Below are 72,089 nucleotides of genomic sequence, written 5' to 3' on the forward strand. Positions count from 1 at the left end.
TAAACTTCATTTGCCATCTCTCAGCCCATCTGCTCAACCTTACCAGATCCTGTTGCAGCAGCATAGTGTCAGTAGTGTCCTTAACAACCCTGCCAACGTTCGTATTGTCTGCAAACTTGGACATTAAGCCTGATATACCATCATCAATATCATTTATAAATATAGAAAACAACAATGGACCCAACACTGAACCCCGAGGGACTCCACTAATAACATTAGTCCAAGGAGAGCAGTGTCCATTGATTATATTTTAAAATAACTAAATGCACAAGGCAGAATATGTTAAGAGTAAGAGTTTAATATCTATATAATATCGCTTTGGATACACCATAGATAACTCTTAAGAAACTATGATGGTAGTTGTTGTTATTTGGTTTTTTAGGAGCATTAGCAACTAAGGCCATATTGCTCTGGGATATGCCGTGGTCATTCCCTGACCTTTCCGTATCCTCCGTATTTGGTGGTCATGGGCCTGAACCCCAGTCTAATCAAGAAGCATGTGCTATGCACTGCTGCCACTCCTGCCCACCTGGCTATGGGGGCGCCTTACGATGGTAGTATGGGAGGCATCATTTTCTCTGTATCTCATGGTGTAGCCACATCGATATTATCTACGGTGTATCTGCAACGATATTATCTACGGTGTATCTGCAACGATATTATGTACTGAGAATGGACTGAACTGAGTTATTGTACTAAACATTTAGTGTTCCCAGTAACACTATAATAAGCTATTAGACAAATTTGTTTAATTTAAGAATAAATTCAGAAAATTTATTATAATTTTTTTTATTTTAAATTTTGGTTTACTTTTGTGCAAAGAAAAGCTAAGTAGCCTATCATTGAAGATTTATCCTTCTAAGTTTACAATTCCATTTTGTACTTCCACTGTTTTATACCACATTACAACGTGTTCTCCATCTTTAGGTAGAAGACTATTTGCATCTGTAAAACATAAAAAATATTTACACATCATTTAAACTAAATTACATTTATTTTAAATGAAATTACCAGGAAATTTTTATATAATAGACCAGTAATGCCACTGCTTTTTTGAAATTAAAAATTTGAAACGATGTCTTCCAAGCATTTTGTTCCAGAGTGATAAATACATAAATATCAATGTTTTCTCATACATACACATATAGAAAAAGGTAAGTGCATGGAGTAAATGAAGTCAGTATTGCTCATACTTCCTGATATGCTGTTAAGTGTTAAAAATTTGTAAAAGAGTAAAGATAGTCTGAATACCACAACAAATTTTGATTTTTTTTATGAAAACATTGAGCAAATACACATCAAGGAAGGTTGTTCCGGAAAACAGCAGTTGAATGAATAAACGAGGAAGATGTTAGTTCTGTGAGTTTGAAGTTGGACGGTAAATGGATGTTGGCTGGTCACGGCATGTGTTCAGATTGTTTTGAAGAGAGAATTATAGAAATAGCGGGAATTATAGAAACCAATTCAGAAGAACAGTGCCCATGGAAGTATCTGTAGAAAAGGCATGCAGCAGAAACAGTATGTTTATGAGACAGCGAGTGGAGAGACTCTGTTAAAGATGGGTCATTAATTAACCTAACTTCCCTCTTCTGAATGGAATCTAGAAGCCTGAGAGTGGTTTTGGGGGAACTGCCCCAGAAATGGGAACAATATTCCATGGTAGGGCAGATTTGCGATTTGTACAGAGTGAACAGCGTGTTAGGTAGGGCAGATTTGCGATTTGTACAGAGTCTTTGGAAGAAAAGTAAAGCCGAGAGCAAAAGAGAAAACCAAGTTTTATAGATGCAGAGGAAGCAATATTTGTAATGTGCTTGTGCCATGAGAGATTAAAAATCAGGGTAATCCCCAAAAGAGATACATCATTTTGCCAAGAAATCGGAGTGTCACCAAAGATAAGCATAGGAACAGAAAAATCTTTTTGCAAGATATAAGACAAGACTGAGTTTTAGAAGGATTGAAATCAACTAAGTTGTCTTTGCCCCTGCAGCAATAATTCAGACACAGCATGGGTTTGGTAAGGGAAAGTCTTGTCTGACAAATTTGATTGGATTCTGTGATGTGGTTAGAAAGGAACTGGATGCAAAAAATAATTTTGATATCATATACTTGGATTTCAAGAAAGCTTTTGACACTTGTGCATAGAAGACTACTGTACAAATTGGAGAAGAATGGTATTAAGGGTAAGTTGCTACAATGGATAAAAGGATGGTTGAGTGGGAGAAGACAGAGGGTGGTAATCAATGGATGCTGCTCTTCGTGGACTGTTATTAGTGGAGTTCCACAGGGCCCAGTGTTGTTTTGTATATTTATCAATGATATTGATGAAGGTATATCAGGCTTAGGGTCAAAGTTTACAGATGATACAAAGGTTGGCAGGGTTGTTAATGATAGTAATGGCAGTGTGCTACTGCAACAGGATCTAGAAAATTTGGTCAGTTGGGCTGAGAAGTGGCAACCAAAGTTTAACATTGACAAATGCAAAGTACTTCATATGGGTTGAAGTAACCCCAGAGGAATGTACCAACTGTGTGGTACTACACTTAGGGTGGGAGAAAATGAAAAAGACCTGGGAGTAATTGTGCAGACAGATATGAAGTTTTCTGAGCAATGCAGAAAGGCTGCCACAGCAGGTCATTGGGTTTTGTTAATGATATACAGAAATTTTGCTAGCAGGGAAAAGGAGGTGATTATCCCCTTGCATAAGGCAATGGTCAGGCCATGCCTTGAGTACTGCATACAGGTCTGGAGGCCTCATTTTAGGAAGGATGTAGCTTTGCTTGAGCATGTACAGAGAAGGGCGACAAGATTGGTGAGGGGAATGAAAGGGTCCTCTTACCAAGAAAGGCTTCAGTTCTGAAAATTGCAGTGGCTTGTGACTGCGAGGTGATCTGATTGAGGTGTATAAGGCCTTCAATGGGTTGAGCAAGCTGAATTCTGATGGGATTCTTCCGCTTGCTGAGATTAAGAACCTAAAGGAGCATAAATTCAAATTGAGGAAAGACAGCTGTAGAATAGATGTGCAGACATTTGCCTTTAGCCAACAGGTGGTTAATTGCTGGAACAAAGTTCCATCTGACTTTGTGGAAGTTGATAGCTTAAATAAATTGAAGGAGGAAACTGGACAAATTTTAGAAGGAATGGTTGTGTGAATTTTGCGTGCTCGGACACAGCATGGTTTTGTTAAGGGGAAGTCTTGCCTGACCAGTTTGATTGGATACTATGATGCAGTCACAAAAGAACTGGATGCAGGGAATAACTTTGATATTATATACTTGGATCTTAGAAAGGCTTTTGATACTGTTGCACATGGAAAACTGCTGCACAGATTGGAGCAGTGTGGCATTGGAGGCAAATTGCTGCTATGGATAAAGGGGTGGTTGAGGGAGAGAAGATAAAGAGTGGTAATCAATGGGCACTGCTCATCGTGAACTAATGTTATTAGTAGAGTCCCTCAGGGTTCAGTGTTGGGTCCATTATTGTTTTCTGTATTTATAAATGATATTGATGATGGTATATCAAGTTTAATGTCCAAGTTTGCAGACGATACAAAGGTTGGCAGGGTTGACAAAGACACTACTGACACTATGCTGCTGCAACAGGATCTGGAAAGGTTGAGCAGATGGGCTGAGAGGTGGCAAATGAAGTTTAACATTGACAAATGTAAAGTACTACATATGGGAAACAACAACCCCCAGAGCAAAGTATCAACTCTGTGGTACTACACTGACAGTGGTAGAGAACGAAAAGGACCTGGGGGTAATTGTGCAGGGAGATATGAAGTTCTCTGAGCAGTGCAGATGGGCTACAAGAGTAGCTCATGGTGTCTTGTCAATGATATACAGGAATTTTTCTAGCAGGGATAAGGAGGTGATTATTCCCTTGTATAAGGCAATGGTGAGGCCGCACCTAGAGTACTGTATACAGGTCTGGAGGCCTCATTTCAAGAAGGATGTAGAGCTGCTGGAACGAGTTCAGAGAAGGGCAACAAGAGTAGTGAATGGAACAAAGGGATGCTCTTAAGAAGAAAGGCTTAAGTTTGCAAATTACAGTGTCTGGAGACTAGTCACCAGTGAGGTGATCTGATAGAGGTGTATAAAGCTTTGAATGGTTTGAGCATGCTCAATGCTGATGGGATTCTTCCTCTTGCTCAGAATAATCACCTGAGAGGGCATAAATTCAAATTGAGGAAAGACAGATGTAGAATAGACGTGCAGAAATTTGCCTTTAGCCAGCGGGTAGTTGGTTGGTGGCATAGACTTCCATCCCTTGTCGTGGAAGTTGATAGCCTAAATAAATTTAAGACTCAGCTGGACAGGTATTTCGAATGAACAGAGGGATGAAGTGGAAGTGGGTTTTTTTTTTTTTTTTTCGGCTGATGCTGCATAAGCTTGCTTTCTTGCATCATATGCCTCTACTAATGCTAATGCTATTTTTTGAGTGATGCTGCATAAGCTCATATGCTTGCTTTCTGGCATCACATGCCTCTATTACTATTTGCACTTAGAGGCTCTCATCTCGATCACCTGGCCTATAGATTACTCCAATTCCCCCTATATAATTTGTTCCAATTATTTTATACCATACAGATTCTATACTATCATATGAAACTGCTGATTCTGGGAAAGCTTTTGTCATGCTCAGGCTGCTTTTGATAAGAATTGTAACCCCTATCACCACTTCTATCTGCCCTGTCCTTTCTAAATACTGTACTGAAACTCATCATCCTCTATTTCCGGCTGGCACCACATTTCCGTAAGCCCTATTATGTCAGTGTTACTTGTCCTAATCAGCAGTTTCAATTCACTTATTTTATTGATGACACTTCTGACATTACTGTATAAACAAGATTTATGTTCTTGTATAGTTAACTACCCTGATACACCCCTTGAAGTTATTTAAGCTTGCTTCCCTAGCATTATTACAGTGTCTGGAGACTAGGCACCTGCGAGGTGATCTGACTGAGGTGTATAAATCCTTGAGTGGTTTGAGCATGCTCAATGCTGATGGGATTCTTCCTCTTGCTCGGAATAATCTCCTGAGAGGGCATAAATTCAAATTGAGGAAAGACAGTTGTAGGATAGATGTGCGGAAGTTTGCCTTTAGCCAGTGGGTGGATGATTACTGGAACAAACTTCCATCTGTCTTTGTTGAAGTTGATAGCTTAAATAGATTCAAGGCAGAACTAGACAAACATTTGGAGCGAGTGGATGGGTGAAATGAGAAGGGTTTTTATTTTTTCTTTGGCCGATGCTTTCTTTCTTGCATCATGTGCCTATGCTAATGCTAATTCTAAAGCTAATTAGCACCCGCTCATTTGAACATCATTTCTGCCCTCGGAACATCTTGTTAATTTGATCTGTTGTGGTAACAAACAAGAACACTTAAGGTATATGCAATTGTTACTTTGACCACTATAGTTAGATAAACACATATCTATATTACCCTTGTTCCCCCCATACAAGAAGTTTTTCTGAAGTTTTAAGGTATCCTCAATGATACTGGCAAAAACCTTTGCACCGCATTTGTTTGAATGTATCCCGTCTTTACAAAACAGATTCCTTCTGCTAATAAGTGCGGGTCAGACTGATAAAAATATTCCTCAAAAGCTTTGCAGAGTCCTTTATATTTTGAGTTAATCCACAGGCCTTTCAGTATATATATTCCCTCCTGTCATGCCCAGGCATAATTGCAGATACAAATATTCTGACCTAACTTGTGGCATTTCTTCAGTAATCACTGTTGGCTATTTCTGTATGAGTCGTGATACCCTCTGATGAAGTGTTCAGGATGGATCTTGTCACAACCATTGTTTAAATTTACTAAATATTGCAGAAAGTAACTTTTTAAAAAATATATTATAAAAATTAAATTTACAAACTATTGCAGGAAAAAAACAACTTATATCAAAATAAACTTTACAATATATTAAAGAAATTAACTAAAAGCAATTATCTAATCACTATGCTCTCTCCCTGTGCTTAATCCCAGAGCACTACGAAAATATGTCTGATTAGTATTAGTATTAGTAATGGCCGCATGGTGCAAGAAAGCTTATGGCTTATGCTGCACCAGCCAAAAAAAAAAAAAACTCACCGAACAAAACAATGATAAATAAAATAAATAAATAATAATAATTAATAAAAATAAAAGGAAATTAAACCCATCGTCCTATGCGCTTCCCTGACCCGAAGGTACTATCCAGATGAGCTTTGAATTTCCCCAAACTGTCGGCCTCTATTCCAGTAATTTATAACTCGCTGGCTAAAATAAAACTTCCTGCAGTCCAATCTAAACATTTCCCCCTGTAACTTGAATTTATGTCCCCTAGTTTCTAGCATCATTTATAATATTGAAAATTTCCTCCTCATTCATTTTACTGATGCCTCTCAGAGCCTTAAACACCTCAATCAAATCTCCTCTAAGGTGTCTAGTTTCCAAACTCTGCAACCCACATATTCGAAGTCTTTCTTCATAAGGACGCCCTTTTGCCGATCTCACCAGGCGAGTTACCCATCTTTCAAGAAACTCGATGTCTTTCTTTATGTGCGGTCTCCATACTTGAACTCAGTATTCCAAGTGTGGTCTAACAAAAGCCTTATATAATGGGATTATCACGTCCCTATCTCTACTTGCAAAAGTTCGATAGATCATCGATAGGACACCATGGGCCTTCCTTGCAACCTGTTTACAATGCTCAGAGAATTTCATGTCTGACCGTATCGTAATACCCAAGTCCCTTTCCTCCAGTACTGGATTTAGTTGAATTCCACCAAATGAATAAGTTATTTTGGGATTACTGTTTCCCAGGTGTAATACCTTACACTTTGTTGGATTAAAGCACAGCTGCCATTTTTCTGACCATTCCTGAAGTTTATCTAGGTCTCTCTGAAGAAGCTCAGCTTGGCAGTGATCATTAACCACTCTACCAATTTTAACATCATCTGCAAATTTAGACATCACGCCCTCTATGCCTTCATCGATGTCGTTTATGAAAATTAAAAACAACAGTGGTCCTAATACTGATCCTTGGGGAACCCCAATTCTTATGTCAACCCAATCTGAGGAATAGCCATTTATTACAACCCTCTGCCTCCTGCCCTGAAGCCATCCTGTTCCATCTAAGGATTTTAGCAGTGATTCCAACCTGTTCCAGCTTATAAAGCAACCACTCATGTGGGACTGAGTCAAAAGCTTTGCTGAAATCTAAATAAACAATGTTGAAATTATTCCCTAAATCCAGCTCGTGAGTGACCCTTTCGAAATAACGAACCAGATTTGTTAAACATGATTTTCCCTTTACAAAACCATGCTGAGTATCCTTGAGAATTTCAATTCGATCCAAATGATCCTGAATTCCACCCTTGAGCATTGCCTCCATGATTTTCCCTACCACTGAAGTCAGACTGATAGGTCGATAATTTCCCACTTCACTTTTAGAGCCACCCTTATGTATGGGAGATACATTGGCATTTTTCCAATCCAAGGGAATCTCCCCAAAGTCTAGTGATGCTTGCATAATTATCCTCAATGGTGCAATGAACTCACTTGCCGCCTCCCTTTGTCTGCAAGTTTGTCGCACTGGTAGTGAATCACCCTGTAAATGTGAAGAATTCCCTATCCCCCCTCTTTGCTCTGTTTGCTAGTGATTTCTCATAAACTGCCTTTGCCTGTCGAACCTTTTCTGTGGCTCTATTACAGATCGCCTTGTAGCTGTTATAGGCTTCAGTACTTTTTAGTAATTTTTTTGCCTTCTGCCCCAGAACATCTAGATAATACGTCCAGTTGGGGTAACAGATAAGAACTCTTAAGGTATGTGCAAGAGTTATGAATGCCAACAGAAGAATTATATTTATTATATTATTTATTTATAATTATATTTATATATTTTTTAATATATTTATTTATATTATATTTATTTCTAAATCAGTAATACATATACGATTGAGGCAAATATTGTGGTATTTTTTACCACTTCTTCAGTGACTGCACAAAGACAGTAACAGCAGTCTTCGCAATATCATTGTCTTGTGCATTGTGTCTAGATCGGTGTTTCCCAACGTGGGTCCCACGCCCCACATGGGGGAAATTAGATTGTTCAGGGGGGCAATTCAAAAATTGCTCGTCTAGGGTTTAAAACAACTGCCTACTATGATTTAACTTGTACAAAAGAAGAATTGTTTGGTAAAGTCTCTGTTTATTGCTCATATTGCAACTGTCAATCGTACTCTATGAAATTTCTTTACTCATTGCTAAATCTGGGAAAAATCATACTATAGGTAAGAATTTAATCAAACCAATATCAGCATTTCTTAAAACAGTTCTGGAAAAAGATGACAAAGACGTGAAAGCTATGCCACTCAATAAAAATACTTTTAGCGGAAGAATAGATGAAATGAGTGAAGATATTGAAATACAACTTGTTGGAAAGCTGAAAACAAGAAAATTCTCAGTGCAAATGAATGACTCAACTTTGAGAGACAGCGAAGCCGTACTGATAACTTATGTAAGATATATTGATAAAGGTAATTTTGCTGAAGAAATGTTATTCTGTAAATCATTAGAGAGCACCACTGCCTCCAAAGATATATATAATAAGCTAAAAAATTACTTAGATGACAATAATATACCAATGAAAAATATAACATCTTGCGCTACAGATGGTGCTCCTAATATGATGGGCAAGAAAAATGGCTGCTTAAAATTGATGAAAGATGAGAATCCAGAAATGCTTCTTGTGCATTGTGTTATTCATAGGGAAAACTTGTGTCTCTTCAAGCTTTTTTGTGAAGAACAAAATGAAGACCATGTGAGACTTTCACTTCACACTGAAGTAAGGTGGCTCTCGAAAGGGAACTGCTTGAAAAGATTTATGGAACTATTTGATACTATTAGTGACTTTTTAAGTGACAAACCTAAAATGAAGCATCTGTTAACGGTCGATGGTAAAGCATTTGTGAGTTATTTAGCCGATATCTTTGAAAAACTAAATATATTAAATAAACAACTTCAAGAAACAAATAAAACTCTCGTCGATGCAAAAGCGAAGACATTTGGTTTCATTACATTTATTAAATTATGTCAAAAATATATTTTTAAAAAAAATTTGAACAGTTTCGTTGTCTGCAAAAATGTGAAGTGACTGATACCGCTGTATTTGTTATTGTTGATCATCTGAAAATTCTGTCCGATGATTTAAAAGAAAGGTTTTTTGATTTAAAACAAATTGATTTTCCAACCTGGATGATGCAACCAATGTTAGTGGATTTATCTGATGTATCAATGCAGTACCAAGAAGAATTCTCAGAAATGCAAAATGATGAGTCAGTTAAAACTTTATTCAATATAAAAGAAGCAATGGCATGGCTTTGTGATGAAACAGAAATTAAATACCCAAATTCAACCAACGTTGCAAGAGAGCTATTGTTACCGTTTCCATCTTCATATTTAGCTGAATGTGGATTTAGTGCCATAAATGATTTGTTACTAAAGAAAAGAAATCGACTGGATATCACAATGTCTATTATATGTTTTGAAAATTTACTTACTATTTTTTTCTTAATAATTTCCTAATGATTTCTTCCTAAAACCTAAGTCTCGTGTCCTGAACAAGTTGTAATTAGGCTTCATTTAGGGAATAATTCAATTTTTGGATATAAAAAATATGTATATCGGTGTTTCCCAACGTTACATAGGGGGCATCAGAATTTTAGAAAGACTTAGGTGGGGCATGGTAAAAAAAAGGTTGGGAAACACCGGTCTAGATTGTTTCAGTGCTTTTATCATTTTCAAACAATAGTTTACCTATTCACTATGCCACTCAAGGAATATTTTAAATCTTTGATGCCATATGGATGGAAGTTGAAGTTGGTATCACTCATGTCATTTTTGAAGAATGGCCAAATGTGGAGGGTGAGATATGAGCAATATTAATCAGCTATCTGAAATGACAGTAAATAACAGTTTCCAAAGTTACTGTTTTTATATTACATTCTTAAACAGGCTATGTACAAACTTATGCAATAATGGATAAAGTAGCAGATATGTTTACATTAGTTTCTAATCTAAGCATACATAAAGAAAATAAAATTATTACTTATGAAAGAAAAATAATTGACAACAAATTACACTAATGAAAGAAAAATATTTCAATTATGGTAGTCTTACCCTTGCTATATGGAACCATAGTATAATTTGTTTCAATTGTTGAATAGTAAATCTGCCAGTAATCTCCAGATTCAGGGTCGTTGGCTTTATTGCTTATTAAATATATATATGGTCCTGAAGACGTCATTTTCCACTTGAAACTAGGTTTAAAAAAAATAAAGACCATAAGTTAAAATATTTTTTTCTATTTTATTTAAACAACTAGTGGATTGTTATATTTTAGTCTTACCAAGAAGAGCAATATTTAACCTTCTGCTGCTAGCACAGTGTCCGACAGATGCCACTTTTTTAAATTGGTAAATGAAATTGAATTGTCCCGTCTCCTTTTTCTCAGCAATATTCTGTAGCTGGTTATACAGTATTTTATGTTTTCATTTCAATATGCCATGAATTATGAGACATTATATTTTTGTTTGGTGTTTTAACAGATTCCAGTGAGCATAGGCAACTCCCATCCCCATGTGTTGTCCATGAGATGATAGCAACAGGTGTCTAATCTTGCCTTAATGCTTTGATTTTGCCAGCCAAATGTTAACTGGCAAAAATAGGCATTCACATTGCATCTGCAAAACATCATGCAAGCATATGAATTTCAGTCTTGAGGGAGTGGGGGTCAGTGACCTTAAAGTCTAAAAATGCAATAAAAACATATTATTATTGGTTTCATTTATTTTTGTTTAATATTTTTTAAACTGAGTTTAGCAAATCACAATTAATGTTTTCAAATCAGTAAAAAAGATAAAAATTAATTCATTATAATTAAAACAAAGTGAGGGTTAAATGGATACCACACACATTCTGTGTTACAAATTACCCCAGGAGCTCACATCTGGTGAGTATGGGCTTGACACACACACACACAGGGTCCTGAGCTGGATATTATCATTTTTCTCTTACTTGGTGATTCCCTTCTACTTTTGACTCTCTTTCTCTCTCAGGGTAACTAGGGAATTTTTTTTTGGCTTATGCAGCATAAGCCTCAGGCTTCCTTGCACCATATAGCTAATAATAATAATGCTTCCTGTGAAACTGCGCTAGTGACCACCCAGAAAGCTAGAAACTGCCAATGCATGAAGTGGAGCATTGAAATGAATACTTACATCATGCAAGCATACTACGAAATAATGAAGCTGGAGACCGATACGACAACTTACAGGGAGAGACTACATACCAAGTGGCAGGAACGATTCCCAGATATTCAGGTCATTGAACAGTGAATAGTGGACCAGAGAAGGACCATTGCCACGAAGAACATGATAGCTCCTGCAATCTTGAAAAAAAATCAAGCAGGATGTGAGTGATCAACTAAAAGGATAAAGAATATGGAACCAGAGAAGGAAGAACATACAACCACTGAACCAGAGGAGGAAGAAATACAACTCACAGAAGCTGAAGTGGAAAGAGACGAGGTCTGATATAAAGAATAGAGGATGAGTGGAAGAAGGCCCTAAAAAAATTCGAAGGAATGGATCCAACAAAGACTCACGTGATACCGAAGCAGAGGCTGAACCTTGTGGAGAGTCACAGACCACCTCAATCAGCACATAATACAGCATTACCTCGACAGCAATGGGGGCCATCCACACAGTCATGTATTGTGCTGCGGTAGCAGCCACGAGGATTAATGGAAGAGAAGTGAGAGACCAGCAGCAAAAGAACCGAGAAGGAACCACCAGCTTAGGAAAGAAGACTTCAGTAGAAGATAGAAGAATTAAGAGTCAAGATAGGACAATTGACCCAGTACCAATGGGGCAATTAGGAGTAAGAAATTAATTGGAAAAGTGAAGAGCATCCTCAAGAGAGACAGTGTCCACAGCAAACATGAGACAAAAAATCAGAGAATAGGAGAGTACTTGGACACATTGAAGTAGAACCTCCTTACACTCAGCAAAAGACTACGCCAATACAAAGAGAGCTCCTAAAGGAAAATAAACAACCGAATCTTCGATGAGGACCGAAGAGGCTTCTACAGGAGTCTTGGAGAAGATGGAAAAGAAGTGAATGGACCACCCGAGCAGAAGATGATTGAGGAGTTCTGGAGAAACATATGGAGCAGGGAATTAAGACATAACAGCTGAGTCCCGTAGAGAGAAGTAGAATGCAAGAAAACCAAGGACATACAAGAAATGAGAGGGTGGGAGATTTGGGAAGAAGTTAAAACAGAAAGCATTAGCATTAGTAGAGGCATTTGATGCAAGAAAGCAAGCTTATGCAGCATCAGCCAAAAAAAAAATAATAAAATAAATAAATAAATAAATAAACAAAAAATAACCACTTCCACTTCACCCCTCCGTTCGTTCGAAATACCTGTCCAGATGAGCCCTAAACTTATTTAGGCTATCAACTTCCATGACAAGGGATGGAAGTCTGTTCCACCAACCAACCACCCGCTGGCTAAAGGCAAATTTCCTCACGTCTATCCTACATCTGTCTTTCCTCAATTTGAATTTATGCCCTTTCAGGTGATTATTCTGAGCAAGAGGAAGAATCCCATCAGCATTGAGCATGCTCAAACCATTCAAGGCTTTATACACCTCTATCAGATCACCTCGCTGGTGCCTACTCTCCAGACACTGTAATTTGCAAAACTTAAGCCTTTCTTTGTAAGAGCACCCCTTTGTTCCAGTCACTAATCTTGTTGCCCTTCTCTGTACTCGTTCCAGCATCTCTACATCCTTCTTGAAATGAGGCCTCCAGACCTGTATACAGTACTCTAGGTGTGGCCTCACCATTGCCTTATACAAGGGAATAATCACCTCCTTATCCCTGCTACAAAAATTCCTATATATCATTGATATTACACCATGAGCTACTCTTGCAGCCCGTCTGCACTGCTCAGAAAACTTCATATCTGCCTGCACAACCACCCCCAGGTCACTTTCATTCTCTACCACTGTCAGTGTAGTACCACAGAGTTGATACATTGCTCTGGGGTTGCTGTTTCCCATATGTAGTACTTTACATTTGTCAATGTTAAACTTCATTTGCCACCTTTCAGCCCATCTGCTCAACCTTTCCAGATCCTGTTGCAGTAGCATAGTGTCAGTAGTGTCCTTGACAACCCTGCCAACCTTCGTATCGTCTGCAAACTTGGACATTAAGCTTGATATACCATCAAAATGTCATTTATAAATACAGAAAACAATAATGGACCCAATACTGAACCCTGAGGGACTCCACTAATAACATTAGTCGACGATGAGCAGTGTCCATTAATTACCACTCTCTGTCTTCTCCCCCTCAACCATCCCTTTATCCCTAGCAGCAATTTGCCTCCAATGCCACACTGCTCCAATTTGTGCAGCAGTCTTCCACGTGCAACAGTATCAAAAGCCTTTCTAAGATCCAAGTATATAATATCAAAGTTATTCCCTGCATCCAGTTCTTTTGTGACTGCATCATAGTATCCAATCAAATTGGTCAGGCAAGACTTCCCCTTAACAAAACCATGCTGTGTCCGAGCATGTGCTTCTTTAACCAGTGCCCCCATTAATTTTCTGGGGACAGAAGTTAAACTAACAGGTCTATAATTACTTGTGTCGCCCTTTGATCCTCCTTTGTAAATTGGGGTCACATTTGCACATCTCCAGTCTATGGGTACTTCTCCTGAGTCCAAGGAAGCTCTCATAATTATGGCTAAGAGTTTGCTTACTTCCTTTGCTGCCTCCTTTAATATAACTGGATAGATCCCATCCACCCCAGGTGCCTTTCTTGTGTTTATCTTCAACAATTTATCCTCCATTTTACTCTCAGTTATTACAAGATTCTCTAGCTTACTGCCAGAGTTGAATACACCTCTGGCATTCCCCTCGCTGAATAACTCATCATGTGTGAATGTCGATGCAAAATATTCATTTAGTTTGTTAGCTACCTGAGCAGGATCATCAACAGTTGACCCATCGATATCAAGTGGGCCAATCTGATTCATCCCCTTCCTTCTAGAGTTTACATAAGTAAAGAACTCTTTGCTGTTTTTCTTTGCATCCCTTGCCAAAGATTTCTCGTAATCTGCCTTCGCCTGCCTAACCTCCTTTGTATCTTGGTTACAGATCAACTTATATCTATCATAGGCTTCTGTGTCACGTGTTAATTTGTATGTATCCCATGCATTTTTATTCTCTGCCATATGTCTCATTAGTTCATCTGACATCCACTTAGGCCTAAACCTTGAACAATATTTCTTAGTTGGTATGTAAAGCCTAGTAGCTTCCAAGATAAGTTCTTTGAATGCTTCCCATTTTGAATTTGCTGTTGGTAACATCATCAGTTGGTCCCACTGTATAGAATTTAAATACTGTCTCAATCCATCGTAGTCACCTTTACGAAAGCAATAACCCTTCTCTTAACCCCTGATGGCAGTTACCTCTTTGAGTAAATCCCACTTCAGCACACTTATCATTGCCACTTGGTGGTTCCTTTATCTGCAGATTCTTAATGCATGAAAAATCACTACTGATAATCAAATCAAGAGTATTACTCCGTCTAGTTGCCTTCTGAACATGCTGATCTAGAAAATAATCATCCAATAAATCCACAAAAGCCTTCCGAGTGTGTGAGTGACCCACAAATTCAAGTCAATATGTGGGAAAATTAAAATACCCCATTATAAGACTCTCTTATGTACTGGCCCACTCTATTTCCCTGTAGAGTTTCTTATTATACTCACAGAGTCATTAGGCCTATAACACACTCCTACTCTCAATTTTGATCTCCCAATGGTTATGTCACACGAAACTGACTCGACACTGCACTGTCCAGCGATGTCGACTGGCTTCACTTCCTTGGATTTTATGTGTTTCTTAACCAATAGCATAACCCCTCCTCCCTTCCTATCCTGTCTATCCTTTCTGTAGACGTTGTACTCCCCAAATTCCAGTTCTGCATTCCTTATATCTATGTGACACCACGTCTCTGATATCCCAACAATATCTGCCTTTGATGTTTTGAGCAATACCTCAAATTCATCAAATTTATTTACTAAACTCCTAGCATTGGTGTACACGCAAGTATACATGCACCTGTACACCAATGCTAGGAGTTTAGTAAATATGATCAAGAACTCTCACAACTGGCAAACTCCAGGAGTAGATAGCGTCCACAACTACTGGTACAAGAAGCTCACTTGCACACAAGCACCTGGCAGAGCAGTTCACCGAATGATAAGGCACCCAGAGACAATCCCGAAGTTTCTCACTCAAGGAATCACATATCTGAAGTCTAAAGACAAAGATACAAGAAACCCAGTGAAATATAGGCCAATCACTTGCCTCCCAACAATGTACAAGATCCTGACCAGCTGCATAACCAGGAAGATATCAGACCACTTGGAGAGCCAGAACATAATGGCCGAACAATAGAAACGATGCAAGCGGCTGAGCAAAGGATGCAAGGAGCAATTAACCACAGATGCCAAAGTTATGGAGCAAGCCTACATGAAGAGCCACATCATGTACACAGACTATTTCGATTACCACAAGGCCTTCGACTCCATGCCTCATAGCTGGCTAATAGAGGTGCTGAACATCTACAAAGTTAATCCGATAGGGACAAATTTCCTAAGAGATACAATGGCGAAATGGAGTACCATTAAGGTCGAATACATCACAACCAGGCCAATCCACATCAGGAGAGGAATCTTTTAGGGAGATGCCCTGAGCCCATTGTGGTTCTGTCTAGCACTACACCCGCTATCCACCATGCTCAACAGTAGCAAATATATAACCTCAAAGAAGGTTATATAACAAAGAATATGAAGGTTATATATCAAAGAAGGTTATAAGAAGGTTATGGATATAACCTCAAAGAAGGAAGGAAGGAAGAACCTGTACACCCTCACCCACCTGACGTACATGGATGACATCAAGCTCTATGCGGGAACTGAGAAGCAGCTTCAGCAACTACTCCAGATCACCGAAGAATTCAGCAATGATATTAGGATGGAATTTGGTCTGGACAAATGCAAGACTCACGGACTGCACCAGGAAAAATTAGTCAACCGAAACTACCAGCTGCAGACTGGTAAAGAGATCGAAGCCACAGCAGAGGGAGAGGCCTACATATACTTGGGGATGATGCAGGCTGAGCAGTTACAGCACAAGGAAATTAAAGCCTGCCTGACCGAAAAATACCATCAGAAACTCAGAAGCCTGCTGAAAGCAAAGCTGAATGGAGGGAACACAGTTAAAGCCATAAAACTTATGCAGTTCCAGTGCTAACATACTCCTTTGGGGGTCATAGATTGGACTAACACCGAGCTGGAGGATATCATGAGAAAGACAAGGACAATGATGACCAAGAGCCACCAACACCACCCGAAATCTGCCATGGAGAGACTGACAATTGCCCGGAAAGGAGGAGGAAGGGGCCTGATAGACCTCATTGAACAATAGAAGACAGCGATAGTTAACCTGAAGGATTACTTCCAGAAACCCACAGCAGCACTCCAGCAGGCCATAAAGAAAATAGACAAGCGGTATACCCCACTCAAACAAACAAGGAGCCCCCCCATCCAGGAGGCACAAACGAAGCTAGAAAGAGTGGCAGAGAAAACACTCCATGGCAGACACTACGATGAACTCCATGAAAATCACAGATAAAATTGCTTCCACTGCTTGGCTCATGAGCAGGATGCTCTTCCCCGAGACTGAAGGGTTCATGCTCGCCATCCAAGACCAGGTAAACAACAATAGGAACTATAGAAAATACATTGCTAAGGAAACCGGAGTGTTAGATGACACATGTCGACGATGCCACCTGGCCTCAGAAACGAGCCAACACATCATCGTGGGATGCAAGGTTATCACCCAGACTGAGTACACTCATAGATATGACCAGGTAGCCAAGATAATACATCAGAAGCTAGCAAGGAAATACCAGTTGATCAAAGAAAGTGTACCATACTACAAGTATGAACCCCAGGCAGTACTAGACACCCCAACCCACAAGCTGTACTGGAACTGCACCATAATAACGGATAGGACAATCCCACACAATAGATCGAACATAACCCTTGTGGACAAGAAGGAAAAGGCTACCTATCTGATTAACATAGCGGTCCCTAACACTGGCAACACTGCAGGAAACCCATGGGGAAAAAATCAGGAAGTACACGAACCTAAGATAGGAGATCAAAGAGATGTGGCATATACAACAATTAACAACAGTCCCGATTATCGTGTCAACCACAGGTATGGACTAAAACCCTACATAACAGCCTAGCAGCAATAGGTCTCCCAGCAAATACCTACAAGGAACTCCAGAAATTCGCAATCCTGAACACCTGTAGGATAATCAGAGAGTTTCTCGACCAACAGTAGCGCATTATAGCCTTAGATGCTAATGCGCTATAAAATCCTAAAACAAACTCTACCAACAGTTTTTTTTTTTTTTTTTTTGGTAGTTGTTGGCGCATAGGCTTCTGTGGCCATAATGCACCTCCCAAGGTTTTTGCAGTACTTTGATCCAAGCCCGAGGCAGGAATCGAACCCACGACCTTTGGGTTGCCAGGCAGGCACTTTACCCACCCGGCTAGACCGGTCGGCAGACCAACAGTAACACCAGACATAACAACAACCACCCTGTGTACTTTGTAGCAATTCTCGTCACGAGGTGGAACCGACAATCAGGGAGAAATAATATAAGAGCAATAATAATAATAATAATTATGGAGAGTTTGAATAATGAAAGGTAAAATCATTCTGCTTAACTCACTGATTAACCTTTTTTTTAGTAATGAAACTAATTATATATTAACTGAGTGATTAAAATTAAAAGAATTAAATTAATTATTTTAATTTTAATTAAAAGAGTTAATTAAAAAATCATTTGTATTTAGTTTTTTTTTCAAAATACATGAAAATTCAAAATCATAATCACATTCTCACAATTGAAACCACTCTATTTACTTTCTATATAGGTATCTGAAATACTGTTTTGATTTGATTTGATTTTTTTTGTGGTGCAACAACAACAAGGTTACAATGCCATGAAAAAGATCATAAAACATGAGTTTGGTAACCTTTAAAAAGGTTAAACTCATCAAAAGTTCATATACAGGGTGTCTCAAAAATATTGGTACAAACGTTTAGGGGAAGTAGGTAACACCTAAAGCAATGTGAATCGCATAGGAACCCATGACTGGAAACGTCACAGGAAAGTAGTAGCAGAAATGACACAAGACAGTAATTAGTGGCAAACATTTATTTGACATAATATTAACAATGGAGTACAAGATGGATGCATTTCATGATGTTACAACAGATGCTCGAAGGTTCTACCATGAGACGTGATGCATGTGTGACACCGACGCAGCATGGATTGGCAGACATGGTCGAACACACCTGGAGTTTCTTTGACAGTAGCAGCAGCGCAGACGAGATCCATTTCCGTCTCCACAGGCAATTTATACACGATAGATTTGAGGGCCCCCCCACAGAAAGAAATCAAGGCTCGATAAATCAGGTGAGCGTGGGGGCCACAGGTCCATCCTGGCCAATCTATCAACGCCCAAAACGTCTGTTCAAATGGTCACGGAGACACCTTCCATAATGGGCGGTGCCCCGTCATGTTGAAACCAAATGTTGCATCTCACATTTGCTGGAACATCGTCAAGTAACCCTGGTAGAACTTGTTCAAGAAAGATCTGATATTTAGCGGAGTTCATGCGGGATGGTAACAGGTATGGGCCGACTAAGCAGTCACCGACCATACCTGCCCACACATTTATTGCGAAGCGATGTTGTGCCGCATGGGGGAGCACACCGTGTGGGTTGTCGTGAGCCCACACATGAGCATTGTGCTGATTGAATAAGCCTTCCAGAGTGAAATAAGCCTCATCCGTGAACAAAACATAGGCTGGAAAATTCAAGTCTTGAACACTTTCTTGGAGAAACCACTGCGCAAAAGCCACACGTGCAGGATGATCTTGGGGGAGCAGTAACTGAACCCTTTGGAGATGAAAGGGGTGTAAGGAATCGTTGTGCCAGACACGCTGTACACTGCAATGAGACACTCCTAAGGCAGAGGCAACAGCACGTGTGCTGGTAGTAGGATTATTCTGGACGGCATTCAACACACTTCCTTCCATAGTGGGAGTTCGCGTCAAACGTGGTCTGCCCACACTACTCTTGTTACCTCTAAATGACCCAAAAACGCACAAATTTTGATGCACACGTGCAAACAAACAGTGGTCCGGTACATGTCTGTCTGGGAAGCGTTCTCCATAAATTCGTTGAGCGGCTCGTCCATTGCCCTTTGCTAATCCATACACTAGGTGCATGTCTGCCAGCTCACAGTTCGTATATCGATGCATGCTCTTTGTGCAGTGATACTGCTTGAATGAATAAACCAGAAATTTTCCCTCTCACGACTGATGAACAGTGCCGTGTACCGACTTACGTGACGTTTCCGGTTATGGGTTCCTATGCGATTCAAATTCCTTTAGATGTTACCTACCTTCCCTAAACGTTTGTACCAATATTTTTGAGACACAGTGTATATATACAGGTTTTTATTCAAAATGAAGTCCGGGGTTTCAGAATTTTTTTTTGGGAAAGCGCATGTGTCATAATCATTTGTAGCCATCTCGAAAGAACGCATAATATCTCAAGTTTCATTCCCACGCTCGCAATGTTCGGTATGCTGCATGGCTAACCCCCAGATGGCGTTGGACCCATACCACCGTGCAGTCGTTCGTTTGCCTGTGATGTCAGTTCTGCTCTGTTGCAACATGGCTTCGGAATGTAACGAGAAAGCTTCTACTGCAATTTCTTCCTGTGGGGTTTCGTAAAGGATAACGTTTTTGTGCCTCCCTTACCTGCAACTATACCAGAACTGAAAGATCGGATCACCAAACCCTTGACAGCATCACTCCTGACTTACTAAGCCATGCGTGGGAAGAATTCCTTTTCCGAGTTGATGTCTGCCGGATCACTAAAGGCTCTCATATTGAACATTTATGAGGTATGTAAAAAAACTTCATTACTATACTTGCATTCTGGAAATATTTCTTTCTTCCTATGTCTGCTCATGTGTGTACAGGAATTGTTTGAAACCCCAGACTTCATTTTGAATAACCCTGTATATAGGCATATGTTAACTAAATAAAAATCAGTATAATAGTAAAAATAAATTGTACTGTATATTTTATGTGAGTGCATATATATTATATGCACTTGTTTGGAGAGGTTTGAATCCCATTGGAAACTACAGGAATTAATCATAAATGCCTTGTCAGTCTGGACCATAGTTGGTCATCCTGGGCACATGGAATGGGATTTCCTCCACCAGCTTGCATGATATGCAAATCAGACTGTGAACAATTGTTTGTTCACAGTCTGTTCACATTAAGTAATAAAGTACTGACATGAAAAGTAGAAACTGCATTATATAACTGAATTCTGTGGTTTAAAAACAATTGCAATGACAATTTTGCAATTTGCTCACCTGAATTTTGGATCATTTGCAGCAGCAATTCTCATCAAGTCAAAAAATGTGATATTAGAAGGCACACGAAGTGTTACAGAAAAGGCTACATCCATATCATTTCCAATCCACAGAGAATACTGAACATACATTTTTGATGTCATCATATTCATTATCTCACTCATGGTGCTGATGTTAACTAAAAATAAAAAGGGAAATTTTATGAACATATTATATTATCAAGCTACAGTTTGTGGTTACTCTTTCTTTTATATTTTAGTCTTGTTAATGTTAGTCTAATTTCATTTTGGTGTAAATGCAGATGGTGTACTATATTATATATTAAAACATAATTTATAAATTAAATTTACATTATAAGTTAGAGTATAACTTAAATCTGTCATTCACACATAAAGCACATTTTTTGAATATTTCTTCAAGGGTAGTCAACTGCCGCAGAGGGGAAATAGGCTGGTTGGACTTAAAAAAAAAAAAAAAAAAAAAACAGGTACAGAATTTATGCATTATGTTCCATTAATAATTTCCAAATGCCAATTTCTTTGTTTTATGTATTTCCTAAACTGCACGTCATTTTTTCTATGTATTTGCAACATATAAAATAATTCATTTTTAATAAAATTGACATTCATTAATAGTCCACAGTACAACAGTATGTATTTAGTTTTTAAGGCAATTACTGAAAGTATATCACACCACTCATACCTCATATTAAACTCAAATTAAACTTTCTAAATTCAACTATGTTTAGAAAAAAAGATCCATAAAAATTCCTTGCGTCATCAACGGGATTCAAACTCAGGTCACTCATAGATCTTTGAGGAGATAATAGTACGATTGTGAATGCAAGATGCCGCAATCAATAGACTTCCAGCACACAATGATAATAGAGTGCCATATAAGCAATCATTCTGTATGTGACATTTTAATTAGCATTAGTAGAGGCATTTGATACAAGAAAGCAAGCTTATGCAGCATCAGCCAAAAAAAAAAAAAAAAAAACCACTTCCACTTCACCCCTCTGTTCGTTCAAAATACCTGTCCAGCCGAGCCTTAAACTTATTTAGGCTATCAACTTCCACGACAAGGGATGGAAGTTTGTTCCACCAACCAACCACCCGCTGGCTAAAGGCAAATTTCCGCACATCTATCCTACATCTGTCTTTCCTCAATTTGAATTTATGCCCTCTCAGGTGATTATTCTGAGCAAGAGGAAGAATCCCATCAGCATTGAGCATGCTCAAACCATTCAAGGCTTTATACACCTCTATTAGATCACCTTGCTGGTGCCTAGTCTCCAGACACTGTAATTTGCAAAACTTAAGCCTTTCTTCGTAAGAGCACCCCTTTGTTCCATTCTGTTCCATAATGGCAATGAAGATACCTAGGTCGATGATATGACCGGAAAATGAGAGCAGGCTGGTGCTGGAACCTTCACGAAATGATCCGGGAAAACCTCCAAAACCACCAGAACACGACAGAAGAGCTTTGCAAAGAATCGTTCATTCAGAACGCAAGTTGACATTGTAGCAACACATACAGGCCCTCAGTGAGATGATTTCAACACATATCAGCATCAGTACTGTGTGCAGGATGCTGCATGATATAGGTTACTATGGTCGTGTAACTGTCTACAAGCCACTAATCACCCCCAACCAATACCAGACATCATCTTTTTAGTGTAAGACTGGTCATTATTGGACTGTAGACCAAAGGGAAGTTGTGATTTGGAATGATGAGTCAAAGTATATGGTCTACCAGTGTGATGGTTGTGTCCGAGTGTGGTAGATTCCCATATAAAGCTACCTGCCAGATTATTATTATTATTATTATTATTATTATTATTATTATTATTAGCTACATGGTGCAAGGAAGCCTGAGGCTTATGCTGCACCAGCAAAAAAAAAAAAAAAATTCCCCAAGTTACCCTGAGAAAGAGAGAGAGAGAGAACAAGAGACAGAAATAGAAGGGAATCACTAAGAAAGAGAAGAATGATGATATCCAGCTCAGGACCCTGGGTGTGCCAAGCCCATACTCACCAGATGTGAGCCCCTGGGGTTGATGGCATCGTACCAACATTGAAGTTTCTCGTAGGCAGCACGATATTTTGGGACTGTTTTCATGGTTTGGCCTGAGTCCATTGGTTGTTTTAGATAAACCATGAATGTCAAGATCTGTCTGGATATCCTGGACAACATTCATTACCTGCATTGTGGCAGCACGTCAGAGAAGGCCCATACTTTTATTAGCAGGACAATGGTCCATGTCATACTGCTCGAGTTTTAAAGTTCTCGAACTCCAGTTTGAGAACATGGACATCGAAAAGTTGGACTAGCCATCCCCAAGCCCTGACTCAATCCTATAGAGAACTTCTGGGATGAATGAGTGCATGTGAGAAGAGACAACCAAAAAAATAGCTGAACTGGGCGCCGCTTTTAAGGCTGAATAGCAGAAAAAATCGGAAGACATTCACAAAAATGACTGGTAGAGAGTATTCCACTGAGACTAGAGGCTGTCATAAAAGCTAAAGGTTTCAACACATGTTATTGGTTTTTCAGTAAATAAAAGTTATTTGAAAATATGCAGGTGTCCAGATATTAATGGTAGGGCAGTGTATATGGACTAACATGTTACAATATCACATAGTGCAATACCCAGACAATTTATTGTAAGGAAAAAGTTTGTTTTGCCATCAGTGATTCCGTTAACTAAGCAAATTCGAATCATGTTGGCCTAAAATCACTTAAAAGGATAAGTTGGTCTAACTTAACTAAGTTTATAGTATCCTGGTTTTTTCCTACAGATTTTAATTACGGCCTGCATATATTTTAAATGTTTTTAATATAGTGTAATTTAAACTCTAAAGACATACAGTATGTGCATTTCCTATAACTGAATAACTGATTTAACTTATTTGAAATAATATTTCTAATTTCTGATTATTATCAGTGTATTAAAAGAATTAAAGTAAATTCTCTACTTTGTTCGGTGCCTCCGTAGCCAGGAGCAGCAGTGCATAGCACATGCTTCTTGATCAGACCGGGGTTCGAGCCCATGACCACCAAATACGGAGGATGCAGAAAGGTCAGGAAATGACCACCGCATATCCCCGAAGCAATATGGCCCTAGTTGCTAATGCTCCTAAAAAAAAAAAAAAAAAAAATCTATTTTGTTTTAATTTTGTTTCCCAGAATTTGTAGTTTACACTTTTTTTTTTTTTTTCCTGGTTCCCAGAAAAATGCAAACAAGGGGGTTGTACTGTATATCAAAAATTATTATCTCTTTTTATAATATATCCCATGATGCAGCAAAGAATAAAGGGGTATTATTCGTATTAGTAGTGGCAGATGATGCAAGAAAGCAAGCTTATATAGCATAAGCAAAATATACATACTTTCAGGGGAGGGCTTACTTAGTAAAAAGTGTAAAACTGTTTCCATGTTTCCAAATAATTTCATTAAAAATCTACAAGCTACATCAGCTTATGTTCTGTTCAGTTTCTCTGGAACAAAGATTTTTGTAAATAAAGTTAGCATTTTATAATCATTTGTTACTAATCAAATGAACAGGCTGTGGGGTTATGCAATAAATATTTTATCCAGAGTTTGTTTCCAAACCAATGAAGGTTTTAACATCAGAAAAGTTGTGTACCTCTGTTCATCATTGTTCACACATACACAGATAGAGACAAGATTAAATAATGCTACCTGATGCCGTGCTTGGACAGTTCACATTTCTCAGATTTACAAGGCTGCTTCCCTTCAACACTGGAAGTACCAGGTAGGTGGACAAAAAATCTCCAAAGGAACCATTCTGAATCTGATGGTCTATGAGAAAACTGGCTGCATTCTTTAAATCCCAATCCTCATCTTCTTCATGTCCAGCAGCAAAAAGGGCCTGTATGAGAAAGAAAGGGTGAGGATGTTACATTTAAACCTCATACAATCAAAGAGTAAATACTAACTGATTTTTATAAATACGGGTAATGATGCAACTTGAGTGTGTGTGGTATGGTTGTTATTGGCTCATGGTGCAAAAGCTCTCCTAAACAGTTATCAAAAATCAGTTTTCTCACATGGTGTAGTGAAACTTATTGAAATAGAACTATTTTTTTGCAAGTAGTATAATTCCCTTCGATATGAAGGGAATCTAGAAATGAAACATACATACACACTATTACAACATGATCAATGCCTTTGTTTTACAGCATGAGGTTATGATGCTTTTCCTAGTATCTGGGACTGAGGACCAGTTCCAAACAACTATTTCTCCGGCTATAATGGCGTCATAATCTTCAAGTGGTCTCCAACTCAGATCTTAATCAATGCAATAATATTAGTAAACTGAATGTTGATGGCATCTTTACTCTTTCTCAGGCAACATTCATAAGGGATATAAATTTAAACTGAAAAAAAAAAAAAAAAAAAAATTGCAAAATAGTTCTGCAAAAATTTGTCCTAGCTAGAGAGTCACTAAACATTAGAATAAACTTTACTTTATTATTATTAGCTGCCCAAGAAGAGAAAAATGATAATATCCAGCTCAGGACCCTGGGTGTGCCAAGCCCATACTCACTAGATGTGAGCCCCTGGGGGTGTTTGGTGTTGTGAAGGCAAGATGTTTGAATGCAAATAAAGAAGGATTAGGAAAATTGTTATAAGGAATGGGCAAATGAAATGGTCCTCCTCCCACATCCATTTTGGGTGAATAAACCTGCTTCCTTGAATCATTTTGTTGCCAATAATAATAATAATAATAATACATATGACTAAAATATACTTTTTTTTTATTAAATACCCAGAACTATTTTGAGATGTATGCTATTGATGCAATGAGTATGAATAATGGAATAATGGTTAAATGGTTAGCTGACCAACAGACATATAAATTTTCTTTTTCCAAAGCTAAATAACAATAACTATGAATTATGAGGAGTAACCAGTTTAGTTAAATGGTTACAAAAAAAAAAAAAAAAAAAAAACCCTTTATATCTTTCAAGCTAGTTCAACTGGAATTTAGCAGTAATTCACCTTACAAAAATTCATATTACAATTCATGCAGAACAGGAAATACTTTATTCATTTTAAGAAACTCACATTGTGAATTTAAGCTTCATTCTTATCAAGTCAGTTAAAAGTTCTTCAAACAGGCCTGGGGGGGGGGATAACCACTCATAACAACTGCACCAACCTTATGTAAGATAAAGACTAATAAAATAAAATTAAACACAGGATAAAACTATATTAAAACTGTACTGATAAAGCTAAGGGTTAAAAGTGATAAATATAATAAATAGATAAAATTCAAAATATATAAATATTATGCATTAAGGATGAAAAACAACGTAGTTTTATCAGAATATTCTATTTTATATTAAATATACAGTTTTATCCTGTGTTTAATGTAATTTTTCTTTTATTTAAATCTTTGTCATATATATATACGGTTTGGTTCATTTATTGACTTAAAAGTTGTTGGCAAAGTAATCTAATCGAACAAGTTAGTGTGTAGCATCTCATATTGTGAATGCCTTCACAACAAGTTTCCCTGATCTTGCACTACCTCAGATAAGCAATGCTTCACCAGCAGAGAAGACTAATGTTACTCATTCTTGGAGGATACTGATGACAATAAGCACTGCTCTTCTTGAACTAATGTTTTTAGTGGAGTTCTCCAGAGTTCAATGCTGGGCACATTATCATTTTCAATATTTATTAATTATACTGAAAAGATATATCAGCCTTAATGTCTAAGTTTTCAGATGATTCAAAGGTTGGCAGAGTAGTTAATGATGGTAATCAGAATATGTTGCAACAAGATCTAAAACTTTACTACTCATGTACAAGCTACTGCATATGGGCAGTAGAAATCCCAGAATAAATACTCTATGGTACCACAACCAAGGTAGTGGAAAACAAAAAAAGATCTGGGATAATGTGCAGAAAGACAATAAGTTTGATGAGCAGTGCAACCAGATGCAAAGACAGCTCATGGGTTCTGTCAGTAGTAACAAGGAAGTTAAGACAATGGTTAGATCTGTATGCAGTACTCCAGACATGGAGTACTGCATACAGCTCTAGAAGTTTCATTTTAGCAAGGATGTGGATTTGTTGGAATGAGTAGCATTAGTGTTAGCCAAATAGTGCAAGGATGGCACTGGGAAAAAAAAATAATAATAATAGCACAGAGAAGAGTAATAGGATTAGTAAGGTAAACAAAAGGGTATCCTTACCAAGAAAGGCTCCAGTTCTACAAATTGTAGCACCTTGACACTAGGAAACTGCAAGGAGATTGATTGAGTGTTTAAGGCTTTGAATGGATTGAGTGAACTGAATGCTCATGGTATCCTCTCAGAAACACATCAAATTTAAATGAATTGAAATTGGGGGTATAAAATTTAAATTGAAAAAGAACGGCAGCAGATTAGATGTGCAAAAGTAAGTGATTGCTAAAAAAAACTATAATCTGGTGTGGAAGCAGATAGTTTGAATAAATTTAAGGAAGAATTAGATAAATAAATTAGAGGGGATAGACAAGATATGAGGTGGATATTTTTTTATTTTTTTTGTTAATGCTGTATAAGCTTGCATCATTTGCTATTACTAATACTGAAGTGTAGAAGGAAACGAAACTGAATATTTTAGGCCCATTATTCTACAGTGACCTACCTGCATCACAAGGGCTGTGGTGTATATACTCCCAAAACTTCCATCCTCATTCTGGGATTGTTTTAACTTTGCTATTGCTTTAGTGAAATTAAAATTTTCAAAAAATGACTGGTTTTGTTTTTGGACACATGCGAGACCCATTACTGCTAAAGCTTCCATATCTGAAAAATATTAACAAATGGAAACTATAAAAAACTGAATGTAAAAAAATTATAACAAAAGAATTGTTTACTTATGCCTTGTTGTTATTACTGTAATATTATATTCACATTAAAGAAATGTCAACAGCAACTTTATATAGTAGTAGTAGTAGCAGTGGCATTTGATGCAAGAAAGCAAGTGAATGAGCTTATGCAGCATCAGCCAAAAAAAAAAAAAAAAATCACACCATTCCCTCCAAATGCCTGTCCAGTTCCTCCTTAAATTTATTCAACCTATCAACTTCCACAACGACAGATGGAAGTTTGTTCCAGCAATTAACCACCCGCTGGCTAAAGGCAAATTTCTACACATCTAATCTACATCTGTCTTTTCTTAATTTGAATTTATGCCCCCTTAGGTTTGTAATCTGAACAAGTGGAAGGATCCCATCAGAATTCAGCGTGCTCAACCCATTCAAGGCCTTATACACCTCAATCAGATCACCGCGCAGGTGCCTAGTCTCCAGCCACTGCAATTTGCAGAACTTAAGCCTCTCTTGGTAAGAGGATCCCTTCATTCCCCTCACCAATCTTGTTGCCCTTCTCTGTACACGCTCAAGTAAATCTACATCCTACCTAAAATGAGGCCTCCAGACCTGTACGCAGTACTCAAGGCGTGGCCTGACCATTACCTTATACAGAGGGACAATCACCTCCTTCTCCCTGCAAAATTCCTATATATCATTGACAAAACCCCATGACCTGCCCTGGCAGCCTGTCTGCATTGCTCAGAAAACTTCATATCTGACTGCACAATTACTCCCAGGTCTTTTTCATTTTCTACCACTTTAAGTGTAGTACCACACAGTTGGTACGTTTCTCTGGGGTTACTTCTACCCATATGCAGTACTTTGCATTTGTCAAGGTTAAACTTCAGTTGCCACTTCTTAGCCCATCTGCCCAAATTATCTAGATCCTGTTGCAGTAGCACACTGCCATTACTGTCATTAACAACCCTGCCAACCTTTGTATCATCTGCAAACTTCGACATTAAGCCTGATATACCTTCATCAATATCACTGATAAATATACAAAATAACAGTGGACCTAACACCGAACCCTGTGGAACTCCACTAATAACATTAGTTCAAGAAGAGCAGCACCCATTGATTACCACCCTCTGTCTTCTCCCACTTAACCATCCTTTTATCCATTGTAGCAACTTACCCTTAATACCATTCTGCTCCAATTTGTACAATAGTCTTCCATGCGCAACAGTGTCAAAACCTTTCCTGAAATCCAAATATATGATATCAAAATTATTTTTTGCATCCAGTTCCTATGTAACCACATCATAATATCCTATCAAATTTGTCAGACAAGACTTTCCCTTAACAAACCCATGCTGTGTCTGAATTATTGCTGCAGTCTTGTCTAGATGATCCTGCAATGCATCTTTAACCAGTGACTCCATTATTTTACCCGGAACAGAAGTTAAACTAACTGGTCTGTAATTACTCGTGTCACCCTTCGATCCCCCTTTGTGAATTGGGGATACATTTGCACATCTCCAATCCGTGGGAACCTCTCCTGAGTCCAAGGATGCTGTCATAATTATGGCTAAGGGTTTGCTTAGTTGCTTTGCCGCCTCCTTTAATATAACTGGATAGATCCCATCCACTCCAGGTGCTTTTCTTATGTTTAACTTCAACAATTTCTCCTCCACTTTGCTTTCAGTTATTACAAAATCATTAAGTATCCTGCTACAATTTGATAACCTTCTACCATTTTCAAACCTTAATAATTCCTCATGTGTGAATGTAGATGCAAAATACTCATTCAGTTTGTTTGCTATCTGAGCAGGATCATCAACAGTCGAACCATCGATGTCAAGTGGACCAATCAGATTCATCCCCTTCCTTTTAGAGTTTATATAAGTAAAGAAATCCTTGCTGTTTTTCTTAGCATCTTTTGCCAAGGATTTCTCGTAATCTGCCTTCGCCTGCCTAACCTCCTTTGTCACCTGATTACAGACTAGCTTATATCTGCCATAGGCTTCTGAGTCGCTTGATAATTTATATGCATCCCATGCATTTTTCTTCTCTATTACGAGTCTCATTAGTTCATTAGATAACCATTTAGGCCTAAACCTTGAACAATATTTCTTAATAGGTATGAAACTTTTAGTAGCTTCCACGATTAATTCCTTGAATGCTTCCCACTTAGAATTTACTGTTGGTAACATCGTCAGTTTATCCCACTGTACAGAATTTAAAAACTGTCGGAGACCACTGTACTTACCTTTACGAAAGAAAAAACCCTTTCCTTTACCCCTGATGGTAGTTAAATCTTTAAGTAAATCCCACTGATGTGGGATTTACTTAAAGATCACTGCCACCTAGTGGTTCCTTTATCTGCAAATTCTTAATACACGAATGATCACTGCTGATAACTAGATCAAGAGTATTACTTTCTCTGGTTGCCTCTCGAACATGCTGCTGCAGAAAACAATCATCCAATAAATCCACAAAAGTCTGACTAGTGTGTAAGTGACCAACCCACAAGTTCCAGTCAATATCTGGGAAGTTAAAATCCCCCATTATAAGACATTCCGATTTACTAGCCCACTCTATTTCTCTGTACAATTGTTCATTGTACTCATTCGAGTCATTAGGCCTATAACACACTCCTACTCTTATTTTTGCTTTCGCAGTGCTTATGTCACACCAAACTGACTCAACAGTGCACTGTTCATCTATATCAACTGGATGCACTTCTTTTGATTTTATGTTTTTCTTAATTAAGAGCATAACACCTCCTCCCTTTCTATCCTGTCTATCCTTTCTGTACACATTGTACTCCCCAAATTCATGGGATAGTCCCTGCTATCCCAACAATATCCGCCTTTGATGTCTTGACCAACACTTCAAATTCATCAAATTTATTTACTATACTTCTAGCATTGGTATACATGCAAGCATACATGCTCCTAATCCTATTCTTAGTTACCCTAACACATCCCATATACCCACTTATTTCAGGATGACTGCCATCCGTCCCTGAAACCCCCAACACCCCACGCTCCAGGTCGCTACTTATTCTAATAGAAGTTGTGCAAGAATCACCTTCACCTCTGCCTATGGCTACTGTTAAACTATTAGTCCTTGTATCCCCCCAAGCTAGCAGTTTTACTTGCATGTATACGCATTGGTATACATGCAAGCATACATGCTCCTACTCCTATTCTTAGTTACCCTAACACATCCCATATACCCACTTATTTCAGGATGACTGCCATCCGTCCCTGAAACCCCCAACACCCCACGCTCCAGGTCGCTACTTATTCTAATAGAAGTAGTGACCCACCTAACACTGCCTCGATAGCATAAGCAAATATTCTTGCACCCTTTCTATTTAGGTGTATCCCATCCCTATAGTTGTGTATACATCATAATAGAAACAGAGGCCTTCTTATTGTTGTGTTTTTTTTTTGGTTTTGGCTGCTGGCCCTTGATGAAGTAGTTAAAATCTTAGGATATACAGCATTAAGTACCAATTATATATTCTCATTTAATTTTATTTAAATTTTATATAATCTATTTTTATTTTTCAGGCACTTTTTAATTTTTTCCATTGTTGCTATACTTGACATATCAGCACCATTACCTATACACTTATCTAATCTATTTGTCCATATTTTATTATGGTTGCTAGGCATTTCTGCTATTACTAGCAGTGAACCAGATCCATAAATCAATATAATATATATTATTATTTGTTTGGTTTTTTAGATGCTCAGTTTTATCACTACAACCTATTATCATTATTATTTATATTATGTGTACACACACACGCACACACACATATATATATATATATATATATATATACAGTCGGACCTCTCTTTAACGAACTTCCATACAGTGAATTTTTCTATGTAGTGAACTTTTTTGATTTCCTGTTGGTCATTACACTGGAAACAGTTTCTGTATGATGAAGAAAATTTCCATATAACGAACTGATTTCGAGGGACCCGGGTATGTATTTTTCGCATCTCTAGCTTTAGGCAAGAGAGCCGATGCTGTAAAAGCACAAATTATGAGTTAAAATGATTAAGAATTAATCCCTTTAGCTCTTAAATGATAAAGGGATTAATTCCCTTAATTCCACAAATTAAGAGCTAAAACATTTCATAATTTAGTGGTGCCAGCAAAACCCTGCAAAAGGAAACTGGCCAACCATACTGCAGGATAGAAAAAGATTGAAGGTTTTGTAGGCAATGGCTAAAAAGAAGTAAAACCCATATGCCACTGTACTGAGAAGTCAGGCTGGTCAACTGCTATCTATATGTCCACAGCTATTGACAAAGATTAAGACATATTCCCAATGCTGACATTGCATTAGCATTAGCATTAGTAGAGGCATTTGATGCAAGAAAGCAAGCTTATGCAGCATCAGCCAAAAAAAAAAAAAAAAATAAATAAATAAAAATTAACCACTTCCACTTCACCCCTCTGTTCGTTCGATATACCTGTCCAGCTGAGCCTTAAACCTATTTAGGCTATCAACTTCCACGACAAGGGATGGAAGTCTATTCCACCAACCAACCACCCGCTGGCTAAAGGCAAATTTCCTCACGTCTATCCTACATCTGTCTTTCCTCAATTTGAATTTATGCCCTCTCAGGTGATTATTCTGAGCAAGAGGAAGAATCCCATCAGCATTGAGCATGCTCAAGTCATATAAGGCAATGGTCAGGCCACGCCTTGAGTACTGCGTACAGGTCTGGAGGCCTCATTTTAGGAAAGATGTAGATTTACTTGAGCGTGTACAGAGAAGGGCAACAAGATTGGTGAGGGGAATGAAGGGATCCTCTTATCAAGAGAGGCTTAAGTTCTGCAAATTTCAGTGGCTGGAGACTAGGCACCTGCGCGGTGATCTGATTGAGGTATATAAAGCCTTGAATGGGTTGAGCATGCTGAATTCTGATGGGATCCTTCCACTTGTTCAGATTACGAACCTAAGGGGACATAAATTCAAATTAAGAAAAGACAGATGTAGAATAGATGTGCGGAAATTTGCCTTTAGCCAGCGGGTGGTTAATTGCTGGAACAAACTTCCATCTGTCGTTGTGGAAGTTGATAGGTTGAATAAATTTAAGGAGGAACTGGACAGGCATTTGGAGGGAATGGTGTGATTTTTTTTTTTTTTTGGCTGATGCTGCATAAGCTCATACATTTGCTTTCTTGCATCACATGCCACTACTACTACTACTACTACTACTACAATTTCTCCTCAACACTTTGCTCTCAGTTATTACAAAATCATTTATCTCACTGCCAGAGTTTAATACACTTGTGGTATTCCCCTCTTTGAAGATCTCCTCCTGTGTGAATTTATATGCAAAATACTCATTCAGTTTATCAGCACTTGAGCAGGATAATCAATGTTCAAACCATCTATGTTAAGTGGACCAATCTGATTCATTCCCTTCTTTCTAGAGTTTACATAAGTAAAGTGCTCTTTGCTGTTTTCATCCTAGTGCAGAATATTGTTCTCACATTATTATTATTATTATTATTAGCCTTATGGTGCAAAGAAGCCTGAGGCTTATGCTGAACTTGACAAAAAAAAAAAAAAAAAAAAATCCTGAGAGAGAGAGAGAGAAGTAGAAGGGAATCACCAAGAAGGAGAAGAATGATGATATCCAACTCAGGATCCTGGGTGTGCCAAGCCCATACTCACCAGATGTGAGCCCCTGGGGTTTCTGGGGCATTGCTCCCATAACCTCTCTCAGGCTTCTAAACTCCATTCAAAAGAGGACAATTAGATTAATTAATGACCTATCCCTTACAAAATCTAAAAAAACCAGCATCTATGTTCTTCTGAACTAGCTTCTGTAATCCCACCCTCTTTTCCAAACCAACCAAACATGTGCTGCAACTATTCAACATCCACTTACTGTCCAATAACTTATAAAACCAGCTTTTCCTTCTTCCTCATTTACCCCATCAACTTCCATTTTCTGAAATAATCTCCCTTCCATATATTTTCCAAAAATTACAATCCATAGGAATTCAAGTCAAATGTCAACAAGTATTTTCTTTTATCTTCTCAACCTTCTATTCACACACATGGTACTAAGTACTATAGGTTCTAATACTTTTTGTGTTTTGAGTTTTAGATACTGTATATAAAAAAAAAGTTTTTCTGGTTATGCAGAGGTTGAAAATAATATATATATCACTAGTTATGACAGCAATCAACATCTTTTTATGTAGTGAGTTTCTGGAATTTGATAAAGCAAAGACAAGTGTAATGTTTTTGGTGAGCATGTCAAAAAATAAATGCTATATTCAGGACAGTTTTCTGCTTACTTCTTTCCTTATTTTATGGCCTACTGACTAATCCACATATGAAGAGTGGTCAGCATTTTTGGGATCCAACAAGTGCAAACCTTGTTGTGGCCTAGTTTATTTATGATGGTTATCACAGCAAGTTTCCCCATACCTACTGCATCACACAATTTGCATGTTGTGATGAGCAATCCTCTTTGATCAGCACATTGATCCTGCTTTTGTTGTCACTGACGTTACTGGCCGGCCACTTCGGGGCTTGTCAACAATGTTACTTTCCCCACTCTTAAAGTGTCTTACCCAATGTCCAACTGTACTCACATCTACAGTATTGTCACCATAAACATTTTTGAGATGCATATGGATTTTGAAAGACATCACGTCTACCTTGGTAAGAAATTCAATTGCCACTCTTTGCTCGATATGTATATCTGTAATATCCACCATTTTGAACTATTCGTGTGCTTCACTCACGAGACCAATCACTGCGCCACTCAGTATGGTGAAACTAGAGACCTCTAGTGACAACACAGTGACATGCAAAATGATCTACAGTGCCACATTTGAAAGCAAAAAATTAGGAGGCATTACTTTCTTACTGGTCCTCATATTTATTGAAGTATTAATATAAAGGATGCACATCCATTATTAAGACTACAACCTGTGTCAGATCCCTATAATGAGCATTACTAATGTACTAAAGCTACAGTATAGAATTATTAATATAAATATAGGAAAAAGCTATGGTAATATCCCCTTGTATAAGGCAATGGTCAGGCCACACCTTGAGTACTGTATACAGGTCTGGAGGCCTCATTTTAAGAAGGATGTAGAGCTGCTGGAGCGAGCACAGAGAAGGGCAACAAGATTAGTGAATGGAACAAAGGGTTGCTCTTATGAAGAAAGGCTTAAGTTTTGCAAATTACAGCGTTTAGAGACTAGGCACTGCGAGCTGATCCGATTGAGGTGCGAGCTGATCCAATTGAGGTGCATAAAGCCTTGAATGGTTTGAGCATGCTCAATGCTGATGGGATTCTTCCTCTTGCTCAAAATAATCACCTGAGAGGGCATAAATTCAAATTGAGGAAAGACAGTTATAGGATTGATGTGCGGAAGTTTGCCTTTAGAGAGTGGATGGTTGATTGCTGGAAAAAAGTTCTATCTGCCATAGAAGTTGATAGCTTAAATACATTCAAGGTAGAACTAGACAAATATTTGGAGTGAGTGGAAGTGAAATGAGAAGGGTTTTTTTTTTTGGTTGATGCTACATAAGCTTGCTTTCTTGCATCACATGCCTTTACTAATGCTAATAACAAGTAAAATATGGGCAAATATGAAATTTTTACTGCATTAAATGCTTTAAACTATAATGTAATTGTAATTTTTATGTACAAGAATACAAATGCAAATACCCATCTCTCCATGTTTTCGTTATTGAACTTTATTAAACATTATTAAACTGCAGAAATGTTTGTTGCAAAGCGAAGAATGCATTTCTCAAAATTGTTTTATGAATAGCACCACAAAAGTGAAATTAGTAAGAGTTATGGGCTATCCTCATCATCTCCCTCCATTAACCTTAATACAGTAATAGGGATAAAATTAGAGTGTCATTTTATGTAGCAGTACTATGGGAAGGAGGAAGAAACTGTGAGGTGCTTAATTGATTTTGGTTGTTGTTGTTTTGGTTTTTAGGAGCATTAGCAACTAAGGCCATATTGCTCCGGGAATATGCGGTGGTCATTCCCTGACCTTTCCGCATCGTCCGTATTTGGTGGTGATGGGATTGATTTTGGTGTGGTTGTTCACCATGTTTCTTAATTTCTTATGTTCTTCACATTTTTTTAACCAGGAATCCATTATGAATTTAATTTTTTTCTGATTTTCACTGTATTCTTTAGCAGACCTTCACTATTATAGAAATTATCCCTGAATGAATATTGACAGATATATTAGTGTACTCCACTATTATTTAAATAACTTATCCTTAATACTATTCTATCCAAATATTATTCTTTTACTTTTATCTATTAAATCCACAACAGAAAAACATTAAAAGAGATTACACTAAAGAACATATAAGATATCAAAGCTGCCTTATGAAAGAATAGTATTTGGAAAAAAACATTTCTTACCTTTCCAGTATGGAAGCTGTATTTCATTATTCAGTATATTACCTAGTTTTCTCATTTGTGACGGTGTTAATTTTTCTCCTGCATTGCAGAGAGTAAGGAGAATTAGTGGGTGGGTGGATATAGGATCACTTGTTGCAAAACTCTTCAATTTCTCTACTAAGTTAAAGCCATAAAAATCCTTTGGATTATGACAGACTGTCAGCAGTGCATTTATATACAAAGCTAACTGATGTGGTGGAAGAGAATAATTTTGATTGCTACAAATGGAAAACAGAATATAATTCTTGCATTTTCAATTCAAAAACATATATCCAATAATGCATTTTCACGTGAGTAAACAGTCTGATTATGTAAACATTAAATCTATAAAGTTTTATTTTGGTGGAAATTAAAAAACAAGGAAAATTATTCAAATATACCATCTAATTTTATTTGAAAAGGAACAAAAATTACAATTATTGGATAAAAAGACAGTTGTTATTTAATTGAAAGAAATAGTTATTAATTAAATTAAAATTCCTGGACTATCCCTTTAAACCTAATACTGTAAAATGGGATTAAGTATCTATAGATCCTACCCTTTCTGAACAGCAATAGCCTGCCTAACTCTCTCAGTAACCTGGCTGCAGGCTAGGGACTAGTTTGTATTTGCAGTAGAATTCCAAGTCCCCTGATAAAATTTAGCCTCAGGGGCTCACATCTGGTGAGTATGGGCTTGGCACACCCAGGGTCCTGAGCTGGATATCATCATTCTTCTCTTTCTTGGTGATTTCCTCTCTCTCTCTCTCTCTCTCTCTCTCTCTCTCTCTCTCTCTCTCTCTCTCTCTCTCTCAGGGTAACTCAGAATTTTTTTTTTTTTTTTTTTTTTTGCCTGGTGCAGCAAAAGTCTCAGGCTTCCTTGCACCATATGGCTAATAATGATAATTACACTGTAGAAAAACAGTTAGTCAGACAATTTAAGGATTATCTCAATTGGAATATTATTTCTGAAGAACAAAAACTCTCAAAAAGCTTTACAGAAGAATTTCATAAAAAGATTAACTAGAATCTAATTTCTAAACATCAAACTATCTCTGAAGAGTTATTAAAGAATATGCAGATAAGTTAAACTGGGAATCTATTTCAGAGTTTCAAAGATTATCTGAGGAATTTATTTGAGAATTCAAAGGGAAATTAAACATGAAAAAAAGTAATCAAACACTTAGTAGTACATTTTTTCTGATGAACTAGATATATAAATTATAACTAAATATCAACAGTTATCAGAAGATGCCATTGAACAACTACTAGACAAATTAGACTTGATACCACAAAGTACAAATCACTAAGTGAAGAATTTATAAATACATATAAAATGAAAATAAACTGGTGTGATATTGTTCTAAATCATTCATTAAGCAATGAATTCAGACACAAAAATTATAAAAGGTTAGTTTTATATATGCTAGCAAAATTATGTATGAAATAAAATAGCTTGAAAAAAATTATGACTATTAAATTGCAAATATTCTTAATACAAATCCTTCCTACTGAAAAGTAATTAATTTAAGAATAGACTTTGAATACAATGTAAATAAATTTAAAACAATTAAAAAAGATCTCTCAAAATTGAAAAATTCATCTCATAGCAGAAGTTTATGATGAGGAAAGAAATTTATATGCCGGAAAAGTTTAGACAAACCTTAATTTATAATGATATTAAAAATTTTAATTTAAAAGATGATTTTAAATTAATTTACCAGGGGTTACAAAATAATACTGAACATGTATTTTATTTTGATTACAGAAAATAGTTTTAAAAAATAGTATTTATTCTGACATGTTATTTATTGAAAGTCACATTAAAATTGGATAATTAGTAAAGGAGTTATAGCAGTTAAATTAATTATTTTCTTAAAAATGAATAATTTTCTTAAAAAACATAAATAATTTTAATTTTTTGATTTTTGAAATTATTTTAGGAAAATGGATTATTTTAAGGGAAGAAGGAGGGGGTGTGTTTAGGGAGAGGTGTTTTTTTACATTTGCAAAAGTGTACGTTGTCCTAGAATTTCTATACTGCTCATTCTATCTTGCAGTAGACCAGTTGGCTATGGTGGCATAATAGCAATAGCTATCATAGCCATTTATAGCCAACTGATGGCCATGGTGGCCTAATATAAATTATATCTATGTTTACAGTATCTTCAGAATCTCCAGCAAGGGTAAAATATGATTTTCCAAATAAACCTATAATTAGGCATAGAAGCGAACTTTTTTTTTTGTGTCTTACATGCACCTGTGCAACCTTACCCTTCAACTAACATCAGGAACTAAAATTTAGCTTTATAATCACTATCAATGAATTTTAGTAGCTATAAATTACACCTATCATTATTTCTGTAAGAAATGGAGAGCCACAACTTACCGAAGCATTGTAACAGCCAGCTGAAGTTTCAGTTGTTTGGCAGCTATTTCTCCATCATAGTCCAATGATGATGGTGATCTACTCTTGGACACATTTGCAAGGTACAAGGCCATCAATGCTCTGTGAGTTTCTTTTCCCCAACTCCAGTCATCATGCTGACTCCCTAAAATAAACTCTATTGCGTTCCTTGCACTTGTCAAAATACCTTGCACTGCTTCAATACCCTTATCTACAGAGAGAGATATTCTGTAGTATTTCATGGAAGATTTAAATAAATTGACACTTTCTGTGACTTTATGATAAATAAATACAAACAAGCACAAAACACTAAAAATATACTTGGTACTTGGTTAATTTGGAGAAAATTAAGACACAAAAGTGAATAGAATTTCAGGTTGAATGTTTTTGTGAAAAGTTACAATATGAAGGACAACATGAATCATTGAAATGAAAGACAATTTCCATAAAATGTAAACAGGGAACTTTTAAATAATTAATAAATTTATTAATTTTGAATTTAGCTGGGCACAAAAGGGCACATAGCTTGTAAACAGGCTATAGGGGAGATCTGATTAAGGTTCTGAGAGGAGAACTGTAAAATCGATGAAAGCAAAAATTTTCACTGTTATGATTCCAGAACTAGGGACCATAAATTCAAATTGTGGAGAAAGAGATCTAGAATAAGTTACTTTTTTTATATATTTATTTTTTATTAAATTACTTCACTAAAATGTTGAAAAGAGAACCAAGTCCTACTAACGGCACTTGCATCCCACATGTATTGATTATGTCTGAGAATTTATAATGGTTTGACTATTGATGATTCTACTCAAGTAGCTGATAAACTGAATGAGTATTTTGCATCTACATTCACACATGAGGAGTTATTCAAGGAGGGGAATGTCAGAAGTTTATCAAACACTAACAGAGAGCCAAGTGATTTTGTAATAACTGAGAGCAAAGTGGACGAGCAATTGTTGAAGTTAAACATAAAAAAGGCACCTGGGGCAGATGGAATCTATCCAGTTATATTGAAGGAGGCAGCAAGGGAAGTAAGCAAACTCTTAGCCACAATTATGAGAGCATAATTGTCAGGCCATGGGGCCTTCCCTGCCTTAGAGTCAGGGAAGGCCCCATGGCCTGGAGATGTGAAAATGTATCCCCATTTCACAAAAGGGATGTAAAGGGTGACAAATAATTATAGACCTGTTAGTTTAACTTCTGTTTCGGGGAAAATAATGAAGTCATTGGTTAAAGAGGTGAAGGATCACCTAGACAAGACTACACCTACAGTAATAGTTCAGACACAGCATGGGTTCATTAAGGGGAATTCTTGTCTGATCAATTTGATTGGATACTATCAATGTGGTCACAAAGCAAGAAACTGGAGGCAAAAAATAATTTTGATATCATATACTTGGATTTCAGGAAAGCTTTTGATACTGCTGCACGTGGAAGACTGCTCTATAAACTGGTTTGTATGGTATTAAAGGCAAATTGCTGCAATGGATGAAAGGTTGGTTGAGTGAGAGACAGCAGAGAGTGGTAATAAATGGACACTGCTTTAAGTGGACTAATGTTATTACTGGAGTCCCCCCCAGGGTTTGGCGCTGGGCCCATTGTTGTTTTGTGTATTTATCAATGATATTGATGAAAGTATATCAGGTTTAATGTCCAAGTTTGCAGATGATACAAAGATACTGTTGTTAATGACGGTAAAGACAGTATGCTACTGCAACAGGATCTAGAAAAGTTAGGCAATGGGCTGAGAAGTGGCAACTGAAGTTTTTAACATTGACAAATGCAAAGTACTGTATGTGGGTAGCAGTAACCCAAGAGAAATGTACCAAATGTGGTACTACACTCAGGGCAGTGGAGAATGCAAAAGACCTGGTGGTAATTGTGGCAGCAGCATACTGTCATTACTGTTATTAACAACTCTGCAGACTTTTGTATCTTCTGCAAACTTGGACATTAAGCCTGATATACCATCATCAATATCATTAATGAATACAGAAAACAACAATGGGCCCAAAACAGAACCCTGAGGGACACCACTAATAACATTAGAGCAGTGGTCCACATAGAGCAGTATCCGTTGATTAGCACTCTCTGTCTTCTCCCACTCAACCATCCTTTTATTCATTGTAGCAACTTGCCTTTAATGCCACACTGCTCCAATTTGTACAGTAATCTTCCATGTGCAACAGTATCAAAAGCTTTCCTGAAATCCAAGTATATGATATTGGACATGTGCAAAAAAAGTATTTTTAATATTTATTGAAAATATTTATGAGAATATGATAAAACTTCAATTTTTAATATTGAGCATATTTAAAGTCAAGGTAGATAACTTACTGAATGTCCCTTGTAGTGTACAAACCCAAAAGAATGAATATAATGGTGGTATTACTACTTATACACTGATATTTTAAAGATGGAAGAAAAAGAAAGATTATAGTGAATTTCATGGGATATGAATTTAAAAAGAACTGTTTTTCATTACTTGGCATGTGTTATAATTAAAATTTTCTAAGCTAAACAGCACAAAACTTGAATGTTTTGTGCTGTTTGGCTTAGAAAATACTGCATAAACATGTAATAAAAAAGTAATATCAAATAAGATTTAGTCATAAGATTCACATATTTATTTTTTTCCAGAAAGTACATACAGAAATTTACTTACAGCATTCTCTTTCATCAGATGCACTTTTGCAATCCATCAATCCATCACAAAGCCAAGCTTTAGGGATGCAAAATGAATCATCACAACAGTAATAACTGTCAGGACAGTAGGTTATTAGCCCATAAATATTCCTACTGGCAATATTGCCTATAAGAAGAATTATTTTTTAAACAACAGTATGTTTTTTAAAGTTACTAGCTATTGCAATTTCACCTTTGTAATAGTAATACACCACTACATTTTTATTTCATTTGGTTGAACCATCATCAACTGCCTCCTGCACTCTCACACATATGCAGTTGGTTCTCATCTGTGTACATAACTGAAACAATTAGTTCGTTATATGTAACAATCAACACAGACCTCATACTTTGGGTGACAAAAAAACAAACAACTAAATAAAAGAGATAGCAATAGTATCCACCATATAGTGCAAGGAAGCCACAGACTTTTGCTGCACTGGCAAAAACAAAAAAGAAAAAAAACAATCAAATAGATAAGAAAACACAACTTATATGCTTCCCTTCTCACACAGGTAAGTATCTAATTGATTTTTGAATTTATTCAAACTGTCAACCTCAACTACCTGCGAGGGCAAATTGTTCCAGCTATCAACAACTTACTGGCTAAAAAAAAATGTTCTACAATCATCCTTAAGCCCTGAAGAATTCCAGAACTAGGGGTCATAAATTCAAATTACAGGGCTTGAGGTTTAGATTGGATTGTAGGAAAAATTTTTTTTTAGCCAGCAAGTCATTGATAACTGGAACAATTTGCCCTCACAGGTAGTTGAGGTTGATGGTTTGAATGAATAAATTCAGTCAATTGGATACTTACCTGTGTGAGGAGAGAAGTATATAATTTGTGTTTCTTATCTATTTGACTGTTTTTTTTTTCTGTTTTTGCCAGTGCAGCAAAAGCCTGTGGCTTCCTTGCCCTATATAGTAAATACTATTACTATCTCTTTTATTTATCTTCTACTGTCAGCCTCAACTACCTGCGAGGGCAAATTGTTCCAGCTATCAAAACTCTCTGGCTAAATAAAAAAAACTTCCTATAATGCAATCTAAACCTCAAGCCCTGTAATCTGAATTTATGACCCCTTGTTCTGGAATTATTTAGAACAGTGAGAATTCGACCTTCATTCATTTTACTGATCCATCTCAGAGCCTTATAAACCTTTAATTAATCAGGTCACCTCTGAGGTGTCAGGTTGCCAAGCTCTGTAGCCCACGTAATTGGAGTCTTTCCTCACATAATCATCCAGCTGATCTCACCATTCGAGTTGCCCATCTATGGACTCTTTCAAGAAGCTCAATGTTAATTTTCAGATGAGGTCTCCATACTTGAAAACAGTATTCCAAATATGGTCTTATAATTGCCTTATACAGTGGGATTATGACCTCCCTGTCTCTACAGGATAGTGTTGAATAAACCATTGATAGGACACCATGGGCTTTTCTGGTTGCCTGTGTACACTGTTCAGAAAACTTCATATCTGCCCATACTGTAACAACCAGATCTCTTTCCTCCTCCACTGTTTTTAATTCAATCCCACCAATTGTATAATTTATTTGTGGGTTGCTATTCTCCAAGTGTAAGACCTTGCATTTAGCAGCATTAAAACATATTGAAACACATTAAAACAGATTTAACAATTGACCATTTGGTCTCACAGTGGGGATAGGCACTCATCCCCCCCACAAGTTACCATCCCCACCACGAGGATGTAGGTCTCTACTATCTATTTATCTACATCTAACAGAAGTTAGTCCAGTTGTGACTGGTTCATAACTACACAAAACAAGACCCCTTCTATCTATATGTCATCACACAGTTCAATAATTTCATGCACAGGCGATGCAGCCAATACACAACTACCGAAGATGATGGCAATAATGCCTATAATGATATAATGATAATAATGATATTATTGTGGGTGACTATAACTCTTCGAGTTATAGTCATCCACAATAATTCTCAAAAATATCTGTTTCACCATTAACAATAGTGCTGCCATCCATTCATAACAGAAGTCTGCCATAATAATGGTCTTTGGTATTTCATTTCATCATTCTACAGGGTGTTTGAAAATTATGTATATGCATTTTAAAAATTTATATTTAATGAACAATATGTACCAATTTTTTTTTTTTTTATGTACCAATTTAATTTTCTTAAACTCATTTTGTAGCTTAAAAATAGACAATTTTTTTACAATAATTTAATTTTTGTTTTATTTTATAGATACCTCTAAAACGATGGAGAGTACCCAATTAAGTTTTGAAGAAAGCAAGACAATTATAAAATAGTATTGGAAATATGAAAATGTCAATGAAGTTTAGCATACTTGGAAATAAACATAAAGAACAAAAGCACCCACACATTTAATTTGAAAACCTTAACATATATTTCATTTCCCAAGCTATAATTGCATTCTGCAAACTTATTTACGAAAAGACCTAATCCTTTCATAAATAAACAAAAGCATTAAAATTTCATTACTCACAATATTTTTCATCAGAAGTATCTCCACAATCATCAGCTCCATCACATCTCCAACTGCGTTTAACACATTTACCATTGTCACACTGGAAGCTGTTATCATTGCAATGGGTTTTGTCTAGAAAATTATAAAAATTGACTTCAGTAAGATTAAATCTTAAAAATTCACATTAATAACAGTATTAATTAATAATCAATATTATTAAAATAGCTTAACGAATGTTCAAAAACCTGTTTCTAATGCACATTATTAAATATACAAGTACATACAGGTATTTTCCAAACAGTAAAACTGTAATATAGTGGACTTTACGGGGGATGGATTTAGGCCTTGACTAAATCCGATTGTCTGATAAATTAATAGAACAAACTTATTTACGAAAAGACCTAATCCTCACATAAACTTCTTTTATTTTACAAATATATGTGGTTTCAGTTCCAAAATCAATGACGTCCATTTCCACCTACAATCTGCCAAATATTACTTAATATTTCTGACCTAGTCTCAATTATCATTTTCCTTACCTATTACTCATCTTGGTTGTCCTAACTACACACCTATGATTTCTTTCGCTTAAAAGGTATTTGTGCATGTGCACAAGTGCACTCTGATATTTCTTGTCAGAGAAATCCTAATTTGAAATAATGTTTTTGAACTCCTCTGCTTAAAATCATCTGCCACATTCTGTTAAATTTGTGTTTCCTCTATTGTTCTCCAACTCTACTAATTATGCAGAATTCTTTATTCCCTTTCTCTGAAACTCAGTTTTCTCCAGAAAAATTTCTTAACACAGAGGAAACTTTCTTTGACAATTTTAATCTACAAAGTTCCATCTGGCTTCAGCTTTCTTGTTATGTGGACCAGGAGATTTAGATTCCAATGCATTTACAATTACTAATAACCTCACACAGCTTGTTCACTAACCTACCAGAACAGCAAAAGAATCTTAATCACGACCCCGATGCCCTTGATCTTTTTCTCACAAACAATCCTTCAAAGGACATGGTCAAGATGAGTGGTCCTTTAGGAACCTCAGATCACAAATTGGTGATAGTCTCTTCTCCAATGGAGTCTTTCTTTCATGGCCATTTTCAACCTTGTGTTGTGTGGCATTAATAATTAAAGGTGGGATGATCGATTAGATTTCTATTCTTCTTATACTAGGTTAGATTACCGTTTCAAAAATGTGATCTCTATGTTTGCTCAGATCGTAAATGAAATTATTCTTATGAGAATAATATCCTTAATTCTGCATTCCACCCTAAATCTCATTCTTAATGCTCTTATAAATCATGTAGATGCAGATATATAAACCCTTTATTTTCAATAAATAACACTGAACAACAAATTTTGGGTCATTAGCATTAGCATTAGCATTAGTAGAGGCATTTGATGCAAGAAAGCAAGCTTATGTAGCATCAGCCAAAAAAAAAAAAAAAAAAAAAAAAACACTTCCACTTCACCCCTCTGTTCGTTCAAAATACCTGTCCAGCTGAGCCTTAAACTTATTTAGGCTATCAACCTCCACCACAAGGGATGGAAGTCTGTTCCACCAACCAACCACCCGCTGGCTAAAGGCAAATTTCCGCACGTCTATCCTACATCTGTCTTTCCTCAATTTGAATTTATGCCCTCTCAGGTGATTTTTCTGAGCTAGAGGAAGAATCCCATCAGCATTGAGCATGCTTAAACCATTCAAGGCTTTATACACCTCTATCAGATCACCTCGCTGGTGCCTAGTCTCCAGACACTGTAATTTGCAAAACTTAAGCCTTTCTCCGTAAGAGTACCTCATATCTTGTTACAGGCATGAAAGTAAGTTTACTTTAGATTTTCGGGTGCTAAATACGGAAACAGTGCTTAAAATGGCAGATTGGCTCTTCTTTTCGAAAAAAGTAGTTTTTTATATTAATACCTAGTATTTTTTTATTTATATGGCTGTAAGATGTAGCTACGACTGTGCCTGAATCAAACACGTGACCTTTTTCGGCTTTCACTTGTATTCAGCTTTGGGAGCATCCCTTTTCACCATCCAACAATAATTCGCTAACATGGTGGCACTCCATTTGCTTTTGTATCTTTGTTCCATCACTGCTATGTCTTGATGGAAGTGCTCACCATGTTCGTTGCTGATGGCACTACAGTTTAGCAGGAAGAAATCCAGGTGTGAGTGCAAGAAATGCAACTTCAATGACTTGTTGCACCCCAGTTTTTCATAAGAAGTAATGAGATCTTCCACAAGCTGTCTGTAGTTGCTGGCTTTAACATTTCCAGGAAAACCAGCCAAAGCAGTTGGAAAGGCTTTCCACGATGATTTCCCTCAATCACTAAAGACACCTTCGAACTTTTTGTCTTTGAAAAGTTGCCTTATTTGTGGACCAATGAAAATGCCAGCCTTAATCTTCTCTGTACTAAGTCTTGGGAATTTCTCTTGCAAGTATGTGAATGCAGAACCATTCACTTCCAAAGCCTTCACGAAATTTTTCGTGAACCCCAATTTGATCTGGAGTGGTGGAAGAAAAACTTTATTTGGATCTAGCAGAGATTCAAATGCTATGTTCTTCATTCCAGGTTTTAATGATTTCTGTTGAGGTCAACTCCTCTATTCGCAGGACATATCCTTGGCACGACTCTCGATCACAGAGAAAGTAACAATACTTAGTGCAACCCTTTTGTAATCCTAATAAAAAGGCGATTACATTTAAATCACCACACATCTGCCACTCATACACTGAGTGGAAAGAAATCATGGAATACCTACCTACTAACTGGTAGGTCCACCTTTCGCGGGGATAAGGGCAGTCACATGGTGAGGCATTGAGTCCTCTAGTTCACGAAAGCGATCCACAAGTATTTCCATCCATGGGAGCTGCACCACTGTCCATAATTCCATCGCATTCTTTGGTGGAGGATCCAAAGCTTGAAGAGACCTTTCCATAGAATCTCAAAGGTGCTCCACAAGGTTCATGTTCAGTGAATGGGGAGGCCATTTCATGATGGTAAAATCTGCGGAATGCTCTTTGAGCCGTGTTCAAATCAACGTGGCTCTGTGGGGAGACGCAACGTCATGTTGAAAGAGTCCATTGCCCTGTGTGTGCATGATGACCATAAAGGGATACAGATGGTCTGCAAGGATGCACACATAACCTGGATTATTGAGAGATGTGTCTAGACGTAAAAGAGATCCCAAAGTGTGCCGCCAGATATGCAACCTCCTGTCTGCTCGAAATAACCGTAAACGGGAGTCATCCGGACCAGGAGATCCATCTCCATTCATCCAAGGTCCAGTGCCAATCCTGTAACATGGTGTTAGCAATGGAACTCTAGTGGGTCAGCAGCTTCCATAACCTATTGCGGTTAATGATCGCCTGATGGTCTTGGTGGAGACATTTCTGAACCTCCCTCGTTGAAAGTGATTTGTGCCACTGTCACTCTCAGGTTGGCTGAAACAATGAGAGACAGATGGGCATGTTCACCCACCACCTTTCTCCTCCCACAGATAAATGTGACAACTCCACTGGAATGGACATAAGCCCTATGTATGACAATACTACCGGACTTGACATTCACCTGGACCTGACACTAATAGTGCTCAAGATCATGAACGATCTGATATCAACCACTGGAGACGGACAGAAGATGGACAGCACAGTCGGACCTGACACTGATGGACTCGAACCAACGTGACATTGACCTCATCACAGACTTGAACACCTATCAGGACCAGATATTAACCAACTGACGATGAGATGAGGCAGTTTGCCCCTGGCACCCACATGGGCGATCTGCTCCGAGTTCCCCTGCATGGTGCCTTTACTCCTGTTTCCTAATGGGGAAGAAGACTGTCTCTTTCCCCCTCCCCCTGCCTGCCGGCCTCACTCCTCCTGGTGGGGCCTGGGCCAGCCTCACTGACCATATATTCGTGTTGCCCAGGAACCTGATATCTCATGAATTCTGTCCTTTCGGTGTACACCTAAGAGGATGTTCTCCATTTTACTTATGTTTCTTTTTTGTGGATGGCATTAGCAAGAGGTACTGAAGGCAGCATATTTCCATTGTGTAATAACACAGCCTTAAGGCCAACCTTAGAAGCATCTATAAATAGTTGTGATCCTTTGGGAACATGCCTCATGTTCATTGCTGTCATGAGACCATCAACATATACTGTGACTTCACCTTCTGTTTGATAGAATTTATCAGTCTTTATTAGGAATACAAAATGTTGTCACTTTCACAGAATGATCTAGAAGCAGTTCAGCAGTTCGAGATCGTTGATGAGGCCATTACCACATAAGATCACTTTTGTGGTTCAGAAGGATAAAGGTTTGGACAAAATGGTAGATCCCTTGATGTAGACAGCTGCTGTGCAGTACTTGGAAACGTAGTTTATATGACATAATGAGAGTTCTGTACCTGTACACAAAAAAAAATGTGCAAAAAAAAAATTAAATTTAAAAAATTGTATTAATTCGGTAAGAAAAAAAGAAAAAAACGTTAGAAACATGTCCATAAAATTAATCTTGCTAATACTTACCTCTAAATTTTTAATCTTAATTCATTGCTTATTCGTCGCTATTTTTCTGCGATAAACTTGCAACAAACAGGAGTAAACGTGCACGTTTTGAAAAAAATTAATTAAAATTGTTTGTTTAGAAGGACGCTGTTTTTCTCTATAAATTTCTTCATAAGGAACTAAAGTTAATGATAAAGTTCTGCGAAAATTTAAACTCCTCTCCAAATTAGAATCACATTTAGGTGCAGATTAGACAAAAAAAAAAAAAAAAAAATACTATATTAGGGTTACCCGTAAATGATTACATTAACCCGTATTCGTGTCTGTAAATTGCGTGTGTTCTCTGGTCGATTTGCCTGTTTTGCTGGACGAAAAAACCCCAGTTTCTGAGGGAAAAAACCTTGCTATCTACGCCTGAGACCGACTAACTCAGCCACGGAGTGAAAAAAGCCCACTAAAGTTCCTCGCGTCATCGACGGGATTCGAACCCGGGCTTTTCCACCCGGTGTGGAGAGGACGGTGACGATACCACTGTGCGCTACCCACGCAGACGGTGCAGATTAGACAAATGTGCGGGAAGATTTTGAATGCTATGTTCTTCTTCAGGCCATATCATTAGCATTAGTAGAGGCATACGATGCAAGAAAGCATCGCTGCAGCATCAGCCAACAAAAAAAAAAAAAAAAAAAAAACCCTCGAATTTCGCCCCTTCATTCGTTTCAAATGCCTGTCCAGATCAGCCTTAAATTTATTTAGGCTATCAACTTCCACAACAAAAGATGGAAGTCTGTTCCACCAATCAACTACTCACTGGCAAAAGGCAAATTTGCACACATCTATTCTACAACTGTTATTCCTCAATTTGAATCTGTGCCCCTCTCAGGTTTTAATCTGAGGAAGAGGAAAACTCCCATCAGCATTCAGCATTCAGCTTGATCAACCCATTCAAGGCCTTATACACCTCAATCAGATCATCTCGCAGGTGCCTACTCTCCAGGTGCTGCAATTTACAGAATTTATGCCTTTCTTGATAAGAGCACTGCTTTGTTCCCCCTCACCAATCTTGTTGCCCTTCTTTGTACTCGTTCTAGAAATTCTACATCCTTCCTAAAATGAAGTCTACAGACCTGACACAGTACTCTAGGTGTGGCCTGACCAGACCATTGTCTTGTATAACGGGATAATCACATCTCTGTCCCCGCTAGCAAAATTCCTATATATCATTGACAAGACTCCATGATCTGCCTTGGCAGCTCCTCTGCACTGCTCAGCAAACTTCATATTTGACTGCACAATTACCCCCAGGTCTTTTTCACTTCCAACTTCCCTGAGTGTAGTACCACACAGTTGGTAAGTTTCTCTTCGGTTATTGCTACTCATTACAGTACTTTGCATTTATCAATGTTGGCAAAATTGGCAACTTCAGTTGCCACTTTCCAGCCAATTTGCCCAACTTATTTAGATCCAGTTCGAGTAGCATACTATCGTTAACAACCCTGCCAACCAACCTGCTTTGTATAATCTGCAGACTTGGACATTAAACCTGATATACCCCCATCAATATGATTGATAAATAAACAAAACAACAATGGGCCCAACACCGAACCCTGGGGAACTCCACTAATAACATTTGGCCACGAAGAGCAGTGTCCATTGATTAACACTCTCTGTCGTCTCTCACTCAACCATCCCTTTATCCATTGTAGCAACTTACCCTTAATGCCATACTTCTCCAATTTGTACAGCAGTTTTCCATGTGCAACGGTATCAAAAGCTTTCCTGAAATCCAAGTATATGATATTAAAATTATTTTTGGCATTCAGTTCCTTTCGGACCACATCACAGTATCCAATCAAATTGGTCAGAAAAGACCTCCCTTTAAAAATCCCATGCTGTGTCTTAACTCTTACTGTTGTCTTGTCTAGATGATCTTGCAATGCTTCTTTAACCAGTGATTCCATTATTTTCCTCAGAACACAAGTTAAATTAACAGGTCTATGGTTACCTGTGTCACTTTTTGAAACCCCTTTGTGAATTGGTGTTACATTTACACACCTCAGTCCATGGGGACCTCCCCTGAATCCAGGGAAGCTCTCATAATTATGGCTAAGGGTCTGCTTACTTCCTTTGCTGCCTCCTTTAATATAACTGGATAAATCTCGTCCACCCAAGTTTCTTTTTTTAGGTTTAACTTCAACAATTTCTCCTCCGCTTTGCTCTCAGTTATTACAAATCACTTAGCTCCCTCTCAGAGTTTGATCAACTTCTGGCACTCCCATCATTGAATTACTACTCGTGTGTTAATGTAGATGCAAAATAGTCATTCATTTTAGGGTACAGCTCTAAAATAGTCAACCCATCGATATCAAGTGGACCACTCTAATTCATTCCTTTCCTTCTAGAATTTACATAGGTAAAGAACTCTTTGCTGTTTTTCTTTGCATCCTTTGCCAAAGATTTCTTATAGTCTATCTTTGCCTGCCTAACCTCTTTTGTGACTTGATTACAGACCTTGATTATATCTGCCATAGTCTTCTGTGTCATCTGATAATTTATATGCATCCCATACCTTGAACAGTATTTCTTAGTTGGAATGAAAAGTCTAGTAGCCTCCAAAATTAAGTTCCTGTGGATTAAATCCATTTAGAATTCAACGTTGGTAACGTCATCAGTTGATCCCACTGTACAGAATTTAAAAACTGTCTGAGATCCTTGTAGTCACTTTTTACGAAAGCAAAAGCCCTTCCCTTTAGCCTTGATGGTAGTTACATCCTTAAGTAATTCCCACATCAGTACATTGCGACACAAGTTTAGAGGGAGCTAAATCACTGTGTGGTAATGTTTTATTACGAACGAAGTACTGTTCATCAGCAGCATCTTTATTTCCAACACATGTAAAGCTGAAATTCAAATAACCGTCACCATACTTTCGTTTTGGTCTTTTATTAGTTGGTTCCTGTTTTTTCACTTCGGATTTCTGAGGCACAAAAGGATTCGATTTTTCATCCTAACTTTGAAGTGTAACAATATTGTGTTCGTTTTCATCGACCACAGTTGCACTACTAGAAATACTTTGCTTCTCGATTTAAAGTTCCTTTTTTCAACGAAAAATCATGGTCATTTATTTTAATAATAGTATTTCAAAATACTAATAATTATTAAAAAAAAAGTTATACAAGGAAGTAAGTTTAGTTATGACAGCGGTTCACTTCCCCCTCTTCTTCAACCCGTGTACTCCAGGCTAAATCGCATACAAATGACATATTATGTAGACATATAGACATGTATAATATATTAAGTAGCACGGCACCTGAACTCATCGCCTTTGTACACTGTGATGATTACAGAGCACTGTAGAAGGCCAGATGTGTTTGTAATATTATGTTTGTGCAGAGTGTATCTTATTGTTTAGATTAGATGTTTCTGGCCGCTTTGTCACCAGGCAGGCGATCACCTGGAATGCCTGCCCACAGTTCGTCTACAACACGGTGTAGGTCACCACTACGCATGTACCACGGCCAACCTCAACAGTCAGGCACTGAATGTTCAAAGCGAGTTTGGAACGATTCAAAAGAACCTCCGTGCCAGCAAGCAGGCAAAAGAGCGCGCGCGCGCACACACACACACACACACACACACACACACACACACACACACACACACACACACACACACACACACACACACACACACACACACATTTCCAGGAGACAGGACAGCAGAAGACGAAGAAATGAAGAAGAAAATAGCATAAATTTAAAAAAAAAAATTGAATGTCTTTATCCATATCTTTGTCCACGTCTGCAATCAGTGCTGCCCAAAGTAGTCCAATAAGCAAAGTGGTGCAATACCATCACTTTCCTTATTAAAGGCTTTAAGTGGTGTAACCCATGTTTAGTCTCCAGAGCTAACTTCTGGTCAACCCTTACCCATCTCTTCCATCATGTATGACTGATGACTTTTGAGGTTATTGTGGACATCATGGTGAGATCCAATCCTCCTTACATTTCGAGGGTACAGCTCTAAACGGTGTTCGCAGGCCGGCCACTAGCTAATACACCGGACCGAACCTATTGGCAACCTTTAGGAGGCTTCCGGTTCAGCTAGTGTATAATCTTGCTACCTTTACTCTGCCAGACAGTGATTGGAGAAAGTCCGAGTAGTGTGTATCCGGGGGGGCATTGTCGAGGCCACGCTATGTCAAGGTTCTGCGTAAATTCTTACCATGTGTACGCCATATCCAAAACTTTTATTACTTCATACAGCATGTTCTATTCCTCCCCCCCCCCCTTTTTCTTACTATTGAATACATCGTGAATTGTCAAACTAATAGAACAAGCTTATCTGCAAAAAGATCTAAACCTCCCAAACACTTCCTAGTTCATTTCACAAATATACCTGGTCTCAATTTTAATCTCTCAGCGATGTCCATTTCCACTTGCAGTCTGCCAAACCCCATGTACTTTTTCTGACAGAATCTCAGTTATCGGTTGATTCAACTACTGCTCATCTCAGCTACCCAAATTATTCGCTGTATGATTCCTTTCGCTTCAAAGGTGGTATTTGTGCATATGTCCCTTCCGATATCCCCTGTTAGACACTTGATAATTTGGAATCTTCTCTTTTCGACTTTCTCTGGCTTAAAAGCTCTCTATCTCATTCTGTCAAATTCATCTTGTCTCTACCGCTCTCCCAAATCCACTGATCACTTAGAACTCTTCGAATTCCTCTCATTGTAACTTGACTTTCTCCAGACCAACTTTCCTAACAGTGAGGTAATTTTCCTTGGCGATTTTAATGTTCGCAATTCCAGCTGGCTTCTGTTTTCTAGTCACAACGACCCAGCTGGTTGAGATGCTGAGGCTTTTGCAATTACTAACGACCTTGCACCGATTGTTCATTTACCTACAAGAATACCAGACAATCCTAACCATATAACCAACCCGCTTGATATTTTTCTCACAGACAACCCTTCTAAGTACACGGCCGAAGTGAGTGGTCCTTTAGGTACCTCAGATCACAACTTGGTGATTGTCTCTTCTCCAATGGAGCCTTTATCTTATGGCTATTCCCAACCTCGTGTTTTTTAGCATTACAAGAATGCAAAATAGGATGACCTGCGACAATTCTTTTTTTCTTTTTCTTGGTTGGACTACTGTTTCAAAACTTCTGATTTAAACATTTACCCAGATCGTGTCAGTGAAATTATTCTTGCAGGAATGGAATCCTTTATCCCACACTCTACTTTAAAATCTCGTCATTTATCCAAAGGATGAGATTTTAAAGGACTTGGTTTTCCAATAAATGTGCTAAGGCAGTTCAGGAGAAGAATGTTGCATTTTGTAATTGGCTTGTTTCCAATTCTTCAGTTTCATTTTCTGCCTACACCAGAGCCCGCAACAATTGTAAAGCAGTTATTGATCAGTCCAAACTAGATTTTGAACTTGCTTCTTGCCCAAATGGCAGCCGAGCATTCTCGTCTCTTGCTAAAGCTATTGACCCCAACTTTTGGCCATCTCTGCCCCACCTCTGTGAAAACTAAATAGTTCTGTTGTCAGTTCGGCCAAGGATAAAGCTGACCTGCTAGCATCCCATTTTCTTCTAACGCATGTATGAATGACCTTGGTAAAACACTGCCCACCATCCCAACTCACTCCATTCAATGCCTCCTATGGTCTTCCACCAAAAGGATGTCAGAAGGATTTTGACGAATCTTGGTGCAACGAAAGCTACAGGTCCTGATGGTATTTCTCCACTTGTTCTCAAAACCTGTGCTCCTGAACTTTTGCCTGTTATTTGCCGCGTTTTTTCACTTTCTTATTCCAAAGGTGCTTGTTTTTCCTTCTGCTTGGAAATTTTCTCATATCCAACCCGTTCCTAAAAAGGGTGGCAAATGCCTCCCATCCAATTATCGTCCCATTAGTTCTACTCTTTCTAAAGTAATGGAGAAATCAATTAACCGCCAACTACCTAGAAACTTCCGTCTGATCAATGGTTGCCAGTGTGGATTGACAGGAGACCGTATTAGAAAGTCTGAATAGGTAATGTTTTGAGTTAAGAGGACCATGTCCAGTTAGTATGTAGGAGGTAAACAGTGAGGGTGAAAATCATATTCTGGTGGATGATGAAAGTAGCGTAGTTATGTGAGGAACGAATTTTTTTGTAATTGCTCCTTTTTCGGTAGAATTCCATCTGTTCTGCCAGCCAGGTGTTGACAAACAAATTCTAGCATAGAGTTCGTTCAGTTTTGGGATCAGCCTGAGAGTTAAAAATGATTCCCTGAAATTCCGTAGAAATGCCTCTACAGATGTAAAAGAAAAGCCCTCTAAACACAATATGCAGGTCAAGCGGTATGGTGCTTGCATGAGTCTGTAGAGCTGAAGTTGATACTGTTCGACAAACGTGAAGTATGCTAGGGAGAAAACAAGTTAAATAGTGGATAACTTGGTTTGTACAGTTTTGAGTACAGTACGTCTAAACCATAGACTGGCAGCATAGGTTGTAAGTGGTACTATGGCAGCATTATAAAATAGATGTAGGGTTTTGGTGTTCAATCCCCAGTCTTGTCAGGTAATTCGGAGCAACATTGCGATGAAACTCTTAACTTTGACGGACAGGTGTTGAATATGTGCAGTAAAGGAAAAGCGGTCGTCGATGATGACTCCTAAAAATTTGGTAGTTCGGACAAGTGGAAGTGATTTCTTGCAATTTTTACAACTGGTGGTTGGCCATAGTCTAATTTGTGTTTAAAAACCATAATCTTCGATTTGGTTGGGGATAATTTCAATTTGCTCTTGGAGGACCAAGACGATAGTTCAGAGAGTACTTTATTGGCATAGAGTTCTAAATCAGATCATCTGCATATGCAAGTTGTTGCACAGTTTGTAATTCAGACATCCTAAGCAGCCACTCATCAAGAACCAGGTTCAAGGGACCCAAAATTGATCCTTGGGAACGACCATGGGAGATAGATCTGTGAATCATCGTGCTTTTAGTGATTACCGTGACAGTGCGATCTGCAAAGTAATTTCTAACAAGTTTGTAAAGCTGAAGAGAGCAATGATTGGAACGAATTCTTCTGAGGGCGCTCTCCTACCATAAGGTATCAATGGCATATAAGATCACTACATTGCTATTTTTTCGTAGATGTCATTACTGTAAAAGCGCGCCAAAATAAAGTGTTCCGCGGTCTATTTGATTATTAATCTATGCCGGTATATTAATAACCGAAAAAAAAATAACGTTAAAAATTATAATGATACAAAAGTGGTGTCCGCTACAAATATGCAAAATTTATTTATTTTATTTCATTTTTTTAATTATTAATTAAGATTTTTCACTGAACACTTGTTCACATCTCTCGGAACACTATTGTTCCGCAGAACACAGTTCGGGAAATGTTGTGCTAGATAGCCCTCAGTCGCAATAACTTCCTTTGAAGTTTTCGGATACAAAGAAGCAGCTTCCATATCAGCACTGGCTGCTTCACCAGTTAATTTTATATTGGGAATACTTTGGCGTTTTTTAATTTTCAAACCAACCCTTGCTGGTCTGAAAGATGTCTGCATTGGATGGACCAACTTCTTGAAAGTGATTAAATATTTCCAAAATTTGGCGCGAATAATATCTGAACTAAGAGGCATTCTCTTTTGATTAAGATCTATCCAGAAAGAAAATAATTTTTCAGTTTTTTCTATTAACGGATTTCTCACTTTTGTAGTGTTTTTTGCAGCCAGTGATTAGCATTAGCATTAACGTTAGTAGAGGCATAGGATGCAAGAAAGCAAGATTATGCAGCATCAACCAAAAAAAACCCTTCTCATTCGTTCCAAATGCCTGTCCAGCTTTAAATTTATTTAGGCTATCAACTTCCACAACAAAAGATGGAAGTTTGTTTCACCAATCAACCACCCACTGGCTAAAGGCAGATTTCCGCACATCTATTCTACTTTCCTCAATTCGAATCTATATCCCCTCAGGTCCTTAATCTGAGCAAGGGGAAAAATCCCATCAGAATTCAGCGAGCTCAACGATTAAAGGCCTTATACACCTCAATCAGATCACCTCGCAGTTGTCTAGTCTCCAGACACTGTAATTTGCAAAACTTAAGCTTTTCTTTGTAAGAGCACCCCCCCCCCCCCTTTGTCTCCTCACTAATCTTGTTTCCCTTCTTTGTACTCGTTCTAGCAACTATATATCCTTCCTAAAATAGGGCCACCAGACCTGTACACTGTACTCTAGGTGTGGCCTGACCATTGCCTTTTACAATAGGGTAATCACCTCCCTGTCTCTGCTAGCAAAATTCCTATACAGAGTGTCTCAAAAATATTGGTACAAACGTTTAGGGGAGGTAGATAACATCTAAAGGAATGTGAATCGAATAGGAACCCATAACCGGAAACGTCACCGAAAGTCGGTACACGGCGCTGTTCATCAGTTCGCTAGATGGAAAATTTCTGGTTTACTCATTCAAGCAGTTTTCGCCGCACGAAGAGCATGCATCTATATACGAACTGTGAGCTGGCAGACATGCACCTAGTGTATGGTGTATTAGCAAAGGGCAATGGACGAGCCGCTCAGCGAATTTATGGAGAACACTTCCCAGACAGACATATGCCAGACCACCGTTTGTTTGTCCGTGTTCTTCGCAATAAATGTGTGGGCAGGTATGGTCGGTGACTGCTTAGTCGGCCCATACCTGTTACCATCCCGCATGAACTCCGCTAAATATCGGATCTTTCTTGAACAAGTTCTACCAGGGTTACTTGACGATGTTCCAGCAAATGTGAGACGCAACATTTGGTTTCAACATGACGGAGCGCCTGCCCATTATGGAAGGCGTGTTCCTGACCATTTGAACAGGCGTTTTGGGCGTCGATGGATTGGCCGTTGCCTGGCCCCCACGCTCACCTGATTTATCGAGCCTTGATATCTTTCTGTGGGGGGCCCTCAAATCTATCGTGTATGAATCACCTGGAAATGGAACTAGTGGCGAGCCTCGTCTGCGCTGCTGCTACTGTCAATGAAACTCCAGGTATGTTCTACCTTGTCCACCAATCCATGCTGCGTCGGTGTCACGTATGCATCGCGTCTCATGGTGGAACCTTCGAGCATCTGTTGTAACATCATGAAATGCGTCCATCTCGTACCCCATTGTTAATATTATGTCAAATAAATGTTTGCCACTGATTACTGAATTGTGTCATTTGTGCTTCTGCTACTACTTTCCCGTGACGTTTCCGGTTATGGATTCCTATGCGATTCACATTCCTTTAGATGTTACCTACCTCCCCTAAACGTTTGTACTAATATTTTTGCGACATCCTGTATAACGTAAAACAAATAAACTTCACTGTTAGAGGAACTATATTAATACATAAAAATCACAGATTTATATGAATAGATACATAAAGTTATTATATAGGAACGTAAAATTATTAAATTGTATCAAAGCTTTAGCAAAATTTGTGATAATTTCATCGAAGTCTATTTTGCTAGCAAGTTCGTGTTCAATTGAAAGGAGACATAGATATAATGTGCGTTCTTGTCCTGACTTGATCTCAAATAATTCTTAACAAGTTTCAACTTGCTAAAACTCCTTCCGGCAGTGTCTAATGTTATTGGCATTGTAAAGAATATTTTAAGAGCTTTTTCAATATTTGGATAGGTTTCTTGTAACTCCCATTTAGAATATCTAAGTGATATATTGTATGAGAATTTTTGTTTTCTAATATTTCAATTAGTTGGTGTTTATTTTAAAGCATTTGATTTCAATTTTAAATTGGTCTTGATTAATTTCAGGGTATTTTTCTAACAATAAAATAACTTTAGTTTCTAAATCCTCACTTTCCACTGAATGGAATGCTTCGCCATTCAAAAAAGTTGGACTTCTACTATATTTTTCAGAGATTCAAATCTTTCATTTAACTGCAATATAATACAATCAATTATTGAAAAACAAGAAATTTTTATTCCATCGAAGTTCGACGATTCATCTTCACATGCACACCTGGCTTTTTTTTTTTTTTTTTTTTTCATTTCGCTTTTCTCTTTTCAGCTGGTACTATTTTCCTTTTTTTTTGCAAGTTTCCTCAATTTCAGTAAAAACATTATAAATTTTGTTATTCCTTAGATGATCTAAGAAATAACGAAATTGGTCCATTCAAAGGTACGTTCTGGATGGCAAATAGAGCTACGCTGCTGTGCAGTATGCACTTACTCAGATTTAAGGATGCATGCAGATTTGAATCACACCCTGAAAACACTCCAAATGGCGAAAATTGATTTTCATCGCGCCCTCTGCTCTGATCCTGATTCGACATCATCTTGAGGCGCCATTTCGTCAGTTAGCCTTGGGTGTCCAAATAGCTTGGTCCGGAACCGATGTGGTCTGTCAGTGGCGCCCTTCTGATAGCGGCGCCCTTGGCACCTGCCCCAATGCCAAAGCATTCCTACGCTACTGGCTGGGTGCAGTGGAAGCAATATTCTCCGGGACCAGCTCAAGGGTATATAGCGCCCCTAGGCATTGTATACCCTTTTAAAAAAACAGTATCTTGCACAAATTGGAGCAGTGTGGCATTGAAGGCAAATCGCTGATATAGATAAAGGGATAGTTGAGGGGGAGAAGACAGAGAGTGGCAATCAATGGACACTGCTCTTCGTGGACTAATGTTATTAGTGCAGTCCCCAGGGTTCAGTGTTGGGTCCTCTGTTTTTCTGTATCTATTAATGACATTGATGATGGTATATCAGGCTTAATGTCCAAGTTTGCAGATGATACGAAGGTTGGCAGGGTTGTTAATGACACTAATAACAGTATGTTACTGCAACAGGATCTAGAAAAGTTGAGCAGATGGGCTGAGAGGTGGCAACTGAAGTTTAACATTGATAAATGTAAAGTACGTACTAGATATGGGAAACAGTAACCCCAGAGTAATGTATAAACTCTGTGGTAATACACTGAGAGTGGTAGAGAATGAAAAGGACCTGGGGGTAATTGTGCAGGCAGATATGAAGTTTTCTGAGCAGTGCTGACGGTCTGAAAAGAGTAGCTCACGGTGTCTTAGCAATGATATACAGGAATTTTTCTAGCAGGGATAAGGAGGTGGTTATCCCTTTGTATAAGGCAATGGTCAGGCCACACCTTGAGTACTGTATACAGGTCTCAAGGCCTCATTTTAAGAAGAATGTAGAGCTGTTGGAACGAGTACAGAGAAGGGCAACAAAATTAGTGAATGGAACAAAGGGCTGCTCTGACTGAGGTGTATAAAGCGTTGAATTGTTTGAGCATGCTCAATGCTGATAGGATTCTTCCTCTTGGTCAGAATAATTGCTTGAGAGGGCATAAATTCAAATTGAGGAAAGACAGTTGTAGGATAGATGTGCGAAAGTTTGCCTTTAGCCAGCGGGTGGTTGATTGCTGGAACAAACTTCCATCTGTCGTTGTAGAAGTTGATAGTTTAAATAGATTCACGGCAGAACTAGAGAAACATTTGGAGCGAGTGGCTTGGTGAAATGAGATGGGTGTATGTTTTTTTTTTTTTTTTTGGCTGATGCTATATAAGCTTGCTTTCTTGCATCTTGCATTTCTTGCATTAGCATTAGCATTTATTAATGCTAATTTGACAGATACAGCTCAACTCCTACTTTTATTAGAGGAATAGATAGAAATTAATGCAACAGAAGAACTGTTATCACTTAAAACTTAAAACAACAACGATGACGGGCAAAGGCATTATTATTATTTGCCACATGGTGCAAGGAGGTCTGAGGCTTTTGCTGTACCAGCCAAAAAAAAAAATAATAATAATAAATAAATAATAAAATAATAATAAACAATAAGATAAAACAAGTTATGTTAGAATACAAACTTTAATAAAGTAACTTAATTGGAATATCCGCTGATGGCGCCAGATCTCTGGTAGGAAAGGTCAAGTGCGCTTTGGGATATTTGAAAAAGGAGATGGGTGAAAGGCTATTGCTGAAAAACTTATTTTTCATTGCATAATTCACCAAGAATATCTGCGTTTCAAGATAGTTAATACTGTATTGAAAATGCGATGAACGTTGTAAAATGCATCAACGAAACTAAATCTAAATCCCCACTTCGTCATCGTTAATTTGGGGAACTCCTGAAAGACGTCCAATCTGAGTGTTCCAATTTGACTTATTATTGCAGAGTTCGAAGGCTGTTGAAGGGAGCAATGTTGAAAAGATTTCATGAATTGAAAGACGAGGTCAAACTGTTCATGAGTCTCAAATGAAATCCCCTCCTGAGCTAAACGATGAAGAGTGGATCTGTGATTTGGGATTTTTAGTGAATATCACTATTCATTTGAACGAATTAAATTGAAAATTGCAAAAGAAAACCAATAATCGAACTATATGGAGCTGTGCAAGCATTCAAAAAGAAATTGCTACTGTGGCAAAACCAATTTAATAATAATCATTTCTTCAACTACGTTTAGCAGTTCATACAAGAATAAGTATGAAAAACAGAAATTCATCGATATTTTGAAAAATTTGCATCGAGAATTCGAATAATATTTTCATTGCTATTCAAATTCCTGGTAAACAAAATTCTGGATAAATATCAAATGGAAATACTGGAAATTCAAGAAAAAACAGAATTGAAAATAAAATTTTTGGAATTATCTTTTTATATTATATTTTTATAATATTCAACACGAATTTTATAAAAATTTGAACCGAGAATTCCCACAGGTGATAAATAATACAAAGAAAATTCTGTCATTATTTGGAAGCACAAACAGATGTGACCGATTTTTTACCCAAAAATTACCATTATAGAATCCAAGAACAGGTCCGAATTTCTGACGTAAATTTAGAAAATACTCTGCGCATTGCTACGACAAATATCGATCTTGATATCGATTCACTGATAAAAATAATCAGTATCGAATCTCTCATTAAATATTATGAAAATAAAATATTGCAATTTTTGTTATTGCAATTGTATTAGTATTCGTTACTATAATTGTATTTTTGTAATTTTATCTTGAACTTGTATTTCGTTTTTCTTATTAATAAAATTAAGTATATGTACGTGTTATGTATAAATATTACAATAAATAACATAAAACTGTTTATCATAATAATTTTTTCATTATACACGATTTTAATAATCCTAAAAATCGTGGAATTATGCAAGTTGCTTTTATATATCCAGTTTGTGACAAAATAATATTTGCGCAATAAATACAAAGTTTTTAGCACATACTTGTTACCAAAATTATTTAAATTTCTGTTATTTTACTATAACAATAATAAATATAATAGCGTTATTTTAATAAAATATTAAAAAATATATACAGCTTTTGCGGTATATTATTCGAGTATTAAGCCCAAATGCCAGGGCACAATGCTCCAATAAAATAAAACAGTATACAAGTTAACTGTTTTTTTTTACGAGGGTAAATAAACTCACGTGGTATACGAATTTCATTCTATTATTTGATCTGTTTATAATTGCTGCATTTCGCAAATTCCAAAATTACATTAGAAAGGAAGTTGTTCCAAAAATAATTCCTCTGTAAAAATGCGAACTGGTTCCCAAATATAGTCTTGGTAATCAAATTAGTTAATCGGATTTTCACTTTTTTCTAGTAAAAAAGGGGATTATACCTATGTAACAACTTTTCTTTATGGAATCGCATATGTAATTTTTTTTTCTATTTCATTAAAAATTATTTACACACAGCTTTTTGAAATTTTGGAACACTTTTTTAATTGTACAGCTTGCTTCACAGCTGAGGAACGAAAATTATGCATTTCTGTATTTGTTTTGTACATGGTTTTTTCATTAATTGCCTAATTTTATCATCTTTCTTTCATTGATAAAATTTTGTGTTTAAAAATAAAATTACAAACCAGATTTTCGGTCCCGTTTCGAGACAGTACTGCAAAATATGTAATAACAAAATATGTAGAGAGAGAGAGAGAGAGAGAGAGAGAGAGAGAGAGAGAGAGAGGCATTAGTTGAGGCATATGATGCAAGAAAGCAAGCTTATTCATCATAACCCCCCCCCCCCAAAAAAAAATCTCCTTCCCATTTCACCCATCCAGATTCGGTCACTCAAAATGTTTGTCTAGTTCAGCCTTAAATTTATTTAAGCTATCAACTTCCACATATATTTCTTTACGTAAAATTTAATAAATGGATATTTTAATAACCTATTCTATAATAATAAAATAATGTCTGCAATGCTTGACGGAGCGACAAAATTTTACATTTTGTAGGGTGAAATAATGTCTACAGCCCACCCTTCTCTCCAAAATATTTCATTGGCTAGCGAGAAATATTATTTTATTACTTGTTTTTTATTATGTGCTCCATTCTGATAATTGCTAAAACGGACCAGGTCATCTGATTATGTTCATTTACTAAATATCAGACTCGGAATTATTCATAGTAGTTCATATTATCACTGCTTTTGACACTGTTCATTAAAATCAAGAGTGAAATGCTCCAGTTACAGCATTTGGTCAGATAAGGTCGCTTGATTTTCTGATGTCACTCTGAACATAAAAAATGTATAATGATACAATATAAATAATCCATTTACGGAAGTAAAGAATGATTAAATCCAAAATATAAAATGCATCAGACTTACAGTAAGCTGCGCACTGAAATGCTAAGGAGCAACAGATGAGAAGCACCCAAGAAATTCTGTGGTACTTTGCCATGACAGTTCCTAGAAGTGTATCTTTTTCACTCACGAGCTACGCAAAGATGCGTTTGAACAGGAAACTCAACGAGTGCTGGTCAAAGTAAACAGCAATCTCAAAATCTCGAAACCCGATACAAGGACGCGTTAGCAGACAGTGGAAACAGGAGCCCTCCTTACCCCATCGAACGGGGACATTGAGGAAGGGCATTTTCGGACCAGGGTGTGTCTCATTACAGCTTTCCACGTTGGTTATAATTGTAAACAAATAGCGTACACTAAACAGACACATATAGCGAAATACCTTCTTCAAAGGATCAAAGTTATTATTATTATTATTATTAGCCGTATGGTGTAAGGAAGCCTGAGGCTTATGCTGCACCAGCCAAAAAAAATTCCCGAGTAACCCTGAGAGAGAGAGAGAGAGAGAGAGAGAGAGAGAGAGAGAGAGAGAGAGAGAGAGAGAGAGAGAGAGATTCAATAAGAAAGAGAAGACTGACGATATCCAGCTCAGGACTCTGGGTGTGCCAAGCCCATGCTCACCAGATGTGAGCCCCTGGGATGAATGTTACTGAAACAAACAAAATAAATAAATTATTAATTAAAAAAAAATATATATATCATTATAAAATGTAATATAAAATCATCAGTTTAAACCGGAAGTTTCAGTTGATAGATAAAAATAAATAAGGTGCCAGATGCACCAAACTGCCAAAGCAGCAGTAAAGGATGCAAGAGTTTATATATGCATATAAGATTTAATAAGTCTGATAAAGTTTGATATAGGTGCAAAGATGGAAGTGAAAAATACACAAAGTGCCAAAAACTAGAAGGATGAGGATAGCAGGAATAAGAAGTATTGTAGGTTTGTAAAAAGAAAGGAAGAATATGAATATCCTATATGTTATGATGAATCAAGAGAATTTTAGGTGGACCTATTTCTGATGATAGCTACACACCTTTTTATTTTATTTGTTTAATCATTTTACTTTACTTTACTTTACAGTTCCCTCACCTCTAATTGGCTTTGCAATTCACTCTATAATTCTCTTATATCATTATAACATATAGGATATTCACATTCTTTCTTTCTTTTTATAAACCTACAACACTTCTTATTCCTGCTATCCTCACCCTTATAGTTTTTGGCACTTTGTGTATTTTTCACTTCCATCTTTTCACTTGCATCAAAATTTATCAGACTTATTAAATTTTATATGCGCATAAATATCATTATTTTTACTATACGTATATACCGTACTGCACGGTATACAGTATATACGTACAGTCCCCAGCTACCAAAGAGACGTTTAGACGTTTTTTTTTTTTTTTTTTTATTTCTCTCTCTCTCTCTGCACTAGTGATTTATTGCATATAAATTTGTAGAAGGGATTGAAGGGATTACTGATTCTTGAAATTCTCGGATAGGTTTTGAAATATTAATAAAGCCAGAGGCTTAGCGATGGGGATGGGTGCAAAGGGGGAAATTTCCCCCGGGCGCCGACCTTCCAGGACGCAAACTGAAGAAATTATCTATGAAATTCACATTACATTATCACACTCAGGGCCGCCAAGAAGGCATGTCGCCCCCGGGCGCAACGACCATAGCTACTCTACTGACTCAAGGCGGTAATTCGAACTGATTGCACTGCTTGTAGGTATAGAAATCAGCGAGAAGAAGCAGAATATGAGAGAGGGCGTTGTCTGTGTCTCACACCTTGAAGGTAAAGCAGAGTCGCATGGTAAAAGTTTCTAGAAGCAGGCAGGGTTTTATTGATTTCTTCCTTGGAAACAGATTTCTAAGTGAAACGTCGGATATGCTAAGCAATAACTAGGGGGTGCTCAACCTTTGCCTGCAGCGTACCACATGTCATGTCATGACATTTCCATAAGCTACCGGAATCAATAACCCCAACTCCGCCATCAACTGTTTTCGCTGACTGTGTCAAAGGAATTAGTGCAATATGGTAAGTGCTTGTTGATAAAATAAATTTTAACAATTTTAAGTTTATAAAATAAATTTAATATAGGTTTACGAGTAAAGGAATCAAATTAAAGCTAAAAAGCAGTAAATATGAACTGTGGGTTTCCCGGTCAGGTTGTAAATTTGGGTTATAATTTTTGGATACAAAAGTGGAAATTAAACTGTATTCGTTTTTTTAAGATCGCTATTCGTTTGTTGCTACTCGTACTGCAGGGAGGCCAACCCCAGGGTTGCCGCTCCAGTATGCAATCTGATAATAATAATAATAATAATAATAATAACTAGGGGGCTTCTCCCCCTGCTCGCCAACCTCTGCGTACACTTTTCTACATAAAATGTAGAGGTATGACAGAGTAAGTCAAATCTTTTCTACGTAAAAGACACACCTGTCGAAACGCACTGATGTTCTTCCTCCCCTTTTTACTTCCATCTTTCAGCTATCTCCCTCGCTCATGCTTTTTTTTCCTTTTGTTCTCCGTCAGGAAGCTCAGGCGACCCCTCATTGAGAACAGCCAGAGTACTGTGGACAGCTCGGCTCACCTCCCAGTAGTGGTGGTGGTGGTGGTGGTAAGCACTGTGGAGTCCCACTAGGAGCACTGCGGACAGTCTCACTAGGCACCCTGTGGCCCAGTGTGCCACCCAGCACACTGGGCGCCTTCGTATCCAGGTGGGCATGAGCAGCAGTGCGTAGCTCACGCTTCTTGATTAGACCGGGGTTCGAGCCCTTGACCACCAAATACGGAGGATGCGGGAAGGTCAGGGAATGACCACCGCATATCCCTGGAGCAATATGGCCTTAGTTGCTAATGCTCCTAAAAACCAAATAACAAACAAACAAGCCAGCACAAACAACAGAACACAACACAACACTAAACTACACATGCAACACAACATTTCTGGCTTTTACAGACTTTCTGTATTCATCACAAGAGCACTAATGTCAGATGGCGCCTTACCCCAAACACTATGCCATTATGCTGCTATGGTCGATATCTAATCAGGAAATGACCTATGTAATTATTTATCTGTGCATTTGTAGCGATGTACGAGGGGTTTCCGAAAAGTAACACATTTTTTCTCTCGATGATGTTTAATAATACGAAGTTAAATTACACACCAAGAAATAAGTGAACATGCACTCCTTCTCCACAAAGTCTCCAGTTTTATTGATTCACTTGTCCCAACGATGGATCAGTTTATCAATACCAGTACCGAAGAAGTCCGTATCCACACGCAGTAACAAACATCTCACCGCCTGATGAACTTCCTCATCCGTGGTGAAATGCTTTCCTGAAAGGTGTTTTTCAAATAGCCGAACAAATGTAAGTTTGACGGCACTAAGTCTGGGCTGTAGGGCGGATGTGACAGAGTTTCCCAAAGATTACGGCGCAACCACTCACGAGTGATGTGGACAGTGTGTGGAGTTGCGTTGGCATGCAACAAAATCACGCCGCTTGTCAGGAGTCCTGGTCGTTTGCGTCAAATGTTGCCTTTCAGTTTTTCCAACGTTGCACAGTGAAGCTTTGCATTGATTGTTTCTCCTTTCGGCAAGAAATCCACCAACGGAAGGAACGTCTTGGCGATCCGAGAACGCTGTGGCCATGAGTTTTCGGACACTGGGAACAGTTTTGAATTTTTTGCGCACAGGAGATTGTGGATGTTTCCTGGTCATGGAGTCTCGTTTGCTCTCCGGGGTAAAGTGATGAACCAGGTCAACTATGCGAGCGAGAAAATCCTCTCCTTCGTCGCTATATCGCAATCTCCTGTGCGCAAAACAGGTTTTTCAGACACATCCCCATGCGTTTTGCTTTGTCCTCCTCTGACAGTTGTCGGGGCACCTAACAGCACACCTTTCGAAAGCCAAGGACATCTTGAACAATTTCTTGAACAGTCGACTTGCTCACGTTCACTATTCATGCAATTTCACTCGCCTGTTTTCAAGAACGATGCCCTTAATGAGCGAAATGTCTTCTGTCTTGCTTGATGAAGGTTTGCCCGCCCGATGTCGATCTTTAATGTCAACACGGCCTACCTTAAATGCATTGCATCAAAAACAAACCTGCTTCTTTGTCATCACCTTTTCGACATACACAGCAACCAGTTCACGGTAAATGAAACTTGGTGAAGACCCTTTTACTTGCAAAAAGCGAATAAATTCACGAACACTTGTTTTGGACCACAACCGCATGGTAGCTGCCATTTTTCAACTGGAATCTGCTGTGAAGTAACAGTACCACAAAACTGCACTGGTGGTTTTTATGAACGTTATTAATGGGTCTATCTGTCCACCGCGTTTCATCCAATTATTAAGAAAAAAAAATGTGATACCTTAATTTTCGGAAAGCCCTCATAATTGCCCCACCCCCGCTTGTACTACCACGTGGCATGCATCCCTCTTCTCCCATTGGCTGCCTCACAATGCAGCATTCTCAAGGTGGAATAAATATCACTATGTAAATATTTACCTGCTTTTACGTACACAGCCATACCATTAACATCCAGACATCCCTCCATGTTTGGGGAAACAAGTCCTATGCAGGCAACACGTCAGAGAACCTGCTATAAATATGCACCCTGTGCTTTGAACAGACAATTGAAAAAGTGGGCATGCAAGATGATACATTCAACAGAATTAATCATCTTAACAAATGCTCGACGCTGATTAATATCGTGTAAGGAGCGCGAATCCTGTAAAGCAGTGTATAACAATCCTATGGACAGACAAGTTGAGGTTCGCACTCTACCTGTCTGATGGTCGTTCCTGGGTGTGGTGAATGCCAGAGGAACAGTTCCTCATAATTGTATCCTCCCAACAACAAAGTTTGATGGAAGCAGTGTCATGGTATTGGGCACCTTTCATGGTTTAGCTTGGGCCCAGTAGTCGTTATCGACAAAACCATGATTGCCATGCAATGCAGGACAGCATGGTCAATTGTACACTTCCAACATTATGATAATACTTTTGGGAAGGCTGATACCTGTATCAGAAAGATAACACGCCATACTATACTGCTCGGGTAACACAGTGGTTTGAGGACATGGGTGTGGAAAAGATGGATTGGCCAGCCCAGAGCTTGATCTGAACCCTATCGAGCATTAGCATTAGTTGAGGCATATGATGCAAGAGACCAAGATTAAAGCATCAGCCAAAAAAAAAAAAAAAAACCATCCTGTTTCACCCAACCGGTCACTCCAAATTTTTTATTTTTGTGTTTTTGTATGGGCGGCTCCTAGAACAGAAGTTCATCTCCCCTCGCCTTGTTGCTCTATTGTTTTTACAGACTCTGTCAAGGTAAGGCCAGTGTGTATCGTGTAAAAAAAAAAAGTTGTTTTTTTTGTCGCTCCAAATGTTTGGCTACTTCAGCATTAAATTTATTTAAGCAATAAACTTCCTTAGCAACAGATGGAAGTCTGTTCCAGCAATCAACTAAACCGCTGGCTAAAGGCAAACGTCCGCACATCTATTCTACAACTGTCTTTCCTCAATTTGAATCTATGCCCCCCCCCCCTCAGGATCTTAATATCAGCAAGCTGAAGTATCTCATCAGCATTGAGCCTGCTCAAAGCATTCAACGCCTTATACACCTCGATCAGAGCACCTCGCAGGTGCCTAGTCTCTTTTCGGTACATATTGCAGTCCCCAAATTCCACTTCTGCATTCCTTAGTTCTGTGTGACATCACGTCTCTAATATCCCAACAATATCTGCCTTTGTGTTTTGACCAGCTCCTGAAATTCATCCAATTTTTTACAAAACTCCTAGCATTGGCATACACACAAGTATACATGCACCTATTCTTATTCTTATCTACCCTAACACAGCCCATGTGTTTATTTGTTCCGCAATGACACCCAGCAGTCTCTGAAAGCCAGAGACTGCTGGGAGTCTCCTGGCTGCTCCTGCTCATTTCAATAGAAGCAGTGCAAGGATCATTTTCACCTCTGGCAGCGGCTACCGCTAATTTATTGTTCCGTGTATTCCCAAAGATAGCAGTTTTCCGATCCACCTAAAACTGCCTCGATAGCATTAGAAAATTATTTCAAGAAACAAACATGTAGAGGAACTCTACCAAGCCATAAGGAAGATAGACAAACAGTATATCCCACTGAAGTTTAAACGAGGAGTCCCCTCCTGCCCAGACAGCACAAACGAAGCTAGAAAGATGGGCAAAGATGAGACTACAATAAACCCCATAAAGATCACATAGATAAAATTCAAATGCAGGCCCACGAGCGGAAGTCTCTTCCCTGAGACTGAAGGATTAATGATACCCGTCCAAGACAAGGTAATCAACACAAAAAACTAAAGTAAAAATCGCCAAGGAGCCAGGAGTGTCAGATGGCACAGGTCGACGATACCCCCTAACCTCAGAAACAATCCGACATATCATCACACGATGCAAGGTGATCACCCCGACTGATTATACTCGTACACACGACAAGGTAACCAGGATAATACACCAGAAGCTACCAAGCAGGCAGTACTAGAGACCCCAACCCGCAAGCTGTACTGGGACCGCGCCATAATAACGGACAAGACAGTCCCTCCCGCACAACAGACCGAAAAATTCCTTTGTGGACAAGAAGGAAAGGCTACCTGTCTGATTAACATAGAGGTGCCCAACACTGGCAACCTCCAGAAAACCCATGAGAAAAAATCGGGAAGTACACGAACCCAAGACAGGAGATCAAAGAGATACGGCATACGCAACAAGTAACCATTCCGATCATCGTACCATAGGCATGGTGCCAAAGACCCTACATAACAGCCTAGCAGCAATTGGTCTTCCAGAGAACACCTACAAGGAACTCCAAAAGTAGCAAACCTGAACACCTGTAGGACAGTTTGAGAATTCCTCGACCAACAGTAATACCAGACATAACAACCACCCTGTGTAATTGGTAGTAGTACCCCTCTATAGGTAGACCCCTAAACAGGAAGAAATAATTTTAACAATAATAATAACTTAATTAAAAAAAGTGGGCTGCATGCACGTAGTATACGTTCGGACCATAAGGCGCAGAGAAATTTTAGGCATTTTCCAGGAAAAGAACTCATCTTATGAACTTTTTTTTTGTCGATGACGATCTTCACATCGTCATCTACAAAAAAATGACGAAAAGATTGACAAAGTCGTGAGCAGTGCAAAGCAGCACTCATTCAGGGTGACTTCAATATGCTTCAGGAATGATCAGAAAAGTGACAACTATGTTTTAATGTAGCAAAACGCACAGTATTACTTAGGTTACAGCAATCCTTGAATAAATTATATTCCTGGTGGAGTTACATTAAAAACGGTAGGGGAGGAAAGGGATCTGTGAGTTACGATACTGGCAGATATGACGCTTTAAGGACAGTAAAAACATGCAGACAGAAAGGCTCACGGAGTCCTATTGATGATTCATCAAACATTAACCTCTAGAGATAGGAACGTAATCCGACTATACGTATAAGTCAATGATAAGACTGCTTTGGGAATACTGTGTCCAAGTATGGAGATGTCATCTGACAAAAAAGACATTCAGATTCTTGAAAGGAAAATAGATGGGAAATTACACATAAATGGCTCTCAGATGAACTGATGGCACTTGTAGCAGAGAAGAACAATGCATGCATGCACATAAATTATCAAGTAATACAGGAGCTATGGTAAATACAAATTGGTCTGTAACAAGTGCTAAAGGAGGTGAGACAAACTAAGGCAGATTATGAGAAGTAGGGATGCATATAATCAGGCAACACAGAAGCCTACTATTTTTAATATTTTATTAAAAAACTTTAAATCAAGTTACATAGATAAAAGATAACGAATTAACAAAAGATTGTCTTACATAGAAAAAGCATTCTTATGGTGACCGAGTAAAAACTTGAATTGCTTCGCAGGCTCGTTGTTGCTTGGCAACGAACTTCGAAGATTCTTCCTAAGATGAATCCATCAATATTCACGGATGAACGATAAGTATTTCTAACACTCCCACTTGATGAGGGGCATCTCCTACTCCAAAAGGATTTACATGACACAAAGCCCATTTCAGCTCGACACAACTCATGTTTGTGGCGAATGACAGCTTTTGTTAGAGAATTTGCCACCATCCGCTCCGTGGTCTGCTTCAAAAATTCAACTTGGCTGTTTCTTGTTGCATCATGAATGAAATGATGTTGCACATCAATGTGTTTGGTGCGTGCGAGTGTTACAGGGTTTAACAGCGCATAAGCTGCTGTGGCTATAATGCGCCTATTTGGTGCGTGCGTGCGTGAATTGAATTGTAAGGTCCAATGCACCTTTGTTATCAGTGTGCACCTCCAGTGTCCATAACTTTCAGCTCCTCGATCATCATGAGCAACCACAATGAAATCTATCATAAACAGAGAGTAAACTCGATCTTACTGAATTTGCGATAATACCAACAGCTGGAATTCTGTGGGTTGTTATGGTGAAATGAGTTTACACTTCCACGAAATTTTCAATCATATAAAAAAATTTAATTTTCATATCTTCTCTTCATTCGTATTTTTAAAGCTTTGTAACTCGTTACTCGGTTCTCACTTGCGCGTATTGTGTTACTTGCAATTTGTGCTGCGTTCTTTGTTATTGATTGCTTATCTTTAAAATTTTATCCCCCCACCCGCGCCCACAAATGTCAGTGAACAGAAATGTCAACTAGTTCTTATGCACATATTACGGTATGTATTAATTATTCCCATTATCATGTATATTCTTCCGATTTTCACGTATCATTTAATTTTTTAATTGGTAAGGTAATAAAGGGTAAATTTGTGCTTAATATATCTTTGCTTTTATAGCCTGTGGATAATATTCCGCCTATTTTCGGTAATTAGAATCGCTGTTTAATAGAATTAAAATTCAATTCACAAACGTGATCACAATGAAAGGCGCTTACTACACATCGTATAGTGAACAGTACTTTACTACGGTGAGTTCGTCGTAAAGTGATTTGATTGTACAGTGAACCAATTGTAAAAGGGGGGGGGGGTACATTGTATTTTTAACTATTTACGTGAAACTTCGGATAATTGGGGCAGCCGCTTAATCGGGCCAAAATGCACTAGTCCCGATGTGTCCCAAATAATCGGAATGGACTGTACCATGAAATCGTTCATGTAAATTGCTACTATAATGATCGTCTTCAACGATCACTTAATAAACACAAATATCGAACTTTGCCTGAGTAAAATTGAAGTTACGTAATTCCTTATACAGCTGGTTCGTCAGGCATCCTGATTGTTTAAGACCATATATCGCCTTTTGTAGTTTGTGTACCTTCTATTGACTGCTTTCCTCTCGTTTCTGTCTACCAAAAGGGTTAGGCTGCTCCATATAGATATCTTCGTCCAATTCTGGTTGCAAAAATGCCCTCACAGCATCCATTTTATCTTTGTT

At 37.9% G+C, this 72,089-nt stretch overlaps 1 protein-coding gene across 1 annotated transcript; it reads right to left on the reverse strand.

Annotated features, from left to right (window-relative positions):
- Positions 1-850: 850 nt before the first annotated feature.
- Positions 851-38,424, reverse strand: LOC150089081 (uncharacterized protein CG3556-like). The gene is made up of 7 exons (XM_090370400.1): positions 38,312-38,424; positions 35,905-36,161; positions 27,274-27,434; positions 24,313-24,502; positions 20,608-20,785; positions 10,165-10,304; positions 851-945 (listed from the first exon to the last, which is right to left on the reverse strand). Exons 1-7 carry the CDS (start codon positions 38,422-38,424, stop codon positions 851-853), a joined length of 1,134 nt encoding a protein of 377 aa, XP_090226526.1.
- Positions 38,425-72,089: the final 33,665 nt, after the last annotated feature.

Source organism: Mastigoproctus giganteus, chromosome 3 (genome assembly GCF_048544385.1).
Source record: "Mastigoproctus giganteus isolate SK-2022 chromosome 3, ASM4854438v1, whole genome shotgun sequence".
Classification (NCBI taxonomy): domain Eukaryota; kingdom Metazoa; phylum Arthropoda; class Arachnida; order Uropygi; family Thelyphonidae; genus Mastigoproctus; species Mastigoproctus giganteus.

Coding starts and splice junctions, on each gene's coding strand:
- LOC150089081 (XM_090370400.1), bottom strand. CDS start 38,424: ATGGCCTTGTACCTTGCAAATGTGTCCAAGAGTAGATCACCATCATCA. Junction 24,503..27,273: donor CCACAGCCCTTGTGATGCAG/GTAGGTCACTGT, acceptor TTTCTCATACAG/GCCCTTTTTGCTGCTGGACA. Junction 946..10,164: donor TATGGTTCCATATAGCAAGG/GTAAGACTACCA, acceptor TATGTTTTACAG/ATGCAAATAGTCTTCTACCT.